The sequence below is a fragment of the Pagrus major genome, chromosome 17, assembly GCF_040436345.1.
Source record: "Pagrus major chromosome 17, Pma_NU_1.0".
Classification (NCBI taxonomy): domain Eukaryota; kingdom Metazoa; phylum Chordata; class Actinopteri; order Spariformes; family Sparidae; genus Pagrus; species Pagrus major.
The window spans coordinates 26,891,745-26,963,833 of NC_133231.1; the positions used below are offsets into that span (position 1 = coordinate 26,891,745).

Consider the following 72,089-nt stretch of genomic DNA (forward strand, 5'->3'; position numbering starts at 1 on the left):
TTGGCCAAATGAAACACGCCTTTGTGTAAAAAAGTCTAGATCAGATTCCTTCACGTGTAATTAGACAGATGTTGTGCACTGTGTTGTCAGGTTGTGTTGTGCACTGTGTTGTCAGGTTGTGTTGTGCACTGTGTGTCAGGTTGTGTTGTTTGCTCAGAAGGGGAAGTATGAAGTATAAAAGGGGGCGTTTCGTGCCTGTTGTTGAAATAATAATTAGCTTTGATTGACACCGCAGCCTGCGGAGCCTGTGGCGCGTGCACGCTCACTTTGTTCCTCGGAGACGGTCCGAGTCGCGCGCGAGGCACCTAACGGCTCCGTTTAAGTTTTCTTTTCGGGGAAAAAAACAAACAAAACAACAACAACAACAACAACAACAAAAACAACAACTACCGCCTGTCGAGACTGACTGGAGGCTGGAGGAGGGGATGTCTTTCTTTGTTTGCTCTCTCTTACGACACAGGTTGTACTGACTCGGACTAACTTCACCCAGCTAGCTAGCGAGTGAGGTTAGCTAGCTAGCTAACTAGCTCGGCACACAGCGGCAGCAGCAGCAGCGGCGGCAGCAAGTTAAAACGGAAGACCCGTCCCTTCCCCATGGAGAGGCAAGGCAGCTCGGAAGGCAAGTACGCGAAGCTTACCGTGCGTTACACACACACACACACATAATCTTGCGTTTTCTGATAACTTAACATGCTTTTAATGTGAGTTGACTTAACCGTTGGCGAACCGAAGGAGGGAGAGGGTTGTGACTACAGTGAAATGCAACATTAGTGGGATGAAAAACGGTGGAAATGTGCTTAAAAAAAACACACACACACACACAACCGGCGGACTTGTTTAAAAAAAAAAAATGCCACAAAGCCTTGTGCATACAAGGAAGCACGTATGTGTTTTTTTATCATGCTGCATTTTACGATGACAGCCTTTCCCCTGAATGTAAAGTTAACATCCGCTTTCAGTGCAGAAGAAATGTGACTGTGTGTGTGAGTCCTGTGGACGAGCTTCAGTGCTCTCTGTTCATTCGGCTTTAACGTCGCTGGTACTGTTGGACCGCTGCTACTAATGTCATGTTGCCTAATTATGCTAATCGCTGTGGTTTCTCTTTGCAGAGCACAATGCACGGAGCGATGCCCCTCTGTCCGTAGGAGCCTGACAGATATGTGCACCGAGAGATGATATGGCAGAAATACGTGTTACAACGAGGCAATAGGCCAGGCAGGAAATTGGAGTAAAGCTGAAACATAAGGCTTTGCTACCCAGCAGCTTGCCAGCTTGTGTGTGTGTGTCCGTCCGTGTGTGTGTGTGTGTGCTCGAAGTGCCTATGGCGGAGTTAGGGGAGGACGGCAGCCTGCCTCCATTGAATCTTGGGGATACGGCCGTGCCCAGCGACGAAGCAGCTGGCAAGACGCATTGCGAAGTGTCGGTCTTGAATGGAGACTGTGGGATATCGGAAAACATGGTCGGCACAGGATCCCTCGTCGCACCTGGCAGCCAAGCCGGGGTGGAAACCGCCAACACCTCTGTCGGAGTGGATGCCAAATCTGAAATACCGCGCAGGAGCAGCATTATCAAGGTAAACATTAGCCAAGCCTGCACGTCTACACTGAACACAGGATGTTAGAAGTTGGAATGAAAAAATCCCTGCCATGATTTAATTAGTCTCTTTTTGTGTACATCCTTATGCCTGCTTTTCATGAACCCTGCCCCGTAACATGTCAGTGAAATAGATGGTTTCACAATACAGGCCAGTAACCAGTACAGCACATCCCGTGCTTTGTCTGGATATTTTCGCATAAAATGTGTACAGCAGATCTTCCCTTTTTATTTGATTATGAATGTTAGCAATCTAGCTGTATGTGTATGCCTGTAGAGACAGGATGAGATAAGATGATCTTTATTGTTCCTAGAGGGGGAAAATAAAGTGTTACATCAACAGAGAAATACTGGAATAAAGCAGCAAAATATTATGTCAGCGAGATGGTGTACACAGAACTCTTTTGTACACTAAGAAGCATGTGGTTGAAGGTACTGTGATCGTTATACCTACGCAGAAGCTAAACCCGATAAGTTTAATAGATAATCAAATTGCTAAAGAAAGATTGCACTGGATGAAAGTGAGCTGATGTAAATGGGATACTGTGTTTGATGTCACCATCAAGGAGAATATTGCACTTGAGTGTCCAGAAAGTGGATAGCAGTATATACAGTTGCAGATAATGTAGAATGATAGTAATAGTGACTGCTGGTAATAAAATGGCATGCAGGGCTACTGGATGTTTTGTGTATTGACCTCACATATGCACAGATTACTGATAGGGTCTGCCTCAGAACAGTAAAAGCTTTGCACGCTTGGACTTTTTGAATAAACGAGTGAGCAGCTTTTTAAATGTATGGTAATTTTTCCCTCTGTATGATGTACGATCGTTCATTCCAGAATTGCCATAATGTGCGATAATTTGACCTTTTTTGTGACGCTTAGTGGCTGTTTGTAGTCTACAATTTAAGATGGATTCTACGTCTCACGTGACCTCCTTCCATCCAGTCATGCTTTGTGTAGATTCTGATGATAAATGTTGATCCATGAGCACGGTTGTTGCAAACTTTCTCACCAAGGAAAGCTGTGTTCAAGTAGAGTTGTCAAATTCCTTATTTAACTAGCTTAGCTTATGGCCTTAACTGTTTCCAGGCAGAGTATGAACAGGCTTCCAGTTGTGTTTTCTTGTAATTTGATATTGTATTAATAGGTTATTACAAATATTGTCAGACTGATGGACTTATGGACATCCCCTTCCACTCATCATAGCTACATCACCTTGCTATAAAAACAATCCTGATGTGGGAAGATTTTTAGTGTCAAAAGGAGAGTTAGACATTATGACTCGTGTACCTTAATTTCCAATCATTTTAAGCCTCCAGTAAGATAGTTTAACGTTACCTGTCTGGCATGTCTAGTAGTGAGTAACACAATAAAACATCTCATGTTGCTGGAAAAGAAACATAACATAATCGGAGAAAATCCCAGAGCAAGACACTCAAGTCTTGACTTGCTCCAGGTGCCGATCTTCTAGGCTCTCATAACTGTGATGAAATGCATACATGTACTTGTTTCTGATGGATACGCAAAGAAACAAACACACCTATTAACAGATTAATGTTTCTAAACTATCTGGTCTTGGACTGAATGTGATTCTGACTTTCAGTCTACAGCTTTGCATTTTCAGGAGTATGAACATTGGGAGTATTGCTTAAGGGGTACCGAAGATGATGACACTTGCACATTGCATCAGTCTACTGTACGTTGAAAGCCTCCGAGACTTTGTCTGAAGCTAATGTCAGCAACTCTGTAATGCAAGTCTCTGCTGCTGTCATAATGTCAGTTAGGCAGAAGTTTGAAAATGGTGAAGAGGAGTTATTTGGCTATACTGAGAAACATAATCCGTGTTCTTCACGTTATTACATTACTCTTAAATTATCTGTACTCTAAGAGAACATTTACATAGCTTATAGACCCAAAATGGGTCCTGAGAGAGATGTCCTAAATGTTGGCTTCTTATTTGGATGATGTTTACATAGACTCACTGATTTCATTCCCTTTCATGCCAGCTGGATTTAAAATGCAACGACAGAGACATGCGGTTACCACCATTCAGTTTAGTGCTGTGCGATATGGACAAAATTTTATATCTTGATATAGCTAATTTTATATCCTGATAATGATATATATCCCGATATAGTATTTTTTTCTTAGAATTATATATATATATTCAAATCAATCACATCTCGGCACTATTTTTGATAACCATGTGAATGAAAGGCAAATGAATGGCACTTTCTCCTTTTATTCGTGACTTTTTGCAGGACTGTCACAACAATTAAGAATTTGTAAACAAAAACTATTCCAAGCTTTTATGTAAATATAAAAAAATAAAGATCTTTTACCGGGTAGGACAGCCAGTAGGCCTCGCGGCTGGGTTCTGCTTCTGTATCCGTGTCTGATGTAACGTTACTAGTAACGTTATTTTCGTCTTCCATTGCGCTCTCCTCCGTCTCCGCCATGCTGCTTTGCCTCTGTTTACTCCTGGGCGACCGGTGCCGTAAACGAGTCCTTGCGGGTGACGTAAAAATGCTACCACAAAGCGGTAGCGTTGCTGCAGTTACATCGCCTTCATACACTGAACTTGTTTTGAACTCAAAATTTGGATATCCAACGGTCATTCCGACGTTGAGTTGTGCTTTACACGGCGTATTAAATCACAACCATAGTGTACGTTAACGTTAGTGTAGCAACAGTGCTAAACAAGTAGCCTACACGTTAAAATTACGATATAAACAACAGAGGGTTATATCCTACGGTAGACATTTTTATATTGCACTACGATATATATTGTAATATCGCACAGCTCTAATTCAGTTAGCCTTTATTTGTGTAGGAAGACCTGACGATTTATGATCACTAATTTAAGATTCTTCTCACTAAAAAAAGATGTCCTATCTGTGATGCAATAGAAATATTTGTTTTCAAACAAAATAAACTGATTTTAGTGTGTTTTTAGTGCAATTTTAGTTTTTGTTTTAAAGTTTTAAGACTATTTTGACGATTACTGGAATAATACCATGAATCACAATTATGTTGGACAGTATAATCTTGACATGAATGTTTCATATTTTCCCATGCCTAGTGCACTATCAAAATCTTCTGCTTTGGGTGTGTTCCCTGGCAGCGGACAGGGATCAGCTGCTCACCTTTTTGCCAGCAGGTTCGCAGGCAGCACATTCTTGGCACATTGTGGGTGTTGAACTTTGACGTGACCTCTGCCTGGAGATTGATGGTAGTAATATTGACATTTCTGCCTTGTTAAGACCCAAGTAATCTCTCACTACACAAGGATCTGTCTTACTTCCCAGGCCATTTGAGCACAATTTATTTCAGTGGGATGTCTACGCTTGTGATCTATAGGCTCTGTCGAGACATGTGGGAGCTTATTTGAATAAGAGAAATGTCATTACATTTTAGACTTCTTTTTGAAGACATCTTGGATTCAACTCAAAAGTTATTGTGTAATAGACGGAAAGGTTTCTTTTATATAACATTTACTGTCAAGACTGACGACCCTGTCCAATTTAGCGAACTGGTCCTGAGGTTTCTCCGGGGAGGTCCAGTGCCAGGGTATCCATGCAGACAAGAAATGATTCTGAAATGCTCAATGACCTTAATTCAGCTAAGTGCCATATCAGAATACCCAATGAAAGCCTTCATGACGAGGCAGAAAAAATAAGTGAACTGCACAACGGGGCAGTTTAAAATGATTTTGTGTCATTTGCTTAGCAACACACACAGATGGATAAACATGCAGTGAGTCACAGCAGAGAGGATGACTTCCCATAAGTTGAAGCCAAAATGAATGTAATGTTAACGTCACAGAAAGAGAACATGGACTTTTACCAAGGTTTGGGTTGATGCAGGAAGTGGATTTCTTTATCAATAATCTTTATAAAGGAATAAATGAATGCTACTTGTCCACCAACAAACCAAAAAGTAAGAGCTCATATTTTGGATTGACTGGCGTAAAAAGTGACACTGCCATACTACATGAATACTTCATCAATAATGTGGTGGCAGGGAACATGTAATACTTTAGTGGATGAAGAAAGTAAGAGTATGATGATATAAGGACTCATTTTTTACTTTTGTGTCCCTAAAATTCAGAATATCCCATCTGAATCATATCAAACAAATCAAGTATGCAGTGAGCCATGCCCTTCTCTGCACGCTAGCATTTCCTTGTTTGTGTTTTTGACAGCCATGACTGATAGAATATTGCAGTGAGACAGTGGTTGAGAAGGGTTGGACCAGTGCTAACAAGGCAGCTTGTTTCACGCCGTCTGTCAGGGCCCTCAGTTCTCGTTAAACTGCTTCTCTGAAGTGATGGGAGGATGTGGTCGGAACAACACCAACCACATTCTCATAGTAACTTCACAATAACCTGACTTCTATGAAGGTTTCTCATGAACATATTTGGTGGTGTGGGTGTGTATGCATGCGTGTGTGTGGTGAGGGGGGTACAAGCTAATGGCACACCGAAACTGGCACGTTGAGACTTTCCTCCAAAATTGTATGTGCACAGTCTGAAAAAGTCAAGCTTGTAATCCAGGGTTGACAAAATAACACCTTTTGTAGATCTCTTAATTTGATGGTTGCTGAATGCTGAACTTTAGATGATACTCCACCCAAACTCTACACTCAGCCTCCCACTCATCCTTCCACTAGTGGCAAGTTTTCAAGCACCAATAAATCCATAGATGTAGACATCCATAGTCTAGCTTTTCCTCTCACTGTCCATTTGAATGCTCTAAACTGTTGTTTTTAAAAAAAGATATCGCCAAATACACTGGCTCTCTGTTTCCCCCCAATTAAATGCAGAAGGTCTACCTATTTGGCAAAGTAATTTGTTTTTGAGACATGCTGAGAATATTGGAGTATTATGCTACAGAAGTGGTTAGAGAATTATTATTGGATCTCTTGATTCTTTGGAAAGTATTTCAACTGACATGATTTGAAGTTGACCTCAAAATATGACCATATCCTCTCAATGAAAGATGAAACTACCAACTTTCAAACTTTGGCAGTGTGATTGTCTAATTCTCAAAAGATAGATTTTGGATGGAAAAATCTTCACCCCCAAATCAAAATATACATTTTTTACTCTTACCGGTTGTGCTATTTAACCATCTAGATTGTTTTGTTAGCTGCCGAGTTTTAGAGATATCGTCTGCAGAGATGTCAGCCTTCTCTCAAATACAGTATAATGGCGGAATAGAGATAGATTTTGGAGTGAACGGATAACCTCCTTCTTCTCTCCAGAAATAGAATGGTATAGTGATAACCTTCATTATGGAGGTAAAGCTTCCAGTCCTGTTTGTGTTTGTTTGTTTTTAGGTCAGTGGAATATTTTTATAACTTGCAATGGACCAAGACGCAACTGATTACGGTTTGATGTGGATCCAAGAAGTTGTGCTACTATATTTTTGACATTTTCTCATGCTTTTAGTGTAAAGTAATTTGCTCCCTAACTGCACGTCACCATTGTTCAGATGTAAAAATTCCAGCCTTGCTAGAAATATGCACACTTTTTTTGCTTTGTAGTTTGAATTAACTTTCCATGCAGTTAAAATATCAAATGAGGCAGTTAAACTGCTGTATGAAACAAAAAGCAGCGTATGTTTGGATTACATTGTGACTATACAATACTAAAGCAGTTACACATAGCTTGAGTTATGGTTTAGGTGTTTACTAGTTCATTTAAACCCTGTCTTCACAAGTAAATTGTGACCATGTTGTATGTGGGTGGCCAGTGGCAGGAGAAATAATGAGCCAATGGCCACACTTTGTTTCCCAGCTCACGTCTCACCTCAGATGCTCTTGAACAAAGAGGAACTTTCCATTGCTTGGTAAATAACACTTATTTCACAGCTCTGGTAGGAGAAGAAAACAAACTCAGTTTGTGATATCACCCTGTTAAAAGGGAAAAACAATATGGTATTAATTATGGTGGACCAGATTTGCTGTGAGCCCAAGACAAGTTTCTCCATGGGATTCATCATATTGTATCATATGATTTTCTCTGGCTCAACGGCAGTTCAGCCTGCATTACTCAGATGAGACCAGCGCATCACAGCCCAAGGTGTGATGTGAATTATATCATAAATCTTATTTGATTAACTTGATTTGCAGCACCTGTAAAAGGATAACACAGTGTTTGCTCCAGTTGTGGTAACGGCAAAGAAAAGTAAAATCAACAGTACAGCCTAATTTGTATCGGTTCTTCTTTATTTTAATGTGTTTTAGAGGTGAACCTCCCCTGCACTACCACTTGTGCTTTCTCTGCCAAAGAGTGCATATAAACAGTCTCTCATTTCAATGTCAGAAAGTTTCCACAGATCATCTTTGCACGCTACATTTTGTAAACCTACGTTCACATTTGACAGTAATGATTTTAGATCAGGTTTCCCACAGTTTTAAGACTTGGCACAGTTGAAGGGGTCAGCGTTAGGTTGTAAATTCACTTTGAATATATTGACATTAAAGTGTTTTGAGAGAGCTTTTCCTTGAGCCAAATTATTGCACTGATTAAATGTTATATCATCGCTTTCGGTAAAAGGACGCTTTAAATACGTCTACTGTATACTAAGTACTTTGTGCTGCACACTGTCAATGCTAATGTAGTCATCAGTGTTCACCATGTTTATAAATAGCTCCCAAACGGTGCTGTTTCCATTCGGCCTTCTGATTAATTGTGCTGAATAGTTATTGCTGTGTATGCTACAGTACGTCTGTCCTTGTGAGTACCTTGATTCAAACGGGTAAATGTAGTCATCGCTTGCCCTATTTTGTACGCCCAAATAGAGGATTGAGGTAGGGCCAAAGGGGGGAATGCAGTGTGAAGCTCAGTCTCTCCTGAACTGACTGCTGAAGTTGCTTGAGCAAGACAGTTCATAATATTCACACTGAGCAACTATGTTCAACATATTCCCCTGAGTTAAAAAAGATGGAAAACATTTTTACTGCACATTGTCTTTTACTGAAGTGGGTAACATGAAGTTCCCATCATTAATGTGGCAATGCAAATGTTGTTGATATTGCTAAACGTTGTCTAATTAATTAATTAATTCATCATTTAGCCTAAATTTGCCAACCACAGATAAAGCAAACTTATTTTGTGTCCTACTTCTGGGAGGGACTTGCTGGATACATTGTTGAGCAATGAAGTTTGCATGCTTGAGTTCAGTCCAGTTGCCCAAACCAATGCCACTGGTAGTTGATGGGGTAATTTATTAGAGATCTGTCGACAGCTATCCTTGATATGTAGGGTCCTGCCACTGTCTCGCATTCACTCTTTGTGGCCGCATGTGTTCAAGGCGACTCTCGGCAGCACTCAGTCGCTCACCTGAATAATTGCCTATTCATTCATTAGCTCAGGTGTCACTGATTTACACAAGTGCCTCGCCCAGTTATTTCAAGGGTAGCTCAAATTACTTGGCAGTGATTACAGTTCTACCACATTAATGGGAAAGGCGGTTTGATGCCCTTGCGGGTAGTTGAATGAATATTTTACTTTATTAAGCGATGAAGAACAGAAGGAAGAGTACATATTTTAACAATTGATTAATCCTTTGACTGACTTTTCAGGAAAGATTTGATGGTTCTTGCATCTTAGAAATGACAAATTAGTGCTTTTCTTCATCTTAAAATTACAGCATACTAATTATCTTTGGGCGTTAGACTGTTGGTTGGACATTAATCCTGGTTTAGGAAATTGTGATGAGCTTTTTCCTAATCTTTTATAGACCACATGATTGATAGATTAATAATAAAAAAAACTGTCTTATTAAGCAGTTATGAATATAATCAGTTTGAAGCCCTACTGTTGACCAGCTCTTCACTGTCCATCGTCTTATGAGAGCTTACATTTGAATAGGTTCTTTGGGCAGCATATCCTACGCACACTTAATGTATAGTAAAACTTAAAAAAAAGGTTAGTGTTTATATTATAACACTATTTCGTTGAATCATCTGTCAAATTGGTTTGGTAAGCATACTTTCATATTACTGCATATAATAGAGGAAACAGCCTGTTTTGATTTGATTGAAATGAAATTGACCAGTTATTTGTTGTCCCCAGTGCTTCAGCATTGTCTCGCATTGCTGTTCAATCTTAAGAGGCTCCTAGGATGAATCGGCTAAGCTGTTTTGCAACAATAACAATGTTGGCTATTGAAATCTTGTGAAATTGGCAGCTAATATGTTAATTGTGCTCATTGTGAGTGCAGGCAGAGTGTTTGAAGCCTGCGTTCTGAAATGGTCTCATCATGGAAGCCTTATCAGATGCTGAGCTGTGCTGATGCCGTTCACTCTCCTCTGTTAGTCTGAACTGTGACATGACAGTTTTGCTTGATCGTTCCCCAGTTGAAGTCTGATCAGAATGTGAATAAGATCGTTTTGAGCAATTGCAGTGTTGACCTGACTTGAATAATGTATAAACGCTTTGAAGTTTGACCTGATTGAACAATTAAGTGGTGCACACTGTGCTACACAGCTGTTGCATTGCATTACCAAATCAATAAATGGGTACAGTGTATTAGGAACGGTTCCTAGTTATGTTTGGCGAGGCTCAATTTGATTGTGAGTATGCTAACACTGTTAAACAGTGTTCTGTGCAAGTGCTCTGTAGGCTGGGCTAACTGTAAGATGTATTAGTATGCATGGTTTCTCACTGTGAGCCACAGCTGTTAATAAATGAGAATGATCTTTGTCAGTCAAGTAAGCTGGCCCTATAAACGGCAGCCCAGCCACTTAAATATTACACCTGAAGTAAAATGGCAGTCTTACTAATGTCATTCTCAAATGCTTACTTTCTTTTAGACTATTGAAATAATGTAGAAGCAGTGCCAGTTGTCTTGAGACATATTTCTCTAGTAATACTTATACCAGCATTCCCAGATGCAGCAGTTGACATCTCAGGGTTGTCCTTGTTCGGACTACAGCATGAAAAAGTCTTATGCGTGTTTGCTTTTGTGTTTTCAGAGTATGAGGTTAACCCACACACTAATAAAGGTGCCCTCCACAGCTCTACACTTCAGCAGAAATAGTCACAGGTCGGGGTTTATTTGTGGGGGTTGAACCCAGAGGGGGAACTGTGAAGCTCCAACATCCAGGAGTAATACTTGAGGTTTGACTACAGAACTGTTCTTGTCTCATATTACAGCAGATAAATTCAGCATTGTGGCAGACTTTCCAATTTCCACATTGAACAGTTCTCAAAAGTATTTGTAATAAGTACTGAAGATTTTAAAGATAAGCATTTATTCAGGGCCCCCTGGTAGCTCACATGCTGAGGATGAGTCATCACTGCAGTGATCTGGGTTCGACTCTGGCCTGGACCCTTTGCTGCATGTCAACCCCACCATCTCTCCTGATTTTCTCTCTTTGCTCAGCCATCACTATCCGTGAATGCAAAAAAAGAAAGAAAAAAAACTTTGAAAATGATATTTGTGTTATGATATAATTATACGGTGAGATGAGTAATAGATAAATTATACTGTTGAGTCATTTTCTAGCCTAGTCTTTACCTGAGGAAAGTATAGGTGTACTTTTCATGACATTGTTATTATAGCACAAATCTCTCCACTGTGGCCATCTCCAGTATCGCTTTGGCTTTGCTGTGTGGATCAGTGGCTTTTATGTTTTATCTGATGTATGGGTGTTTTGCACCGTAGGCAGAGAGGTTTCATATCCCATAGACCCATTAGTGAAGGCTACAGATTTTTTTTTGGTCCGATTATCGATAAAAAAAAATAATTTAAAGATGTGTTGCTTTGGCTCTAATGTAGCATCCTCTCTCTGTCTGTAGGTACCACTCTGGTCTCACTCATTGTCCCGTCAACACTGAATGATCTAAATCTGCACTTTAGTAACACTTAACTAAAGTTAACAAATAAATGTAGTGGAGTGGAAGTATAAAGTGCAGATAATGGAAACACCCAAGTAAAGTACCTTGAAATTTTATGTAAATACAGTACTTACTGCTCTACTTTATTACTAACAACTGGTACCAGCCCTGAAAAACAAAAAACATATTGGTTAATCCTTAGTGAAGGCAGCCCTTGGGTGTGGTATGTAAAGGGCCAAAAGGCCATGTTTCAAAGTGGTTAAGTAAAAGTTTGACTATTATTTTTAGCTACTAAAACAATTAAGAATGCCCTTTCATCTTGTAATGTCAGAGGAGACAAGCTGGACATTGTCTATTTTTCTTGTCTTATTCTATCTGAAGCAGGCCCAACACACTGATTGGGAAATGACGTGCTCACCATGAAATGAGAAATAGTGCTGGTAATGTTGATGAAGGTTCTCAGTCATCCAGGTCATGGTAATTCTGAGTGCTATATTGTAGGCAACTGGACTTGTTTCAGTTTCTTGAAGGCGTTTCTCCTCTCTTCAGTTCTGAAGAAGCCTCTTGGAAGTTAGAGGTGCTTAGAAGTGATGTTAATGAGTCAAAACATCATTGTGCTTGACTTGCTTGCTTGACATATCTCTCAAGGTCTCATTATATTTTTAATTCACACTTGCGGTAGAGATGTCAGGGAACCAGTTGTAGAGGGTGACATGGTTCGTGGTTGAAGCTTGCTTGCAGGTCAAGTGGAACACAGAGGAGAAAGTCCATGACATATTTTTTATTCATCTGATATCTGCAGGCTAAAGATCACCAATGATTTTCACAGGCTTATAATCATCAGATGGATTATTCTGTGTCATCCTCTCCAGAGGCTAATTACTGTACGTGTGCGTGTTCCTCTTCCCTATCCAGTATTTAAAAGAAACATATCAAATTAACAATTTTGTGAAGAGTAGAAGTGGCCTGTTTCTGTCTGGCTGCGTGTTGTGTAAATCGATTGCCCAACCTTTCCTCAAATAACGTGAAATGTTTGACTTGTGTGTCAGAGAAGGTACACAATATGGCTCTTTAAGCACAGGTCACAGTCTGCAACTTAAGAAAGCACCAGAAGTGTGAAAATGTACTTATTAATATTACTGAATTAACAAATGAATTTATTATAACTGTGGTTAATGGCTCAATCAATATTTGAGAACATCAGAGGCTCTCTCCCAAAGCCTAGAGCCAAAAAACTAAGAGCTGATGAATCCTGGAACAGATCCACAGAGAACAGTTTGGAGGAACATGGTGATGAACAATTAACTCTGAACACCTAGGGCAATTTTTCTCTGGTTAATGGTATATTTTAGTTTTTCTGAACTGAATTACTGGCATAGAAAAGCTAAGTTTAAATTTCTGGGAAACTTTATGGTTTCAGTGCGTTGATAGTAGTCAGTTTCTAGCTTTGGAGAATAGTTATTCATACTGAGAAATGGGCTCTTGTTACTTGTGTGTTTGTACCCACCAGTGTAATTCAGGAGATTATGTGGTCCTAAGAGAATCAGACAATCCAGTGACTGAAGGCAGGCACTCCTTTGATGCAGCTATACTTTTTATTCCACATGCAAGTTGGATAACATCAGCCAAAACCCCTCAAATTCACAAACACATGTCTGTCAAGACACATACAAAATAATGATAATGAAACCTGTGCATGAAAAATGCAAACAGATCTCGGCTCACATTGAACTCAAGTGACTGACAGACTTATAGTCACAACCTCATTGTTGCAAAAATAGACATATGACTCTCATGTATATTGATTGAGGAAATGGTAGATAAAGTTAACTCCCAGGGCAGTTGCCCTCTTCACACTTCATTTGACCGGCTGATATCATATGGTACAGAACAGAAACAGCTGGGCGTTTTTACCAGGTTTAAACTCCTGTGGGATTTGGCTTCAGTGAAGCTAGAGAACAAAAAGTCTCCGTATGCTATTTTAATCGAACAACAAGCTGTTTACTGGAACATTTGTGAGGCTTTAGAATACTTAATGCTGAATACCTACAGTGTGTATTATGGTTAGCTTACTGTCTTATTATTATAAGGTCCTATTGTTCTTTGATCTTGATTAAAATGAGTATGATTTGCATTTATTTTCACAAGTACGTATTCAAATTAGAATCCATCTAAAGAGGTCTCACTGCGTTTATCAGACAAATAATCCCTTTATGGTATTTTTTGTTGCCATTGACATTACAGTGCAATGTTTTTATCAAAACTTCTTTTCAGTATATTCATTTCCTCTTCCTTGCTGTCACCAGTAGAGTTTCTTTGTGACTCATTTAGTTGGATTTTTTGTTGTTCCTTCAAAATCTTTTTCTGTTACTGTTACTCTCCCATCTCTCTTAAACACACATCAGATTTGTTTTCATCTCAGCCTCCTCCGCTCATAGAAAATTTCAGGTGGCGTCAACACAGTCTTGAAGGTTGTTGATGCGACTTGATGAGTGCTTAGTTTGATGCAACAGGTCATCCTGCCAATTAATATGCAGTGGAAAGGTTTGCTTGAACAAATAAAAGTACAGAGAGTTAGGATTCAAAATTGTGATTTTAACATTTAATCTTTCAATCCTAAAATTCATTCCTACTTGTAGAGAACATGGGATGTAAGCATGATAATGCTGCAGGGATCTCTTATGGTGCAGGCTAACCTGGAAGCAGTTCCCTGGTTCCCTCTACAAAAAGCCTATAGGATATTTTCATTAGGTTATGGATTATTGCAGAAAAAAAAACTCTACATGTTACATGCTACTCTGACATGTTTTGTTCACTAATGAACACCACTTTTATGATTTTTGAAGCGTAAATGCCATCACCAGAAGTAAAGAGCTAATGTTAGGCTATAAACAAACTCCATCCAGTTGCATGACTGAGCTTCTTATTGCACTATACTATACACACTTAACTATAAATTGTTCAATCTACAGATTGTAAAGTTAGAATTAAAATAGTTTGCCAGCTAAAGTCCGCCTGTAGAGATGGACCAGTGAGAAGGTCAGTGGTCAGCATGATGATGTTTAATGTCAGCGGCAACCTCTGTAGTCTCATTTAGCCATTTGTTAGCAACCACCTTTTTGAGACACGCAAAAGCTTTTATCATTCGCACCTGGGGTATTAACTGATGAATTTCATATTGTAGTGTGAATATCTCCTAAGCTTGTGTTAACCACAGACCTGATTTCATGCATGTAATTGAATATCCATTCAAAAAACCCCCACTGATGTCGAGGAAAGGAAACCAAAAGTTAAAAAATGCTTGCCCATTCCTGGCTTTTAGGATTCATTCCTGTGGCATTTAAGTGTTTGTCCCATTGTCAAGTTAAAGCCATAAGTTAACCTAACCATCAGTATGTTAAATAAGACCTCCATGGAGAGAAACTTAATTGTGGTGATCGATCATTCTAAAGAAAGTTTTAAAGGATTACTAAAGAAGAGCCTCTTCAGGCTAACCGATTTCTAGTGTCGACAAGCTTCATAAGTCCTTTTGTTATGTATTCTTGGGCCGGCCTATTATTCTTAAAAAAGGTACATATCCCACTGTTAAAGCTGTGGGATATGTATGAGCCTCTTAGGTAACCATGCTGTGGCCTCAGCTTGCTTGGTAGGTAGTGGAGGAGACTTTTTAATGCAGTCTTGGGTCTTATCCAGAGTTAGAAAATGATTCAGCATCTGACTCTTGATATCAAGGCCAAGTGTTTGCATTGTGCCACAGGAAATGACAAATCTGAAAACTGTTTCCTGTTCCAAATAGAATATGCACAGGATGTTGAAATTTAACTTGTTTTGTAACATAGATGTTGCATGTCATCATGAACAGGCATTAATAGTTAAGGTCATTGAGTAGGAGTGTTCAGAAACATCATCATTGCAGAGCATCGAGCTGGATCTTGTCTCCAAGGATCTTCTTCAGGTCTTCTTAGGCCAACAAAAGGGGCGACATTTGTACCAATTTGGTTTCTGTGTTTGATTTGTATTAATTAAATTCTGTTCATTGAATAGCTTCACCTTAATGCAAGTTGAAGGTGATCCGCATTGTTTGTTGTTGGGGATGTAGGATGAACAGTGGAGCAGGGAGTAATGGGTCCCTTGACATGTCCTCAGTCGTACAGACGGTTCATAACTGCTCACTGAGCCAGAAAAAAATACAGGATTCAGTCCATTAGGGGATTCAGATTCCTATGGGATCAGTGAGCGGTTGGATATACTCTTGTCTTATTTATTCACTTGCTTTCTCATTGTTTCATCCTGTGTTTGACTGTCTCTCTTACTGTGTTTCCTTCACTCACTCACTCAGCACAAACTGTCAAAGAAACCAAACACATATTAAAATGGTATGCAATGGCATAAAAGTAATTTCCCTTGTCAAGGTCAGCCTGATGGGATTAGACTTGTTATTATTTCTTTGTTATGAAACACCACGGAAACATCCAATATTCTTTTTATGTTGTTCTTTCAAAATATACCAGGGGTTTTCTTCTCTGGACATACCCAAGAAGAAAAATAAACCCTGCAATGGAGTATGAGCATTGTTATGCAAAAAAATTCTCTCAACAAATAAAGAAACTTGAACCTTTTATTCCCTGACATTTTATAAAAAATACATTATCACAGGTTTCAAAGAAGTGATAAGTAACAACACCATACAGTGTGTTGTGGATGTTTCCTACTGTAAAGGCAACGTTGGTGACAGTGCTGATTAACACAAAATACCAGTTACACATCGAGTGGGAAATGGTTTAGGTTGTTGATCAATACCGGTGACTCAGCGTGTACTTACTGGTGTACTGCTGTCATTTCTGGGCTTATGAAATGTACTTTCCAGCTCACACTTGTAACAAACTGTCTCTGCTCTGTGGAATTTGACTACACTCCCAATCAGACTTGATAATCACTAGTAACGGCTCATAAATTCTTAAAAGCAATGAGGCCTATTTTTTTGCTGCCTTGATCTTTGGAGGAAAGTTCGAGGTCTTAATTAAGGATGTACTGCTGACATTACTTTGACATTTCAGGTCGTCCTCTCATTTTAAAGCTCGTTTTGGAGCTGTGCTATGGTGTGGTTAATAAAGAAGACTTTATCATAGTTCACTTTGAAGATGGAGTTAATGTTGAACTGAGATTAACAGAGGTGATAAGCGGTATTTCTATCTAGAAGAATATTTACCCTGTAAAGCAAATATCTGATGGAACTATAAATACACAGTCTGATGATGGTGAGCTCTCATTGCGAAGCACCATTTAAGGACTAATAAAACTTTACTTATTGCGAAAGAAAACACCCTGGGCTGTTTGACTTCCACCAGAGGCATAAACGGGACTGTTGCATAAGAAACGGTCTCCTCAGGAAATAATAACAAATGCTAAGACAGAGATGGGAGTGTACAGTATTGTTTCTTGTTCTGTTAGAGGAAGCAGAGGGAAATCCTGAGGAGAATGCCCGGCGTGGCGGCCCTGGCAATATAGCAGGAAACTAACATTTCAAAAAGTAAGATGTGACTGTAACTCAAGGTCAACATGAAGACCACATTCTTGCTCAGATCATAAGGATTATCTGCAGTCATGCATTTAGGTTTTAAGCTCCCCTGTGATATAATGTACTGTCCTTGACCAGCAGACTGAAAAAGAATGTGATTCTTATGTTTACATCTTACTTGACACTGTCCAGACTTGGAGAGGTGTAGGATTCTACCAATCAGAATAAATCAGTCACTCTGTGTGTTTTGCAATACTCCAACACACAGATGGGATTTTTAATGATTAATTCATTTGGAAAGGTTATTGCATAATATTATTTGGCCTTCTGTAATTTCAGAATTGCCCACTGACAGACTTCCCTGGATCTGTGTGATAAGATGTTTATTATTTCACTAGATTGAAATGTTTTTCATGTTGGGGAGGACTTTGTTTAAGCCTCCTTAGCTTCCGTCTTCCTCTGTACAACCATTTAGCTTAAGTTTTGTATCTCATCTACTTTGATGTCTTCATTGTGCAAATAAACAATCTGACTGAGACTGTGCTGGTAGCAGCAGGCTGCACTGGTAGTCACTATCCATTGCTTTTGCTGCATCCTGTCCAATTGCATGATGTAGGCACAGCTAATCCCTGTGTATCTCTAACAGCAACTGCTGAGCTGTGATAGTGTGGTGAGACCATAGGGGAAACAGTAAGCAGACAGACAGTAGACAAAAATGAGTGATTATGATGAAACTGCTTCAAAAATACAAAGAAGTGATACTGTGAAAAATGATAGCTACACTTCTTAGCATTGTAAAATGTATCATTATTAAAGCTGTCAGCTGGATGGGTGAAGTGAACGGAGGAAGATGTAATGTCAGAAGGAGGATGTGTGAAAGCACCTATATGCATTTATAGGCATGCAGATATAGAGGCATGTAAATCATACACGAAGCCCATCATTCCTGTTATTAAATCAGATTTTGTGACTTTGCCAATGTTTCCTTGACACAGTGATATTTATGTGCACTAGTTCATTCAGTATGTGAGGTATGCACATCTCAGCCTGATTACATAAGAGGCTGGGAAGGTTTCGAGCATTTCATTAAACCCCAAAGGAAAATTAAGATCAAGGGTTTCTGCTGGAGTGCTGCATAAGGTATTCTGAACTTGGCAACATCATATAGTTGACAAAATGATGCATTCCCTTTGTATAAAGTGGTACCATTAAGCTGCCACATGATGATTAACAAGGATGTGGGTTTGGCTGATGCAAAAAATGTGAAAGGAGTTTAAATAATCCAAAGTATAAAACGATGCCCTTGTGCTGAAGGAACCTGCTGCAGTGGAAAGAGCAGGGTTCATTGAAAATGTCAGGAATGTGGCTGCTGAAGATGACTGGATTTGTGTGGGCGATACTCTCCTGAGGGAGATATTCTGTTGTATCTCCATAATGTACACTGACAGGTACCTTAAGTCACCGAACAAAGTTGCTGCTGTGATTCTGCTCAGAAAATGTTCAGCGGGAACAAAGAGGGGGCAGGAGGGAAGGCCATAACTTGCAAACAGTATATCAGAGCAGGCAGCATGTTGTGTTCTGTTGAATAGTTCTGTAAGGGAGATATTTACCTGAATTTGGTCTACGTATGGAAAGCCTGAAGGAAGAATATTTAATCCTGAATCCTATGAACAGCATTTGTCAGACTTTAAATAGTGAAGTGAAATTGGTCACACATTATATACCTTTTAAGGGGAACAAAAAAACTTCACTCAATGTTTATTTGAAGTGCAATTGTTATAAAATTATGACTTTATTTGTCACTCACTATTTATGGAAGGATTTTTAATTATGCATTATGCTCTGTTTCTCTGCAGGATGGCTCAAGACAGCGTAAAGAAAGGAAGAAGACCGTATCATTCAGCAGCATGCCCACTGAGAAGAAAATTAGCAGTGCAAGTGACTGTATTAATGCAATGGTGGATGGCTCCGAGCTGAAGAAAGTGCGATCCAATTCGCGCATTTACCACCGCTACTTTCTCCTTGATGCCGACATGCAGTCTTTGAGATGGGAGCCCTCAAAAAAGGAATCAGAAAAGGCCAAAATTGATGTAAAATCCATCAAGGAGGTTCGGACAGGAAAAAATACAGACACTTTTAGAACTAATGGAACCTATGACCAGATATCAGAGGACTGTGCTTTCTCTATCATCTTTGGGGAGAACTATGAGTCCCTGGACTTGGTGGCAAACACCGCAGATGTAGCCAACATATGGATTACAGGGCTAAGGTACCTGATCTCCTATGGAAAACATACCTTGAACATGATAGAGAGCAGTCAGAACAACATGCGCTCATCTTGGCTAGGTGAACTTTTTGATGAGGCAGACGGTAACAACAGCAAACAAATAACAATATGTGCTGCCGTGCAGCTAGTCAAAAAGTTGAACCCGGGACTTAAAAATGTGAAAATAGAACTAAAGTTCAAGGAGCTTCACAAAGCTAAGGACAAAGCAGGTTCTGATATCACAAAAGAGGAGTTCATTGAGGTCTTTCACGATCTTTGCACCAGACCAGAAATTTATTTTCTCTTTGTTCAGTTCTCCAGCAACAAAGAATTTCTGGATACCAAGGACTTAATGATATTTCTGGAGGCAGAGCAGGGAATGGCACAAGTCAGTGAAGACACCAGCTTAGAGGTCATTCAAAAATATGAACCGTCTAAAGAGGGCCAGTCCAAGGGTTGGCTTTCTCTTGACGGGTTCACCAACTATCTTATGTCTCCAGAGTGCCATATATTTGACCCTGAACAAAAAACAGTATGCCAAGATATGAGCCAGCCCTTGTCCCACTATTACATCAATGCATCCCACAACACATACCTGATAGAGGATCAGTTCAGAGGTCCGTCTGATGTGACGGGGTATATCCGTGCCCTCAAGATGGGCTGCCGCAGTGTAGAGCTGGATGTGTGGGATGGGCCTGATAACGAACCTGTTATTTACACTGGTCACACAATGACATCACAGATTGTTTTTCGCAGCGTCATTGACGTCATCAACAAGTATGCTTTTGTTGCATCTGAGTTTCCACTGATCTTGTGTTTAGAAAACCATTGCTCCCTAAAGCAGCAGAGAGTCATGTTTCAGCACCTGAAGAAGATCCTCGGAGACAAGATCCAGCTCGATGCTCCAAAACCTGAGGACTGCTACCTCCCCTCTCCCTTTGAACTGAAGGGAAAGATCCTGCTGAAGGGTAAGAAACTGGGCACGAACTGCACTGGTTCAGAAGGTGAGGTGACAGATGAAGACGAGGGGGCAGAGATGTCTCAAAGGATGAGCATAGAGTCTGCTGAACAACAGACTATAGCAGCCAAGAAATTCCAGCTCTCGAAGGACCTCTCTGATCTGGTGACCTTGTGTAAGTCTGTGGAGTTCAAAGATTTCCCAACGTCTTTCCAGAGCCAGAAGCAATGGGAGCTCTGCTCTTTCAATGAAGTCTTTGCAAGTCGCTGCGCCAGTGACTTCCCAGGTGACTTTGTCAACTACAACAAGAAGTTCCTTGCGCGAGTTTACCCTAGCCCCATGCGGATCGACTCCAGCAACATGAATCCACAAGATTTCTGGAAGTGTGGTTGCCAAATCGTGGCAATGAACTACCAGACTCCTGGCCTGATGATGGATTTGAACATCGGCTGGTTCCGTCAGAATGGGAACTGCGGCTATGTGCTACGTCCAGCAATCATGAGGGAGCAGGTTTCATATTTTAGTGCCAACACTAAAGACTCAGTGCCTGGTGTTTCTCCACAGCTCTTACACATCAAGATCATCAGTGGACAAAACTTCCCAAAACCCAAAGGCTCAGGTGCCAAAGGAGACGTAGTCGACCCCTATGTGTATGTGGAAATACACGGCATTCCTGCTGACTGCGCTGAACAAAGGACTAAAACGGTCAACCAGAATGGGGACAACCCTCTGTTTGATGAGAGCTTTGAGTTTCAGATAAATCTCCCCGAGCTCGCAATGGTGCGCTTTGTGGTGCTAGACGACGACTATATTGGTGATGAATTTATCGGCCAATATACAATCCCCTTTGAGTGTCTCCAGCCAGGTTTTCGCCATGTACCACTACAGTCTCTGACAGGGGAGGTTCTGCCACATACCTTGTTGTTTGTTCATGTGGCCATAACCAATCGAAGAGGAGGCGGCAAACCACACAAAAGGGGACTGTCTGTACGAAAGGGCAAGAGGAGTAGAGAGTATGCCAGCATGAGAGTGCTATTGATCAAGGCTGTGGATGATGTCTTCAAAACAGCCCAGCTGCCACTGAGGGAGGCAACAGACCTCAGAGAAAACATGCAGGTAAGACATTTAAAAAAATACTGAGCCAACAACATCATCAGAGATGCTCTGTGGTAACTGCACAACTTCTTTTTCCATCTTCAGCATGAGAATGTTTTTTTCTATGAAAGGGTTACTTAAGAAAATGTAACCTCAAGTCAAGTATAGATTATAACCAGATTTACTACAAAAAATCTCAAGCATTTAAAAAAGGCTCCCACTCTGGAAAAGGAAACACAAAACCACCAGGCTTGACTGAACTGGTTTTAATCTAATCCGCATGTGTTTTGGAATAGTCAAAACAGATGCAAGAGACAAGTTGAGAAAACAATATGATGACATTCCCGTTTAAAAAATAGAGCCATGTAAATGATATTCACCACTTCTAATGCATATGCAATGGATTGGTTAAAGCTACAGCAGCTACAACAGAGAATAAACATGGCCTTTAGCATGCCGTCAGCATGTTTTAGCCAAAGTGCTAGCTATTTTTATTGGCCCACAATCAAGTGTCATCTCGAACCTTTTTTTCTGTCTTGACATTGAGCAAGCTATGTCACCACAGGGATCATCAAAACAGTCTTTCTTTTATGGTCACATTCGAGTCATACTTGTGGGCTATAATCCTCCTTTGAAGTCTCTACGACAATTTGAGAAATGCTGTACTGGAGTGTCACAACAGCCTGGTTGGTCTCATGTTGTGTTTCTTCAGGCATTGTATTAGAATTTATTTTGGTAGCCCTGTTTATATTGCAGTCATTGTGTGATAACAAGACACTGGCCTTGAGACGATAACACATCTTGGCTGTCCTGTCACAGTTTGTCCCTCTGGTTGTTTATGAAGGGTTTAAATTTGGCCTTTCACAGGAAGGTTAGGATTTGTGTGATTTTGTGTGTGTGTGTGTGTGTGTGTGTTTGTTCAGTTTCCATGTGATACTGGTGTCAGTCCAAAAGGATTGAATGTTTATGAGTAGCTGACAAGTGCCAAGATGAAAGTTCTCACAGGTAATGAGTGAGCCTCCAGCCACTTCCTCTTACAGGGCGCTACTCTGAAGGGTTGTAGTTATTTATTTAATGCAGATCGCTACCAGATTGTAGCAACATGGAGTATAAAGTCTCTCCTTTTACTAATGGTTATAACATTAGACATGTGTTTTGTTTGGTATGCCAGTATAAACCAATATACCCGCATGCAAGCTCAGCTGTAATCCCTCCCTTCTCTCTGCAGAATGCCATTGTGTCCTTTAAAGAGCTGTGTGGCCTTTCAGCAGTGGCTAACCTGAAGCAGTGCATCTTGGCCCTTGCCCCAAGACTGACTGGACCCGATCACTGCCCCCTTCTGGTGTTCAACCTCACTGACCAGTACCCTAACTTGGAGCCCCAAGGCCTGCTACCAGAGGTCCTCAAGAAAGTTGTCACCACATATGAAATGGTAAGTGGCAGTCAGACAGAGTTGTTCACTTTATTTGCACAGCAATAATACCTGGAAGCAAAAGTGGTACAAGCAGATGAATCGGATAAATTACCATAATTATAAACAAAAGAGGAAGAGAGACATTTTTTTTACCCATGGAGGTAAAATATAAAAAGTGGATTTTACATTGAGTGATATAAAATAATAATGAGATCCAGTTCAGCAGACATGATTTAATCTGCTGATGTTTTGAAGGTTCTTTCTCGTCTCCTCATGGTTTTTGTGTGGGCAGCAGTGCGCAGAGAAAAAACTCAGCATTCCTATTTTATGAACTGTAGTTTAAGGGTGATTTGGAAAGGGTGTTATCTGTCCCTCTGTCTATGTATCCATCCATCAGAGAGAAAAAGAAGCCCTTACCAAGCACACTAGCTTTGAATTCAATTGAATCAATACCTTGGCTTTACTGGACTTAATTAGGACATACAGGGACGGTTAGGTAATGGAGGCTGGAGCTCTGTTAAGTAATAAAATCAATGTTCACAAGTTATGCAACATGCAATCGAGGCCATTCACAGACAACACCATTATCCTTAACACACTGTGTTCTCTTACATTGATTCTCAGCACATTTAAGCAAGTTGATTTTTCCACCTTTTTTCCAGGCAGGAGGCACAAATTCCTTGCAAAAATTCACTGGCCAAAGAAGGGCAACAGGTGAAATACTGAATAATTTTGCATTCACTAATTGGAGGATGTTTTATCAGATTTATCTCTGTCCTTTTGGCTGTAGCTAGGGGTGTAACAATTCACCGATATGAATCAGAAATAAGTTTCAAAGTTAAAGATACTACTTCATCGATACGTGGACCTCTGGAACGATCTAAATGTACTGTGAACCAGTTGATGGCTCGATTTTAAAGTTATGAATAGGTTGAGTGAAGCTGCCATGCTGCTACTTCCTCATAGCGTCTTCAAACTCTCATAAAAGTTAAAAGGTCAGTGCAAGACTGTCGCTACATTGGTCACAGTAACGTTAGGGTAGTGTTGCCTGCCCCCAGCCTGCCAGGTAAAAACAAAAGCAACACGTCCGACAATGCCGGTAAAGATTTCCAATGATAATGGTGTTACATATTTACATTATGTATAGAGCGAGAACACACTGTAAGGTGGAAACATATTGGTGAGAGCAAACATGGTGTTGCTAGCATCGTATTGAAGTGCCTTTTTTGCACATAACGAGAGGTGTGCACACCTGTGTGATAGGTGCAGAGAGATGTTTGAAATTTCACATGTAATTTAAGAAGCAGTGTTTTTTGGTGCATTTCATCCCTTGAGACTGAAAGATGAACATCTGAGGAAGGGGATGATACTGAGAGACTTAGATGCAGACCGATTAAGGTGACCCCTCTGCTCTATTCAGACTCTGGAGTGGAGGGCTAGTTAATTGGCCCTGATGGAAAGAGCGCCAGCAAAATTGAATTGGATGGAAGAAAGGGGAAATTGACGGGTGTTTGGGGACCAAAATCGAATAAATTAAGAGCAAGGGCTTAAGTGGTTTGAGGCTGCAGGCCTTGATCATCAGCAGAGTGCCAGAGGAGACGGGGAGCAGGAAGGTGCACAGCTGAAGGGGAGCTGACGGGTACAGAGGCATAAATGAAACGAGGAGAGCCAAACTTAAAGACTTGTAAATAATGTATGAAACAGTACAATTAGAAATTCAGGCACTGTGTCAAAATCCACCAGTGGGAGTAGCCAGGCTTTCGCTTCCTAATTGGCAAAAATAGAATCTGGGTCTCAATCCCTGTCCATTTGTGTGTAGAGAGAAAGTTAGAGAGACTCAGTATGATGCCAGCTTGTGGTCTTAGATAATATGGTCTGATTTCTTTTTTTGTTCACAATGGATAAAGTCAGAGCACTGTCTGTAAATAGAGCTGAGTTAGGAATGCACAATCCCTCAAACGCTGAACCAAGGAGGATACAGAGCCCATCTTAGTCATTGTTTTGTTTGACAGTAACAAATATCATCTTTTCTACGGCACTTGAATATATATTTGTTGTATGGATTATTATTCATCCTCACATTTCCAATGGCTTTGGATTCATGATTAAGGTATGTTGTGTTCAAAAAGTATTCCCCTTTATTTTTTACTTGCTACATGCACAGTGGTAGCACTAAGCTAACAACACCTTAAAAATAAATTAGCATTTGTATCTTTTGTTAAACAGGGGTAATGATAATAGAACCAAACATACCACTTACAAGAGATAGTCTTTAGTGTGCAAATGGGGCAAAGTCCACCCACTTACCTTAAAATGTTCCTTTAAATACATTTGAGATGCTGCGTCTGCCACCAAGATGGTAATTTCTTCTCCCATCAGGGAAGTAATCACAGCGTGTGCGACAGCTCTAAGTGCCGCAACTGCAGCTGCGGAGTGACAAACAGCCACAATCACTTAGTCATGACTGCTTGTAGCAGAGCATGGTGATTCACTGCATGTGTTTGTGAAACTGAATCTGCTCCCCCCATACATTACAAGACTTTATGGGATGGACTCAATGTAATCATGCTTAAAAAGGTTAGATGTTTATACATGTCTTAAGATAATCCTTCGCTTTGCCATGTCTTCAATAATCTTCTCAAAAATGAGATCTACATTGTGGTGATGTAATTTGAACATTTCATATTAGATCTCATGATTGTCTAGTGGAAAAAATAAATCAAATTTCATATGTTAATAATAAGACAACAACAAAAACAACAACAAAAAACAGTTTATTTGAGATCGTCTTCAGTACTAAAGCCTGAGTTGCTGATTATCTGTTTTCCTACCACAGTGCTTTTGAGGGATGAGTCTGGTGTTATTGTCAACACATCAGTGTTTTCCACACGTAGACTTTACTTGGATGGACTGGCCAGGCATATCGACAGCCACCTAAGTATATTTTTGTGACCCGTTTCAGCATTTTTTACTTTCATGTTTTTAGGTCCGTGCAATCGATTAACCATTGGAAAATCTGCCCCCTTAATCTTCACCTCCCATCTACTGACATTCACACATGCTCAGCAGGGAAACAGAGAGGGAGAGAGAGAAAGAAAGAGAGATGTTCTCTGGTGTTACGTCTCTCCTGTAACCACACTGACTGTGATGCAACCTCTGTTATTTAATATATGCCTACTTATGCTGTTGTGTTGTACAAGCTTGTAAGTGCCCCTGGATGTTACGATGTCATTCAATACCACATTGGTATCACTGGGCTACATAATTGACGACAAGCGTGCTCCTCACCCGGCTGACCCGCTGTTGTGAAAACTGAATCAGAGTTGACAAAATCCAGAAAGTGAGGTGTTTTCTTTTTTGGGCTAATAAAACATATTACTGACTAAAGAGAGACTACAGAGCAGACACATACTGGGAGAAAGAAACAGAAAGGTGAAGTATATGAATGCCCGTTCACTCTTGTTTAACCTCGGTTTCTGTCACTCTCCCTTGCCTCCTCCATTAGTGGGGTTCCTTTTCTTTTGCAGTGGAGAGTTTCCACAGTTATGCCAGTTGTTCCACCATTACCTGAGGATAGCAACCAGGGAAAACAATGCCTCTTCCTGTTTTGGTTGCATAATGGCAGCTGAGCTTCCTTTGTGTAGTCATTGTCCTTCATTCTTTTTTTTTTTTTTTTTTTCACGGCCATTACATTGTGTGGTCAGTATTTACTCTAGAATGATGAAGTTAAAGCAAATAGTTTTAAAGAGAAATATACAGTAGAATACCACCAGACATAATCTTTGATAAAACTAAGTTATGAGGGTGTTACTAATAACAACCATTCTTCACCTGTAATTCTGAAAGAAGTGTCCATACTTCACATTTGATGTTCACCTCGATGTTCCTGACACACATTACCCAACCCCACCTTCTCTCTTCTCTCGCTGAGCGGCCACAGAGCTGGCACGCTCCAGAGATCGATCTCAAGGGGCATGATGTTGGTCACTGCCCTTTTTTTTTCCAAGAGCGGCTTTGTTATGCTGAGCTTGAATTAAATGGTGTTTTTCTTTCCTTCCCTTCTGTCTTGGCAGCTGAGCAAGGCAGCCTGGCTCTGTGACATGACCTTGCTGTGCACTTAAGTCACTTAGGGAATGTAAAAGTCAATTATAACAATTCTGCATACACAAAGGCCCCAGTACCCGATAGGCACTAATTGAAATCAAAAGCAGAGCAACATTTGGCTATATATATCATCTCCCTCTCATGAAGCAATTAAGCTTTTACTAAGATAATCGGAGAGGAAGATCCAGATGGTCTGTCAGGCACCCTGTTCACTCAGTGCTTATTTACCTCTTTTTGTGACAGCCTACATATGCATCATTAACCTCATGAAACACCACTGTGCTGTTCGTCCTTGTGTAAGGAAACCAATTTTTTTTTTTAGGGCGCTGTGGGGAGGATGCAGTGTTGGCATTTAATATGTAAATGGATTTTCCTGAAGTCTTTGAGTCGGCCTTAATGGCCACCATGAGAGTTTTAACAGTCTGCAGGTCAGCAGAGTTTGTGCACTCAATTAAGGCCGAGTATAACACCACAGGAGCTAAACTTAGCATCTTTCACAGCTGCAATTTCACAGATAATACAGTAGTGGTCTGCTTCAGAATGACTCACATGCTTACGTTGTACTCTCCTCATAATCACATGACCTCGATTATCTGCCTTTTCTTTTAAAGACATACTTTCAAGTATCAGGATTGACTGTATTATTTTTCTCCTGAAGAAAGCTGTTCTTTTTTTAAGAAAAAAGCTGAACTTTTAATAAACATCCTAATTGCTTGTGTCTCCTTCCCTCTAATTTTGGCCTTAAAAAATGCAATTCAGCGACCACACCCACCGACGTGCCTGTAATAACAGCTTGTTTTTCTGAGCCCTTCCTGGATAGAGACAGCCGGTCACCAGACACAGACTGCTCCCTGCTTTATTGTGGGATGCCAGTTTTGCTGACGTGGAAAATAAAGGCAAATATGAAAAATATGTTTGTCTCCTTTCAGGTGATCCAGACCAGCAAGACTCTGCTAGAGACCTCTGAAGGGGTGTACGAGAGAATTCTACAAACACAAAAAGCAGGTAAGAGCTGGTCAGAAGTCTGAACTATAAAAGTCTGTTTCTTGGCACCATTAGACAACCCCTGAATGCTTTCATATGGCCACGCCATCCCTCTGAAACCACACCACACAGATTCCTCGATATGAAACTCAGTAGATCTGATTATGCTTTTATGCAAATCTGCATAAGTAGAATTACCATATGAGTCATGTTCAAGTCTGTGATCTAGTCACTGTTTACCGTTGGAACCCCTTGGTTCAGACAGGGGCGTTTAATCCAGACCAGTAACGGCCTCTGTGCTGTATTCTGATAATAAGGTTTGGTTTACACTATATCAAAGCTAACAGATGGCTGTCCGTCTATGGCTCTTCTTAGAGATGCACCGATTTATCGGCTGATATTTGCATCCTTGATCAGATATAAGATGACAATCACTGATGGCATCGACAGATGTTAACCTGTTGTGTCACATCAACTTGTGCTGGCAAATTCATAAATTTCTGGCTCGTGACATCCCTGCCATCAGTTTTTAAGCTATGTAGGGCCGGGAAATATATCAATATTTTATTGTCATTGTGATTTGACGTCTTAGATTTTTATATCGTTATATCATGATATTCTGAAGCCCTGAGGGACAAGGGAGAAACTTCTTTTTCTGGTGCTCCTTTTTCAAAGCTCTGAATTTTTTTTTTCATGTGTCGAGCCGAGTGAAAAAAAACGTTTTTCACGGGTGATTTTTTTTTTTTTTTTTTTTTTTTTTTTCCATGTCTCAAGCCGAGCAAATTTTTTTTTCACAAGTTTATTTTTTTTCCATGTGTCGAGCTGAGTGAAAAAAAGTTTTTCACGGTGAAATCTTTATTTTTTCCATGTGTCAGCCAAGTGAATAAATAGTTTTTCACGGGTGAAATCTATTTTTTTCATGTGTCGAGCCAAGTGAAAAAATGTTTTTTTTTTCATGTCAAAAAAAATCTGCACGGTGAATTTTTTTTCTGTGTGTGAAACCCAGTGAAAAAAAATTATTTTTTTCATTTTCAAAATGTATTTTTGTAGAATGTAGAATTTCACAACCTGTGCTTCCCTAGCTCTTCTCCAACAGACACTCCAAACTAGGAAACTTTCTAGCCTATTGTAACATAATGACTTAATGTGGTCAAGGGTACAGTAACTGCACTGCAAGGAAAAGTTTGACTGGCAGCTCATCAGTGAAGGCTCTGCTGGATACTGGAAGACGAACACAGACAAAGCCACAAGAGGGAAAATATTAGCACAGCAGACTGCTCTTTTCCTCTGTGTTTAATGTGGGATGTTTATTGTCAGAGGTCAGCCTTTATCCTGCCACAACTCTTAATGTAGCAAGTGTTGCATTCTATTCAGACTTTTGGTTAAAACCTGTTAATTAGAAGAAGTTCAATTTTTGATATTAATGTGCTTCATAATGCAGCACTTTCTGGCAATGAATCCCATCTAAGTAGCATAGAAGGCTAATTTATCTCAGAGTAAGCTGGCTGGAAGTGAGAGGGGAAGGGAGGGAAGGAAGACGTACCATCATTACCACGGCTCTGCTTTATTGGTTTTCAGATGGATGACTTATAAAATATTCAATTTCTATTGTCTCGGTACATCAGAGGACTGTCTTTTAACGAATGTGGATCAAAGGCTTCGTGCTGGTGTTTTTAGTTCGACCACCTTCCAGCCCTTAACAGTTACCAGCCATCGGCTTTGGAGAAAAAGATGTGCATTGTTTACTGGCATCAGAAAGATCCCTCAAGGCCTCTCTTCACATCTGGGCAGCTGCAAATCTAATTTTAGCCATTTTTTAATTTGGTTCAGAATCGGCTGCAGTGTGTGCAATTTCAAATGGCTTCTTTTTGAAATGAGAAAGTTGCGTCTGTGTGCTTTAATCATAATTACCCTGTTCATCTGTGCACACTTTGTCAGCATCTTTCTTATGCTTTTTGCAAGACCCCCTGCTGTTCTGCCAGCAGTTTACAGATGTGTAGTGCAGTGTTGCAGCATTCTCCTAAACCACTGAGTGGATGGGGTCTTTAAATGTTAAAAAAATAAATAAAACGGCTCCACATAGCTCGTCAAATCGATTTGAAAAAAGACGTTATTTACACCCACTTCAAACGTCTAGTGTGCTAACGCTTTTAGCTTAGCAGCTTAGGAAAATGCTGCAATGCTGTTATGCTGTGAAGCTCCAGAAATGTTTTGTCGACTACAAAACTTCCCCTTACTTTCCATCCACATGGGACTCAGTAGATAATGACTGAATTTCCATTTTTGGGTGAACTCATCCTTTAATTGGATTTTCTTTTTACAATATGTACAGAGTGCGAATGTGTTGGCTCAGAGCATTAATATCACACACTGTTTGATGCATGTGTGCATATTGTGCTGCTCTACTGTTACTGTCTCCTGTTCTACTTGTTGCTCATCTTCCCTGGGACTAAATCACTCTTTTGGATAATTCAAATTATTAAAGCCTGAAGGAGAGGTCTGTCAGACATTATTAGATCTTGTTCTACTTCATTACTTACTCATCCTCACCAAATGGCATTTCATTATCAGTAAGGCTCTGTTTGAGGGTAGATGCGAGTTAGACATTTGGAAACACAACAGGATCTGATGCAACTCTCCTTTGTGGTGTACAGTGAGAGCTCTAGCCCTAGTTAGCGTGAATCATTCTATTCTATCAAACAATAGTCAAACGAATAACGCAGCAGCGAAAAAAGCCCAAGTAGACCAAACGTCTTTGCAAAAGCTTGCACAGAAGCTTTGTGGGGCTTTTGGTCTCAAAGCGCTATTATATATGATTATCTGATATCAGCTGGAGAAAATTCAACAGCCAACAATTGCAAACTGGGACACAACAGATGGCAAACTGATGAACTTGAACATTGACTTATTTTCCATCCAGAACTGACATAATTTTATCCCAGTGGTGTGTGTGTGTGCGCGCTCAGTCTTCTACACGTTTGTCTTTCAGTGTGTGCATGTGGCATGGTTTCGCGTGCATGTCTGTTGTGTAGAAACTGGGTCAGTACAAACCCAATTCCCCCTTTACTGCACATGGAACGTTCAGCAGTAACAGCTATTAAAGTTGTGAATAATCCATCACTTCAGCTCAGACAGGGCCCCATAAAAAAGCCCCACACAAAGGCAGTGTCAGAGAACAAAGTCAGGTGTTTGCAGCTCAAACATGGATGTCATTTCCCTCACCCAGCACTCACTTAGGTTCCAATTAGCATTCAGGGCTGCTGGATGGCTGAACCTGCTGCAGACTAACAACATCAATGCAGAAGATGTTCTTAAATGCCAAGTGAAAAATGATGGTGCACAGAGTGGAGACAAAACAAAGAGCCGGTGTTTGTGTTATACAAGTTGTTTTATTGGTTTTCATGTTTTTAGGTTATTTTCTTGATGTCTTTTCAATTTTCTACCGTTTAATTTTTTGTAAAACATTTTGTGCTACATCTCCCCCTGTAAGGTGTGATACATGATGGTTCGTATTCCATCTGAAACGATTCGTCAAGTAATTTGACAATCAATAACTTGTTTGTTCTGAGTTTTCACCAAAATGTGCCAAGCATTCGTTGTTTCATGCTGTTTCAGTTGCATATGATAGTGAAACGAATCTTTGGGTTTTGGACTGTTGGTTAGTTGAAACAAGTAATCTGAAGATATCACCTTGGCTTCTGAGAAAGGAGTGATTTTGTGTTTTTACCTTCGCCAAACAAGTTATGGTTTCACCTGTGTCTGTTGGTTTGTTTGATGGTTTGTTTGTTGGTTTGTTGTTTTGTCAGCAGGATTACACAAAGACTTACTGAACCAACTCCATGAAACTTTGACTGAGGATGAGTCTTGGCCCAGAATAGACCGCATTAACTTTTTCGGATCCGGGTAAAGGGATGGATCCAGGACTTCTTTCTGCCTTTCTTTGAAATTACGAGATTTTTTTTTTACATTTTCGTTAAATTCTCAAGTAAAATTGCACAGATCTTGATGAAAAGTCAGGCATATTTAGGTGGCTGGTATCTGTGAGTGAGTGCGACACTGTTAGGCCTTGGCGGAGGTATGCGCTCTTCTGAGGACCACTCTAGTTTCTATTGGAGCTGACATGATTGGTCAACAAATTTGATGATCAGTTGTGGTCAGTTATCAGTTTTTTTCACGGCCATTTTTTTCCCCCAAAAAATTCAGATTTTTTTTTGCGTTCTGTTGAGAATTTATAATTTAAATGTTAGTCAATACATAAAATAACTAGCAGATTAATTAATCATGAAAATCATCAGTAGAATGGAGCCGTTTTTGTCATAATCCCTGATGGTTTACAGCTTTTCCTCAGTTCTCTCTGTCTGATAAAGTGCTGTATTGGTGGAACCCTCTGATCTGCCACTCCATACTGAAGTTGTTTCATGCTGAGACACACGAGCATCAGCTTGTACTGTACAGTTGCTGTCTTGCAGCATTACCTCACAGAGATCAATGTGAAATGCCTTGCTGAGAGCGAGCTTCCCCCTTTCTTGCCTGCCAGACTCCATAAAATGTTGCTAGGCAACCTCGTGTGTGTGTGTGTGTGTGTGTGTGTGTGTGTGTGTGTGTGTGTGTGTGTGTGTGTGTGTGTGTGTGAGAGATGGAGGAAGCTGTGCACCTTCTTGAGCACAGTCATGGTTCATGTGCACGGCAGCAGCAGCAGTAGCTCTGTAGTTGCAGATTAGTGACCTGAAATTGAAGAAATACTTTAACATGTCAGAACACAGGAAATTGTAAAAAAAAAAAAAAAAAAAAAACCCAGTACATGTGTGGTTTAGGAGCAGTTGTGTGATGTCCGGGTCAGAGATAAGTGCATTAGATCTGTTAGTAAGATCTTGTTTGAGGTTAGATTCACACCTGATAACTGGTGGCAGACTTGTTACACCAGCTAGCAGGCTCAGCCCAACCCTACACCTATTACGGCGATTTCACAAGAAGGCGGGTCTCTCGGTCGCGTGCACAGCGTGTTTCCATGGCAACAGCACCAACAGGGGCCAGGATCGACCGTAGCTGATATCAGAGCTTCAAGCGGAAATGTCTGTAGGAGTTTCCAGTGCAGAAGTGTGTTACGCAGTTCTGAGCTTTGTGCGTAGTAGGAACTCTGCTCCATCTCCCTTTGGTTTATTTACCTCACAGGCGGTGTTTGCCTGTTGCTGCAGTGTCAGTGCTGCACTGTAAAGCCTGCTCAACATTAAACATGCCTTACTCAGACTCAGTCATGCAAAGAGGTGGGGGGGAGGAAGAGAGAAAGGAAGAGAAGAGGTTGGAAAGCTCCTCAGGAGACAAATCCCTCCTCTGTTCGATGCCTTGATGCTAATCCACAGTGAAAGAACGTCATGTCTGTCTGCCTACACTGCGTCTCTCCTCTGCTTTTCTCTGTTTCCGGGGCTCCTTTATTTTGCCTCTCATCCTGCCTCACTGCTTCCTTCAACTCTTTGTTTTCCTCTCTGTCTTATGAGTTATCTTCTCTCTCTCTCTCTTTTTTGCACCAGTTCAACAGTTTTTGCCTGGTCCTGTCCCTCGACATCCCATCACTACCACTTTACTTTAACCTCCACTTGTAACATTTCCTCCAGTATTTAGATTTCAGATATGCGGTATGACTGTGAGGTAGGGGTAGACTGATTTATCGACCCTGAACGATTATCAGGGCAGACATTCAGCGTTTTCCAATTATCTGTCTGATTGCTGATAAAATAAACAAATTTAAACATGTGCTACTTTGGCTCTGATGCAGTATCCTCTCACAGTGTCCCACCTACCGATTTCATCACTGGTTGTTCTAAATTTTGACAGAATGATTTTCATTTTTACTGCAAATGAATATCTGTTTTCAGTCTCCTTGATTTCTAATAAGGCTATATTGGTCGACCCCTACTGTGAAGCATACAGGCGTTGTTGAAGGAGCTTAAGGGCACACATGCTCAACAAACGCAATAAAAATTAATGCAACACTGTGTGGATTGTGCAAACACATCAGAGCCCCGAGAGGAAACAGGATGCATCTTTGTGTGTTAGCTGTCAAATAAACGCCACTTTAATAGAAATGAGTTTGGTCACACTTCCTTTCCCATGATAATCTTGTTTTCATCCAGAAAATGGTGAGAAATATTAACGTTTTGATGGCAGGTGTTCGAACAGTTTAACTTCTTCACGCCTGAAATCCAGTCCTCAGGTCGCCTCCTTAATTTGTTCAGAAATTCACACCTGATGTCTCCTTTTTTCAGACATGCAGGCACTTATCTGCCGGTGCTAGTCATTATCACACTGCAGACGTACAGTAAGGAGAGAGGAATCCTCCTCCACAGCCAGAGGATCTCTCTGCTTCCACACACTCAGCCCTTCCGCTGCAGGAGGAGACTGTGAAATGTTGACAGTACATGCCAGTGTCTCTGCGCTAATGTGTTTCCTCACAGTGACAACAGGCTTAGCACCTCACAACTGCTCTTCTGTCTCACAAACCGCCATGAATTCCAACCTTTAAAGACTGACTCCTAACCCGGTCTCATCTGTCTTTTTCTCCCAGCCATGGAATTTCACGAGAACCTCCATGACTTGGCCGTGAAGGAAGGGCTGAAGGGCAGGAAGCTGCACAAGGCGGTGGAGAGCTTCACATGGAACATCACCATACTGAAGGTGAGATATTCATGCCCAGCAGGCAGCACACCAGTGACTACTGCGCTACTCCAACATGAGTACCCTGCAGCTATAATTTGAAATGTGTTGCTTCTCATACGGCCGCAGCACACACAGATGATCAGAGGTCAGAGGTGAGGGTCGTGGTCTTGGCCAGTTTTCCCCGTGGACACTTCCAGTAGCTGTTGTTGGAATCCAACCATTGTTAATCCAGTTACATGACAGCTCCTGTAGGACTGGGCAACAGTGGTTTCCAAGCGCAGTTGTCATGAAAAGCGCACATATGGAGGCTTGAAAACAAACCAGAATGGCTGAAAACAGTTGCAAACTATTCCAACTCGAACTTTACAACTTGTAGATCGATCAATTTATAGAAAACGTGTAGTAATCATGTAGAAAGTGGTGGTGACGTTATAGTATTGCGACTCCAATGTAGTCTGCTTATAGTCTAACATTAGCTTTTTACTTGTAGCGATTTAATTCACGCTTTGAAAATCACTGAAGTGGGGTTCATCGATGAAGATTATCTTGCTGAACAAAACCTCGGCAATAATCCAAAATCCAATTCCAGGTGCAGCTCTCTCTCTCTCACCTGATTTTGACTCATTCATTCAACCTGACATTGTTTTCATGTTAGCTGATATGTTGTTAATTCATTGTTTCAGTCAGCATGGAAGTGAAAGTAGTGTTTGGTAGGAGTGGGCAGTCTGATGATGTTAGATTGTGAGCCTTGTGAAGGCGCTCAAAATCAAGGTTGAGTAGCGTTACTTTCGAAAGTAACTTAAAAAGTAACTTGTTACTTTTGAAAGTAACTTAAAAAGTAACTTGTTAATTTTGAAAGTAACTTGTTACTTTTGAAGTTACTGTCTAAAGTAACAAGTTACAATTAGTAAGTTACAAGTTACAAAAAGTAATGTTACTTTTTAGTTACTTTCAAAAGTAACGCTACTCAACCTTGATTTTTAAGCGCCTTCACGATGATCACAATCTAACATCAGACTGCCCACTCCTACCAAACACTACTTTCACTTCCATGTTGACTAAAACAATGAATTAACAAAATAAGTAGTTACTTTTGAAAGTAACTAAAAAAGTAACTTGTTATTTTTGAAAGTAATTAAAAAAGTAACTAAAGTTACTTTCAAAAGTAACAGTTACTTTTTTAGTTACTTTCAAAAGTAATGCTACTCAACCTTGATTTTGAGCGCCTTCACAACGATCACAATCTAACATCAGACTGCCCACTCCTACCAAACACTACTACTATTGACTAAAACAATGAATTAACAAAATAACTGGTTACTTTTGAAAGTAACTAAAAAAGTAACTAGTTAGTTTTGAAAGTAATTAAAAAGTAACTAGTTACTTTTGAAAGTAACTAAAAAAGTAACTAGTTACATTACAGCATTACCTGCTGAGAAAAGTAACTAATTTGAGTACTATTGCGCACATGCTGCTTATGTTGTACAACATGTCATTTTTTCACAATTCAACTCCAATGGAAAAGGCTGAATTATTTGAAGCTCATAAAAGTAAACAGAAGCTGAGGGAACCTGACAGGTAGCAGCAGCGCAGCCTTTTGGCTGCTAACGATCAGACGGCAAACTTAGCTGAGACAAAGTAAAGTCAGTTTTATTTACACAACCCGAATCACATCACATTTCTCCAGTGGCTTTACAATCTGTACAGTGAACGACGTCCTCTGGGATCCCTCTGCCAGGACAGACAGACATGCAGTAGATGCAGGACTGAAACAGAACAATAACATATAAGTGAAGCATGTGGATCCAGGTGGACGACTGAGCAGTCAGAGGCATCGCCAAGTGGTGCCCGGGCCACACAACGTCCTCTCCACCGTGGTGACCTGGAAGAAAAAGCAAAGAAAAACGATGTTTATAGTCAACGTTTAATTTACGCTTTGAAAATCACTATAGTGGGGTTCATCTGGATGACTATCTTGCTGAACAAAATATGTGACTTGTGTTTGACACAGATCATTTTCAGGAATAATCCAAAATCCAATTCCAGGTGCAGCTCTCTCTCTCGCCTGATTTTGACTCATTCATTCAACCTGACATTGTTTTCATGTTAGCTGATATGTTGTTAATTCATTGTTTTAGTCAACATGGAAGTGAAAGTAGTGTTTGGTAGGAGTGGGCAGTCTGATGATGTTAGATTGTGAGCCTTGTGAAGGCGCTCAAAATCAAGGTTGAGTAGCATTACTTTTGAAAGTAACTAAAAAGTAACTAGTTACTTTTGAAAGTAACTAAGAGTAACAAGTTACATACTTTTGAAAGTAACTAAAAAGTAACTTGTTACTTTTGAAAGTAACAAGTTACTTTTTTAGTTACTTTCAAAAGTAACACTACTCAACCTTGATTTTGAGCGCCTTCACAACGATCACAATCTAACATCATCAGACTGCCCACTCCTACCAAACACTACTTTCACTTCCATGTTGACTAAAACAATGAATTAACAAAATAACTGGTTACTTTTGAAAGTAATTAAAAAGTAACTAGTTACTTTTGAAAGTAATTAAAAAGTAACTAGTTACTTTTGAAAGTAACTAAAAAGTAACTAGTTACTTTTGAAAGTAACTAAAAAGTAACTAGTTACTTTCAAAAGTAACGCTACTCAACCTTGATTTTGAGCGCCTTCACAACGATCACAATCTAACATCATCAGACTGCCCACTCCTACCAAACACTACTTTCACTTCCATGTTGACTAAAACAATGAATTAACAAAATTACTGGTTACTTTTGAAAGTAATTAAAAAAGTAACTTGTTACATTACAGCATTACCTGCTGAGAAAATTAATTAACTAATTTGAGTACTATTGCGCACATGCTGCTTATGTTGTCCAGAAGTTGCATTGAATGTTCTGTCACATTAACCTGTAACTCTACAGGCTAATAATAACAGGAATGACACATATAATATCCTCTTCACAGGTCTTCATTCAACCTTTGTTTTATTACAAAACAGACAATTGAGTGGGTACAGAGGCCTTAAAAGTTCATACAACATGTCATTTTTTCACAATTCAACTCCAATGGAAAAGGCTGAATTATTTGAAGCTCATAAAAGTAAACAGAAGCTGAGGGAACCTGACAGGTAGCAGCAGCGCAGCCTTTTGGCTGCTAACGATCAGACGGCAAACTTAGCTGAGACAAAGTAAAGTCAGTTTTATTTACACAACCCGAATCACATCACATTTCTCCAGTAGCTTTACAATCTGTACAGTGAACGACGTCCTCTGGGATCCCTCTGCCAGGACAGACAGACATGCAGTAGATGCAGGACAGAAACAGAAGAACAACATATAAGTGAAGCATGTGGATCCAGGTGGACGACTGAGCAGTCAGAGGCATCGCCAAGTGGTGCCCGGGCCACACAACGTCCTCTCCACCGTGGTGACCTGGAAGAGAAAGCAAAAGAAAAACGATGTTTATAGTCAACGTTTAATTTACGCTTTGAAAATCACTATAGTGGGGTTCATCTGGATGACTATCTTGCTGAACAAAATATGTGACTTGTGTTTGACACAGATCATTTTCAGGAATAATCCAAAATCCAATTCCAGGTGCAGCTCTCTCTCTCTCACCTGATTTTGACTCATTCATTCAACCTGACATTGTTTTCATGTTAGCTGATATGTTGTTAATTCATTGTTTTAGTCAACATGGAAGTGAAAGTAGTGTTTGGTAGGAGTGGGCAGTCTGATGATGTTAGATTGTGAGCCTTGTGAAGGCGCTCAAAATCAAGGTTGAGTAGCATTACTTTTGAAAGTAACTAAAAAGTAACTAGTTACTTTTGAAAGTAACTAAGAGTAACAAGTTACATACTTTTGAAAGTAACTAAAAAGTAACTTGTTACTTTTGAAAGTAACAAGTTACTTTTTTAGTTACTTTCAAAAGTAACACTACTCAACCTTGATTTTGAGCGCCTTCACAACGATCACAATCTAACATCATCAGACTGCCCACTCCTACCAAACACTACTTTCACTTCCATGTTGACTAAAACAATGAATTAACAAAATAACTGGTTACTTTTGAAAGTAATTAAAAAGTAACTAGTTACTTTTGAAAGTAATTAAAAAGTAACTAGTTACTTTTGAAAGTAACTAAAAAGTAACTAGTTACTTTTGAAAGTAATTAAAAAGTAACTAGTTACATTTGAAAGTAACTAAAAAGTAACTAGTTACTTTTGAAAGTAACTAAAAAGTAACTAGTTACTTTCAAAAGTAACGCTACTCAACCTTGATTTTGAGCGCCTTCACAACGATCACAATCTAACATCATCAGACTGCCCACTCCTACCAAACACTACTTTCACTTCCATGTTGACTAAAACAATGAATTAACAAAATAACTGGTTACTTTTGAAAGTAATTAAAAAAGTAACTTGTTACATTACAGCATTACCTGCTGAGAAAATTAATTAACTAATTTGAGTACTATTGCGCACATGCTGCTTATGTTGTCCAGAAGTTGCATTGAATGTTCTGTCACATTAACCTGTAACTCTACAGGCTAATAATAACAACAGGAATGACACATATAATATCCTCTTCACAGGTTTTCATTCAACCTTTGTTTTATTACAAAACAGACAATTGAGTGGGTACAGAGGCCTTAAAAGTTCATACAACATGTCATTTTTTCACAATTCAACTCCAATGGAAAAGGCTGAATTATTTGAAGCTCATAAAAGTAAACAGAAGCTGAGGGAACCTGACAGGTAGCAGCAGCGCAGCCTTTTGGCTGCTAACGATCAGACGGCAAACTTAGCTGAGACAAAGTAAAGTCAGTTTTATTTACACAACCCGAATCACATCACATTTCTCCAGTGGCTTTACAATCTGTACAGTGAACGACGTCCTCTGGGATCCCTCTGCCAGGACAGACAGACATGCAGTAGATGCAGGACAGAAACAGAACAACAACATATAAGTGAAGCATGTGGATCCAGGTGGACGACTGAGCAGTCAGAGGCATCGCCAAGTGGTGCCCGGGCCACACAACGTCCTCTCCACCGTGGTGACCTGGAAGAGAAAGCAAAAGAAAAACGATGTTTATAGTCAACGTTTAATTTACGCTTTGAAAATGACTAAAGTGGGGTTCATCTGGATGACTATCTTGCTGAACAAAATATGTGACTTGTGTTTGACACAGATCATTTTCAGGAATAATCCAAAATCCAATTCCAGGTGCAGCTCTCTCTCTCACCTGATTTTGACTCATTCATTCAACCTGACATTGTTTTCATGTTAGCTGATATGTTGTTAATTCATTGTTGTCAACATGGAAGTGAAAGTAGTGTTTGGTAGGAGTGGGCAGTCTGATGATGTTAGATTGTGAGCCTTGTGAAGGCGCTCAAAATCAAGGTTGAGTAGCATTACTTTTGAAAGTAACTAAAAAGTAACTAGTTACTTTTGAAAGTAACTAAGAGTAACAAGTTACATACTTTTGAAAGTAACTAAAAAGTAACTTGTTACTTTTGAAAGTAACAAGTTACTTTTTTAGTTACTTTCAAAAGTAACACTACTCAACCTTGATTTTGAGCGCCTTCACAACGATCACAATCTAACATCATCAGACTGCCCACTCCTACCAAACACTACTTTCACTTCCATGTTGACTAAAACAATGAATTAACAAAATAACTGGTTACTTTTGAAAGTAATTAAAAAGTAACTAGTTACTTTTGAAAGTAATTAAAAAGTAACTAGTTACTTTTGAAAGTAACTAAAAAGTAACTAGTTACTTTTGAAAGTAACTAAAAAGTAACTAGTTACTTTCAAAAGTAACGCTACTCAACCTTGATTTTGAGCGCCTTCACAACGATCACAATCTAACATCATCAGACTGCCCACTCCTACCAAACACTACTTTCACTTCCATGTTGACTAAAACAATGAATTAACAAAATAACTGGTTACTTTTGAAAGTAATTAAAAAAGTAACTTGTTACATTACAGCATTACCTGCTGAGAAAATTAATTAACTAATTTGAGTACTATTGCGCACATGCTGCTTATGTTGTCCAGAAGTTGCATTGAATGTTCTGTCACATTAACCTGTAACTCTACAGGCTAATAATAACAGGAATGACACATATAATATCCTCTTCACAGGTCTTCATTCAACCTTTGTTTTATTACAAAACAGACAATTGAGTGGGTACAGAGGCCTTAAAAGTTCATACAACATGTCATTTTTTCACAATTCAACTCCAATGGAAAAGGCTGAATTATTTGAAGCTCATAAAAGTAAACAGAAGCTGAGGGAACCTGACAGGTAGCAGCAGCGCAGCCTTTTGGCTGCTAACGATCAGACGGCAAACTTAGCTGAGACAAAGTAAAGTCAGTTTTATTTACACAACCCGAATCACATCAAGCATGTGGATCCAGGTGGACGACTGAGCAGTCAGAGGCATCGCCAAGTGGTGCCCGGGCCACACAACGTCCTCTCCACCGTGGTGACCTGGAAGAAAAAGCAAAGAAAAACGATGTTTATAGTCAACGTTTAATTTACGCTTTGAAAATGACTAAAGTGGGGTTCATCTGGATGACTATCTTGCTGAACAAAATATGTGACTTGTGTTTGACACAGATCATTTTCAGGAATAATCCAAAATCCAATTCCAGGTGCAGCTCTCTCTCTCACCTGATTTTGACTCATTCATTCAACCTGACATTGTTTTCATGTTAGCTGATATGTTGTTAATTCATTGTTTTAGTCAACATGGAAGTGAAAGTAGTGTTTGGTAGGAGTGGGCAGTCTGATGATGTTAGATTGTGATCCTTGTGAAGGCGCTCAAAATCAAGGTTGAGTAGCGTTACTTTCGAAAGTAACTTAAAAAGTAACTTGTTACTTTTGAAAGTATCTAAGAGTAACAAGTTACATACTTTTGAAAGTAACTAAAAAAGTAACTAGTTACTTTTGAAAGCAACTTAGAGTAACAAGTTACTTTCAAAAGTAACAAGTTACTTTTTTAGTTACTTTAAAAAGTAACACTACTCAACCTTGATTTTGAGCGCCTTCACAACGATCACAATCTAACATCATCAGACTGCCCACTCCTACCAAACACTACTTTCACTTCCATGTTGACTAAAACAATGAATTAACAAAATAACTGGTTACTTTTGAAAATAATTCAAAAGTAACTAGTTACTTTTGAAAGTAACTAAAAAGTAACTAGTTACTTTTGAAGGTAATTAAAAAGTAACTAGTTACTTTTGAAGGTAATTAAAAAGTAACTAGTTACTTTTGAAGGTAATTAAAAAGTAACTAGTTACTTTTGAAGGTAATTAAAAAGTAACTAGTTACTTTTGAAAGTAAGTTACTTTTTTAGTTACTTTCAAAAGTAACGCTACTCAACCTTGATTTTGAGCGCCTTCACAACGATCACAATCTAACATCATCAGACTGCCCACTCCTACCAAACACTACTTTCACTTCCATGTTGACCAAAACAATGAATTAACAAAATAACTGGTTACTTTTGAAAGTAACTAAAAAAGTAACTAGTTACTTTTGAAAGTAATTCAAAAGTAACTAGTTACTTTTGAAAGTAATTTAAAAAGTAATTAGTTACTTTTGAAAGTAACTAAAAAAGTAACTAGTTACATTACAGCATTACCTGCTGAGAAAAGTAGCTAATTTGAGTACTATTGCGCACATGCTGCTTATGTTGTCTAGAAGTTGCATTGAATGTTCTGTCACATTAACCTGTAACTCTTCAGGCTAATAATAATAACAGGAATGACACATATAATATCCTCTTCACAGGTCTTCATTCAACCTTTGTTTTATTACAAAACAGACAATTGAGTGGGTACAGAGGCCTTAAAAGTTCATACAACATGTCATTTTTTCACAATTCAACTCCAATGGAAAAGGCTGAATTATTTGAAGCTCATAAAAGTAAACAGGAGCTGAGGGAACCTGACAGGTAGCAGCAGCGCAGCCTTTTGGCTGCTAACGATCAGACGGCAAACTTAGCTGAGACAAAGTAAAGTCAGTTTTATTTACACAACCCGAATCACATCACATTTCTCCAGTGGCTTTACAATCTGTACAGTGAACGACGTCCTCTGGGATCCCTCTGCCAGGACAGACAGACATGCAGTAGATGCAGGACAGAAACAGAAGAACAACATATAAGTGAAGCATGTGGATCCAGGTGGACGACTGAGCAGTCAGAGGCATCGCCAAGTGGTGCCTGGGTCACACAACGTCCTCTCCACCGTGGTGACCTGGAAGAGAAAGCAAAAGAAAAACGATGTTTATAGTCAACGTTTAATTTACGCTTTGAAAATGACTAAAGTGGGGTTCATCTGGATGACTATCTTGCTGAACAAAATATGTGACTTGTGTTTGACACAGATCATTTTCAGGAATAATCCAAAATCCAATTCCAGGTGCAGCTCTCTCTCTCACCTGATTTTGACTCATTCATTCAACCTGACATTGTTTTCATGTTAGCTGATATGTTGTTAATTCATTGTTGTCAGCATGGAAGTGAAAGTAGTGTTTGGTAGGAGTGGGCAGTCTGATGATGTTAGATTGTGATCCTTGTGAAGGCGCTCAAAATCAAGGTTGAGTAGCGTTACTTTCGAAAGTAACTTAAAAAGTAACTTGTTACTTTTGAAAGTATCTAAGAGTAACAAGTTACATACTTTTGAAAGTAACTAAAAAAGTAACTAGTTACTTTTGAAAGCAACTTAGAGTAACAAGTTACTTTCAAAAGTAACAAGTTACTTTTTTAGTTACTTTAAAAAGTAACACTACTCAACCTTGATTTTGAGCGCCTTCACAACGATCACAATCTAACATCATCAGACTGCCCACTCCTACCAAACACTACTTTCACTTCCATGTTGACTAAAACAATGAATTAACAAAATAACTGGTTACTTTTGAAAATAATTCAAAAGTAACTAGTTACTTTTGAAAGTAACTAAAAAGTAACTAGTTACTTTTGAAAGTAATTAAAAAGTAACTAGTTACTTTTGAAGGTAATTAAAAAGTAACTAGTTACTTTTGAAAGTAAGTTACTTTTTTAGTTACTTTCAAAAGTAACGCTACTCAACCTTGATTTTGAGCGCCTTCACAACGATCACAATCTAACATCAGACTGCCCACTCCTACCAAACACTACTTTCACTTCCATGTTGACCAAAACAATGAATTAACAAAATAACTGGTTACTTTTGAAAGTAACTAAAAAAGTAACTAGTTACTTTTGAAAGTAATTCAAAAGTAACTAGTTACTTTTGAAAGTAATTTAAAAAGTAATTAGTTACTTTTGAAAGTAACTAAAAAAGTAACTAGTTACATTACAGCATTACCTGCTGAGAAAAGTAGCTAATTTGAGTACTTTTGCGCACATGCTGCTTATGTTGTCTAGAAGTTGCATTGAATGTTCTGTCACATTAACCTGTAACTCTTCAGGCTAATAATAATAACAGGAATGACACATATAATATCCTCTTCACAGGTCTTCATTCAACCTTTGTTTTATTACAAAACATACAATTGAGTGGGTACAGAGGCCTTAAAAGTTCATACAACATGTCATTTTTTCACAATTCAACTCCAATGGAAAAGGCTGAATTATTTGAAGCTCATAAAAGTAAACAGGAGCTGAGGGAACCTGACAGGTAGCAGCAGCGCAGCCTTTTGGCTGCTAACGATCAGACGGCAAACTTAGCTGAGACAAAGTAAAGTCAGTTTTATTTACACAGCCCAAATCACATCACATTTCTCCAGTGGCTTTACAATCTGTACAGTGAACGACGTCCTCTGGGATCCCTCTGCCAGGACAGACAGACATGCAGTAGATGCAGGACTGAAACAGAACAACAACATATAAGTGAAGCATGTGGATCCAGGTGGACGACTGAGCAGTCAGAGGCATCGCCAAGTGGTGCCCGGGCCACACAACGTCCTCTCCACCGTGGTGACCTGGAAGAGAAAGCAAAGAAATAAAAAATAAAAATCAGAATGTGTTCAGATATAAAGAGATCGTAAAACAGAAGTGAGCAATGATCCAGGGGGGCCACAGCTATGACGATCTAGTTTAAGCGGGTGCCTGTAGACAAAATGTCAGCAATATCAGTAACAATATTTCACATAAATGGACTGAAGCCATGAGAGGCAGGTGAAGAATTTATTTTTCTGGTGATCCATTGTCTAAGTCAGATCTAAATTATTTTCTCTCCTGTGTTTATGACTTGAGAGTTGGTGGGAAAAAAGGTTTTGGCAGGATAATCTTTTTAAATTAATGTTTTATCCCATCTGTGAAAACAGATTTTTCCAGAGAAATGTGTGAAACCAGGTGATTTTCTTTTTCCAGGAGAAAACTTTTCATGTGTGAAACGAGTGGAAAAAAAATAATTTTCAGGATAAATAAATGTTTTTGTTTTCTTGTCTCATCTCTTTTTCATGTGCAACTGAGTGAATTTATTTTTTCTTCTGGATTTTTTTTTTCTTATATGAAACCAAACGGGGAAAAAAAATCCGTAGAAAGATTTTTTTAAACTGTAGTGACTGAGTGAAACTGAGTGGGTGAAAAAAAACTTTGGCCAGGAGGTGTAAAATTAGTTCTCGTTATTGTGGACTTAGAAATCAGAAGTCCCCTGGAAGAAAACATGACTGTTTTTAGTCCCACTTAGAACATTTGGTGGAAGTGCACTTCAGCCTCGTGTGGTCACAAGGGTGTTACCAAAAACAAACAGGAAAATGAGCCTCACCAAAAACCGCCAAAACTTTGTTTCACTCAGTTTCACACAAGCAAAAAAAAAGAACTGATAAAAAATTTCTTCATCTCTTGAATTTGTTTTTCCCACTCTGTTTCACACATGGAGAAAAATACAATTCTCCTGGGGGCTAAAAACAAACAAACTTTTTCAGTCTACATGTTTTCACAGACGGAACAAAGAATTAAGGGACTTTTTGACATCACCCTGCCAAAACTTTTTTTCCCACCAGTTCTCAGGTCATAAACCCAAGAGAGGAAACTATTTAGAACTGAAACTGAGTGAAATTATTTTTACTTCAGGATTTATTTATTTTTTTCATATATGAAACCAAAGGGGTGGGGGGAAAAATCAGTAGAAAGATTTTTTTCTAAAGCTGTAGTGACTGAGTGAAACTGAGTGGGGAAAAAAAAACCTTTGCCAGGAGATACTTAAAAAAAAAAATCGAGTAGCTTAATTGAGTAGCTTTACTTTTGAAAGTAACTAAAAAGTAATTAGTTACTTTTGAAAGTAACCAAGAGTAACAAGTTACTTTTTAAGTTACTTTCGAAAGTAACGCTACTCAACCTTGATTTTGAGCGCCTTCACAAGGATCACAATCTAACATAATCAGACTGCCCACTCCTACCAAACACTACTACTACTGTTGACTAAAACAATGAATTAACAAAATAACTGGTTACTTTTGAAAGTAACTAAAAAAGTAACTAGTTACTTTTGAAAGTAACTAACAAGTAACTAGTTACTTTTGAAAGTAACTAAAGAGTAACTAGTTACTTTTGAAAGTAACTAAAGAGTAACTTGTTACATTACAGCATTACCTGCTGAGAAAATTAATTAACTAATTTGAGTACTTTTGTGCACATGCTGCTTATGTTGTCCAGAAGTTGCATTGAATGTTCTGTCACATTGATCTGTAACTCTTCAGGCTAATAATAACAACAGGAATGACACATATAATATCCTCTTCACAGGTCTTCAATCAACCTTTGTTTTATTACAAAACAGACAACTGAGTGGGTACAGAGGCCTTAAAAGTTCATACAACATGTCATTTTTTCACAATTCAACTTTTATTTTTTCTTCAGGATTGTTTTTTTTCATATATGAAACTAAACAGGTGGAAAAGTAACTTAAAAAGTAACTTAAGTAACTTAAAAAGTAACTGATTACTTTTGAAAGTTACTTTTGAAAGTAACTTAAAAAAGTAACTTTTGAAAGTAACTTTAAAAAGTAACTTTTGAAAGTAACTTAAAAAGTAACACAATTCAACTCCAATGAAAAAGCTAATAAAAGTAAACAGAAGCTGAGGGAACCTGACAGGTAGCAGCAGCGCTGCCTTTTGGCTGCTAACGATCAGACGGCAAACTTAGCTGAGACAAAGTAAAGTCGGTTTTATTTACACAGCCCAAATCACATCACATTTCTCCAGTGGCTTTACAATCTGTACAGTGAACGACGTCCTCTGGGATCCCTCTGCCAGGACAGACAGACATGCAGTAGATGCAGGACTGAAACAGAACAATAACATATAAGTGAAGCATGTGGATCCAGGTGGACGACTGAGCAGTCAACATTCAACCATTGTTTTATTACAAAACATACAATTGAGTGGGTACAGAGGCCTTAAACGTTCATACAACATGTCATTTTTTCACATTTCAACTTTTATTTTTTCTTCTGGATTTTTTTTTTCATATATGAAACTAAACGGGGGGAAGTAACTTAAAAAGTAACTGATTACTTTTGAAAGTAACTTTAAAAAGTAACTTGAAAGTAACTTAAAAAGTAACTTAAAAAGTAACTTTTGAAAGTAACTTAAAAAAGTAACTTTTGAAAGTAACTTTTGAAAGTAACTTAAAAAAGTAACTTAAAAAAGTAACTTGTTACATTACAGCATTAACTGCTGAGAAAAGTAACTAATTTGAGTACTTTTGCGCACATGCTGCTTATGATGTCCAGAAGTTGCATTGAATGTTCTGTCACATTAACCTGTAACTCTTCAGGCTAATAATAACAACAGGAATGACACATATAATATCCTCTTCACAGGTCTTCATTCAACCTTTGTTTTATTACAAAACAGACAACTGAGTGGGTACAGAGGCCTTAAAAGTTCATACAACATGTCATTTTTTCACAATTCAACTTTTATTTTTTCTTCAGGATTGTTTTTTTTCATATATGAAACTAAACAGGGGGAAAAGTAACTTAAAAAATAACTTAAGTAACTTAAAAAGTAACTGATTACTTTTGAAAGTTACTTTTGAAAGTAACCTAAAAAAGTAACTTTTGAAAGTAACTTTTGAAAGTAACTTAAAAAGTAACACAATTCAACTCCAATGAAAAAGCTAATAAAAGTAAACAGAAGCTGAGGGAACCTGACAGGTAGCAGCAGCGCTGCCTTTTGGCTGCTAACGATCAGACGGCAAACTTAGCTGAGACAAAGTAAAGTCAGTTTTATTTACACAGCCCAAATCACATCACATTTCTCCAGTGGCTTTACAATCTGTACAGTGAACGACGTCCTCTGGGATCCCTCTGCCAGGACAGACAGACATGCAGTAGATGCAGGACAGAAACAGAAGAACAACATATAAGTGAAGCATGTGGATCCAGGTGGACGACTGAGCAGTCAACATTCAACCATTGTTTTATTACAAAACATACAACTGAGTGGGTACAGAGACCTTAAAAGTTCATACAACATGTCATTTTTTCACATTTCAACTTTTATTTTTTCTTCTGGATTTTTTTTTTCATATATGAAACTAAACGGGGGGAAGTAACTTAAAAAGTAACTGATTACTTTTGAAAGTAACTTTTGAAAGTAACTTAAAAAGTAACTTAAAAAGTAACTTTTGAAAGTAACTTAAAAAAGTAACTTTTGAAAGTAACTTTTGAAAGTAACTTTTGAAAGTAACTTAAAAAAGTACCTTTTGAAAGTAACTTAAAAAGTAACTTTTAAAAGTAACTTAAGAAGTATTTTAAAAAATAACTTGAAAAATAATTTAAAAAGTAACTTTTGAAAGTAACTTTTGAAAGTAACTTAAAAAAGTAACTTAAAAAAGTAACTTGTTACATTACAGCATTACCTGCTGAGAAAAGTAACTAATTCGAGTACTTTTGTGCACATGCTGCTTATGTTGTCCAGAAGTTGCATTGAATGTTCTGTCACATTAACCTGTAACTCTTCAGGCTAATAATAACAACAGGAATGACACATATAATATCCTCTTCACAGGTCTTCATTCAACCTTTGTTTTATTACAAAACAGACAACTGAGTGGGTACAGAGGCCTTAAAAGTTCATACAACATGTCATTTTTTCACAATTCAACTCCAATGGAAAAGGCTGAATTATTTGAAGCTCATAAAAGTGAACAGAAGCTGAGGGAACCTGAGGGAACCTGAGTGAAACTGAGTGGGGGAAATAAAACTTTGGCCAGGAGATGTAAGATTAGTTCTCGTTATTGTGCACGGAGAAATCAAAACTCCCCTGGTAGAAAACATGAATGTTTTTAGTCCCACTTGGAACATTTGGTGGAAGTGCACTTCAGCCTCGTGTGGTCACAAAGAGTGTTACCAAAAACAAACAGGAAAATGAGCCTCACCAAAAACTGCCAAAACTTTGTTTCACTCAGTTTCACACAAGCAAAAAAAACAACAAAAAAACCCCACTTTTTTTTATCTACTGATTTTTTTTTTCACTCTGTTTCAGACAGAGAAAAAGAAAATTCTCGTGGGGGGAAAAAAGATGGAAAAAAATAGTAAAGTAACTTTTTGGCAAAACTTTTTTCCCACCAGTTCTCAAGTTGTGAACACAAGAGAGGAAATTATTTAGATCTGACTTAGAAAATTAGAAACGCCCAGCTGAACTTTTGATCTTTTATGGAGGGTTTACACCAGAGGTTGGAGAGTCAGTCAGTCAGTCTACGCCGCTCTGCACTTCATGTTTTTACCTTGTATTTAAACCTCCACTGCCAACGAAGGGGTAATAATTGATGAGTGACCTTCTGCATATTTATATGTATTTGCACGTTAATTAAGATTACATCACGAGCAGCTCAGCCATAATTTATATTTTGTCCCCTGGCAATTTCTGAGTCAAGCAAATGTGTGTGTGCTGTCTGTCCGTGTTTAATTCTGGAGCTTCACTTCCATGGATCTTATTGTTGGCAGATGTCCTACTTACACAGACTGGAGATTCTTGATGGTCATTAAAAGAGCATCAACTGATCGGCTGAAGGTCTTTCAGATTTAAAGATGGCTTCTATCCAACAAAGCCTCGGACTCCAGACACTTTCCAAAGCCCTTTTCACAACATGGCTGGCTTCGTCTGTGAACATGACGACCTCTGGTCATTTATATATGTGTGTCCGATGTGTAAATGTTCCTTACTGCTTTATGTTAGACATGACGTGACCTTTACAGAAATAGCAACAATGTCTGACTGGTACTTGGCAGCTGGTGCGAGAGACGGAGCAGAACTGATATTAGTGATGGTTATTAAACTTATTTTGCCTCGAGTCTTCTTTAATGACCATTGTCAGTGAGAGGGATGCTATTTTAATAAACCCGTGATAAATTATCGAATGTTTTTCCTCTCTAGTGTTCGACAGTGCACAGAATGATAAGACTTTCAAACTCAGTACTTTTTTCTCTCTTTGCCACTTTTGCTCTGCACCCTGAGGGGAAACATCATTTTAATGGACTGATCTGACATGAGAATCAACTTAGAATCAGCTCATTTCAGGGTTTTTGTGGTTTATTGATTTACTTTTTTGTGCATAAAAGACTACAATCAAATGATCATTTATTACAGCTATAATATGTGCATTTAATTTCTCTGTGTATTTAACCTTATGCTGCTGTGGCCTTTACATTATTGTGATGACATCCTATAATTCAGAATAGCGTCGTGTTGGAAATCTTACCGGGTAAGATTTAAGGTTAAAGTTATTCAGGTGATGATGCAGACATGAGACAGATGTAAAACTGCCATCATATTTTACATATCCAGGTTCATGTCAGAGGGCTTTAACCAGGTTTCTTCACATCTTGCCTTCATGTAGTACAACGCTGTAGCAGCTCTAACGCTTTGATCTGTCATCACGCACTCAGGGTCAGGCCGACCTGCTGAAGCACGCCAGGAGTGAAGTCCAGGAGAACCTCAAGCAGATCCACTACGCCGCGCTCACCTGTAACCTGAGTAAAGGCGGGCCAGCGGGCGGGTCCTCCGGCTCCGAGTCCAAGAGCAGACGCAGCCTCGAGGCCATTCCCGAGAAGGCCACAGCGGAGGACGAGCTCACTGATGAGGACATCTAGACACCAACAGTCAGACCTCGACTCTGTTCCTGCCTCCTGAGCTCAAAACCCAAAGCTCTGTGTCTTTACCCTGGCATCACTGCTTCACACGCACACATTCCTTCATGTACATTCCTGTTTCACAAGCACAGCTGTAACCTGTCAGACTTCTGCCTCCAGATCATCAATAAAAAGCCACCACGTATTTCAGGACACAAATCCTACCCGAGATCAGATCAGACGAGGTTTAGAGAAGTTTTAAAAACTGCTGTTATTATTTCTAAGTCTTAAAACGTTGCGGAGCTGCACTGAAGCTTTTTTAAAATATTTGCAGCACATATGATGCTGCCTAGCCCATTATGTGCACACATCATATAACATCCAGCAAAAACACGACTTTCGGGAAAATGCTCAAAGGGATCACATGTAGAAACACTGAGTACCAGACAGATCTCAACTTTCCCCAGCATACAACTCATGAACTCACAGTCTTAACGCATCAGTCTGTTGCCTTCCCTTCATTCCTCTGACCCAGTCCCTCATTTCCAGGGTGAGTTGAAGAGCCGAGTGAACTACCAGCCACGTGACCGTTTAAGACATTGACCTACTGTTCAGAGACAGTGCACTTCTACTCAGCAGACTGGCAGCGTGTTACCCGAGGAGACAAACAAAGAAGAGAGGAGCCCTTGGATTGTTGTAAGAGATTACCTAAAGCACAAATTTTTTTGGGAGTTTTGAATGTAACAGGACGGAGGAAGCAAGGCGGGAACGAACGAAGTAAAGAAGAGTGGACGAGAGCGTCTCGAATGAGAGTAAAGAGCTGTTTACAATACTGAACTTGTCCGTGTTCTTGTCTGCCAAAATAGTATAATATACTATGTGTATATATGGAGTTTACTGTTACCTTTTTTTCTGCAGAGTGCATCATTTTATTATTGTATACTTGGAAATATAAGATTTATTTTATAAAAGATATATGAACATGTCTGTGGAAAAACTAAAAGTTTTATTTGTCTGTTGTTATCTGATAACGAGGGTTGTCACTAGAAAGAGTGACCTGGAGTTTTCCCGCTGGAGAGCTCCGACACGTTGAGACAGAAGGACTCCTAATAGAATGTATTCACACTGTTTTGGGTGCAAACAACAGCAAAGTCTCAAAAATCACAACCAGCAACTGCATGAGAAGGAACCACGACTGAGTGCTGATAACACGCACTCAAAAAAAAAACTGTTTGGATGTTGACACATTTTTCATTTTTCAGTGTTTCATTTGGGAAAACGTTGAGGCTCTTTGATTTTGTGGCATGTTCCTCCCAGTTTGAGCCAAATCAGCTTCATGCTCCGAGTGTTTCAACAATGTACAAACTAATCTCACAGTTACTTTTACAAGTCTGCATCGCACATTTCTGTTGTTTTTCCTTTTGTTCCAGGTGTGCTGCCAACCAATTCCACTGTTATTTAAAACAGCCCAATGAGAAATCAGCTCTGGCTGGTTTAAAAACCAATTCCCTTGTTTACTTGTAATCATTCGGTTCAGTTGTTTTCTCTTTCGAGGAATGATTGAATACGTCTCACAGGAAACCAGCGTGATGTGTCTGGATCGCAGACTGTGAATGGGAGGTCATGTACAAAAACAAAGACTATGGTTTCATTTTAATCGTTCAGCTTAAAGGAACAATTCAAACCAAAAACAGAAATACATATTTCTCCTCCTGTAGTGCTTTGGAGAGTTCTGCCTTCTCTTTAATATAATGGGACTAGATGGCAAAAGCAATACGTTTGAAAAACTCAACATCAGCTCTCAAGATAGTCCACAAACCTTGTTGTAAGCAGTTTTCCTGTATTTTCTTGAAAGTTCGCAGGAAGATGACTGTGACTACGACGTCATGAGCTGCGTTGTGGAAAAAGCGATTGCAAAACCCTCACGAAATGACTCGACGGTCATAATCGGATGATTGATTTCTGGAACAAGACACTGCTTGCTTTTGGCACTTTGAGCACCACAAGCCAAGGGTCATCTACTTTCATTATATTCAAGAGAAGGCAGACGTCTCCAAAACTCACCCACTCACACCAAAACAACCTACATCACTAAATAACAATACAGGTAGGAGGATAAATATATGTTTTTGATTTTGGGGTGAACTGTTCCTTTCAGCAGTTACTCATTTAAAGATGTGTTTCACTGTCCACTAATCAGCTTTGCTATGTTTCACCGTGCAGCCAGTCACTGTTCAATACAAACTGCAGATCATCCTCCTGCAGTGTTGTTGAGGTTTTGTCTGGGGAACCACTGACAGCTCAAGTGGTTTCTGTCTGCCAGGCAAATCGAGCAAGTCTCAACACTTCGATAACCCTCTGTAAGAATTTAACTCAGGTCTGGTGAGATGGTTGAGAAGGATATTAATGTCACAGTAATAATAGCTTCATGACCATTCCTGTTGAAGTAGTTTCATCCCTAACGACTCTGTGCCATATTACTGCTAAAACCTACTTGACAGATACTTTTCCCCACATGCTGCTTCAGTAGTACTCTTGCTTGCGTGCTATTCATGTAACAGTCCATATTTGTGTCTTTAATTTCAAAGCTTTCATAAAAAAAAGTTCCAACTACAACAAGTTTTACTTACTCTCTGGTGGACAACAGATGCATGAGGTGCACTCAGTTTCCACTGTATTAGGTTCACCTGTAGCTTCAAAACAGTCTTAATACAACAACCCTACAATAAATCCAACTTTGATGGAGGTTATAATTAGGGATGTTAATGACTATAATTATTAATCACCATTAAGGATTTAACAGACCATCGGAGACGGGCACAAATGCATCAAAAGTATCTTGTTACAAATTACAAATACTTGCTTATCAAATCGAAATAAAATCCAAAATACTGAGATGAGAAATTGTATTAAACATGCTAGTAGTTTGTAATTTTAAAAAAGACCTTCGATAAAAGCTGCTATTGTTACATGTTAGCCATTTAGTGGTCTCAGTAAGGGGCTGGAATTTGTTGTGCTTTTTTGTGCTATTTTGTTTATTATTCAAGTAACTTGTTGTTTATCTGTTCTTTTAACTCCGAACTTATCCTACAAACAGATTTCTGATGGAAAAACTTTCAACATATTTCATATTTTATCAATTACGTCCCCATAATTGATTTTTTAGGCAGCCAACTAGTGATTGAAGAAATTGGCCAAAACTGCTTCAAGGAGACGTAAATTGAATTTTATGGTCACTGGAGGCTGTAGTTGAGTTTTATTGAATTATTCTGATTTATATCAAAAAGAGACGGCTTGAATTTAGAGTCAGTGAACAGTTTTGACAAACACTGAACATTATAACCTTCATGATAATCGGGTTTATTTCAGGGTTATTGTATAAGACTAGTATTTCTATTTAGTTGTCACCTAATAAACTGGCAACTGAGTGCACACGGACAATTTGAGGAATATATCGAATTGACATTTTTCCGATTGAAACCGCAAATGGGATTTAAAAAAGCAATTATTTCTGTAAATGTATCTACAGGCCTGTATTTATGCTCTACGTAGTATTGATTAATTGCTAACTAATCAAGTTAGCATTGTGTTAACGCTATTGTAGACAGCTGTGCACTGTAGCTGCCTGAACTAACGGTGACTAGTACTTTAGGTATCAATAAAATGTTGTTATAAAACGCTTAAAGATCCATCAACCATATACTATAGCAGTGAAATCCAAAAGAAAACCATACACAGTACAAAGCTGCTTCAAGTCTGTACACATTAGCCTTAAAAAATAAAGTTGGCACAACTGTGGCCAAGTCTCGCCTTAAAGTATTTCCATGGATATTTGGGGGGCATGTGCTCGACATTAATTGAGTCAAAAATATTCATCACCAGCAAGAAATCAGTCATTTGAAACGACTTTGGTATTTCCAAACACGCAGTAATTCTTACTCTCCTGACAAAAGGTATTTGGACTGTTGAATGAAGCCCAGGCATTTTTCAGATGTTTGTCTGCAGCTCTTTTATCTCCACTTCACCGCTCACAATGTTGTGCTCTCTGGTTTTTAATTCTGTCCACGCCTCCTGCAAGATCACACGACCATCGACAAGACAAACAGAAAAAGTTGTGTCTCTCGGAGTCTGAATTTCAGTGCTGTTCTGATTGTTGTTGAGAGGATGAAAAAGAAGCATTTCAACTGTACTCAAGTCTCATCTTTCTCTGTCAAGTCCAGAAAAAAAGAAAAAAAGACAAAAAAAACCCCTCTGAATAAACAATGTTGGATAGATCTGTGTGTCTGATGTGTTGTGTAATTGAACAGCATGAGTAAGTAATGTTGTTTTTCATCACTTTAGTGAAACATTTGGTCGGGGGCACACCGGCAGCTTTCTCCTCAGCTCCACAAGCTCATTTCTAAACAGTAGTTATCAGTGAAATCCCTCATCTGCTCTCTTACTGTCCACTGATCAGCTCCCTCCTGCCTGTAGCAACCAGGTCGATGCTCCGCCCGGCTTCAACTTTTGAACTGTCCTCCCCTCAGGCTCCACAATGTTGCACTGACCTTCACGCACTCCCTTTCTTTCCCCATTGTAAGCAGCTATGTAATAGTAATCACATTCCAGCGCCTCACTGAATCACTTTGTTTCCTTTCTAGGGTGATATGGCCCGACAATAACGTCACCATATTCCAGTATTTCTACGATAACGATGCGACAAAATACTGGAAAATGTTTTTGTACTCAACCAGGTGCTTTTCTGCTTGAGGTGGTTAAATACATCTGGTGGATTTCCCCTTCTGTTGCTACACTCTTCTTGTATGGGGAAATTCATAGGCAGAAGTGAGAAATATTTTTTTGGGGGGGCTATTACATTTTTTTCCATCTTTGAAATCATATGACAAAAAAAAAAATTCTCCTGAAAGAGAAAAAAAAGTGAAAAAAAGATTAAAATAATATATATATTTCTCCAGAATATTTTTTTTGTTTTTTCATGTATGAAACTGAGTGGGGAACAAGATTTTCTGTTTTTTTTTTCATGTCTGGAACCAAGTGACATTCAAAAATAAATAAATACATACATTTTTTTATATATATATACTCAATTTGACTACAAGAGGCTGAGGTGCTCGACAGGAACAAAAAAATTATCCTGAGACATAAAAAAAAAAAAATTCTGGATATTTTTTTTCTTTCACTCAGTTTTCAAAAACAAACCAAAAAAAACATTACCCACAATGCAACTGAGCCACTGAGTCAATTGTTAATTATCTTAAAGTCTGCTATTTTTGATCCAAAACCTGCACGTCCTTCCTCAACATTGATGAATGTATTTTTGTCATAGGTTGTACTTGTTTCAGCATTAAAGTCGAAAAATAACGGCTGCCATGACGTTACTTTTTGAAAAATCATATATAAATATCATGCTGATATTATCATAAACGATATGACATGAGACACTTTCCACTTGCTCTTACTGTAAGAATAAGAAAATAGCTCTTGAGTAAAATATCACTCTCGGGTCAAAGGAATATTTTATGCATTTTTCTTTCCTTCCCTGTGGCTCTTGGACTCTTACAGGCCTGAATATTGGTTTGTAATCCAGAAGTGAAAGCTCGGTCTCCTGCTGCTCTTAGTCCAAACGCCTCTCTATTAAAACATCACAGCAGAGTCCCTAAAACGCTAAACATTGCCCAAGGTAAGTGGCATGTTTAATGCAGATATACCGTATAGATGTATCCATCACGTTTGCCGCTTGGACACATGAGGTTGTTATTATTTATTTCCAAGGACAGATACACCTCGTCTTGACTCTCCCAGCTGCATTTCCCAAGCTGGAGGAGTGCATGCATCAGTATCGATTAGCTCCCCGTGTGTTGAGTGGAGCAGAGAGAGCCTGGGGAAATAAAGCTTTAGATGGATCTGCCTTCAGCACGCACACACACACACACACACATATATATATACACATACACACAGAGGTAACGGGCAAAAGTAGGAGCCATTTTACGAACACACCAGCTGTGTAGTTACTGCCGAGCACACATAAACTTTATTTGTATAGAGAGCCACAAAGAGTAAATTATGTTTCGGGCCCCCGACTGCAAACGCTCGATCAACATTTGACTTTAGTCCAGGCCTGGAAACAGTCAAGAGTTTTGTTTGTGGATCTACAGTAACATTACCAAGTTGTTCTTAAATACAAATAAAAACACAATAGAAGCTGCGACCGACCCTTTGTTTTATTGTTTAAAAGTAATCATAAAGGTCTTTATATTACATCTTTTTTTTTCAAAACAAGTGGAAGCCAGTGTAGATTTTTATGATGATCTCTCCTCTTATCGAGAGTTAAAAGCCTGCCTGTCCTATCACCGACAGATAAGCCGAGCAAACACACACACAAGACTGTTCCTGCTGCTCTATTGCCTCAACAGACAGCTCTGTAATCTGCTAAATGCGTGCAAATAACATGTAAACGGACCACAATGTCCCTCTAATGCACTCTTTAACGGGCTTTTTGACGACCGGTATCGTGTCACAGAATGTTGATCCACTAAAACAGATTTTATTAGCCATAGGAGAGTCTGAATCGAGGGTTCCTGTTAACGCCATTCAAGTCATATATCGCTGTCGTTGGGAATCATTAAAACATTGTTCCGTACTGTCTGTGTTTTAAAACAAATCAGACCACCACAAAGTCAACAGATCATTTCTTCTAGCTTCAGACTCCATTTATACGAGCACTTCTTCTCAGGAAAATGGCAGGTTTAGTTTAACAAAACTTTAAATGAGAAGTTTACTTTGTTCAACATCACCTGAAATGTGACAGTGTAATAATAGTGGCCGTTCCAAGATCAAAACAAACGCTTAAATGAGTCCTTAAGTCTGCAAGACAGCAGACAGCATCGTCAACATTTAAAGGTCTGAGATCTAAAATCACAGAGGAGTCTGACTTGCAAACAATAGGAGAGTCATTGTGGAGAGCTTCGGCAGTAAACATCGTCTGGAAAGAATCAGCAGCTGTCACAGAAAGCAGACGAGGCGACCTCGCCGCTGCGAGGACTCGAATGTTCCCAGAAGTTAAGCAACAGCAGAGACGATGAATGGATGGACGGATGGATGGATCTGGTCCTGAGCGCTGTGTCTGAACTTAAATCACGGTCTGGGTGTTTACAGCAGAGCGGTGGAACTCAAATGGGCTGTGCGTGAAATGTTTGGACAATGTGTAAAACAAAGGGCCGTGCAGCACATGCTCTCAGTAAAGATGTTTTCTCACTGTATCCTGTGCAGAGCAGTGCACGTCCCTGCCGCTGGTGTCGGTGGATTTCTCTGCAGCACAAAGAGGTTGACATGTCAAGACAGCCTCCAGATACCTTTAACAGATGAGGTCCCAAATGGAGTAAAGGTCAGTGAATGCATCGCAGTCAAGCTCCATCCCTCCCTCTCTGTAACAGCCCATTTCTCCTTCTCCTCTTCTTCACTCGTTCCCTCAGGTTATCGATCCATCCATCGTCCCTTCCACTGGACGCACAGCTCTCATCTCAGATACGTGGCACGCATCTGGCCTCATCAGCCGGGAGTGTAATGACATTTAAGCCGGGCAGCGTGTCCATGTGAAGGTGCACGGTGCTGTCAGTGACCTGTGAGACGCTTAAAATAATGGAAAACTACAGCGTAGGCTACATTTCCCCACAGTAAAAGCTTCAGGCAGTATTCATTTTCTTTGTTTAACAGAATAAAACTGAAAAATTATATAATGTTTTAAAAAAAACATCATCTACAGCAGATTATTTTCTAGATTCACTGATTGGTTTCTCTATAAATAGTGAAAATTTCTCATTATAACTTACCAGAGTATAACATGGCATCAAATCCACTAATCTGAGAAGCTGAAATCAGAGGACGTTTAGCATTTTTGCTTGATAAATGACAGAAATGATTAAGCGATTATCAAAAAGTCAGTTTCTGTCGACCAACTAATCGATTTTGAGCCCAAAGGCAGTGAATACAAATATTTGACACTACTTCATACTGAATTGTTGAAAAAGGATTTACAGTTACAATCCAAAGGTCGGCAGGATTGTCTTTGTCCAGTGACACATTTCATTTTCTTGTAATTACTAAGCTAAGATGAAAGTTCTCCTTTATCAAACCTCAGTGCAACAAGATCCTCTCATTACATATCGTCATAATTTTACTCAAGGTAACGGTGCTTTGCATTTGGTCACCTGTCGCTATAACGTCAAGTACATTTCTCCTTCAGCTCCAGCAGCAGTCAACATTACAGCAGACAAACACCCGACAGTGGTGGTCACCTCCGTGGATTGCTGCTGCGGTCAGACTGATAAACAGGAGTGAAGATAAATCTGCGTGTTAATCCCAAAAGTTAAAAAGTAATCTCTGAACTCTCCTCCCGTCAGTTCACAGCTCCAGACCAGAGAGGAATCTGATGTGATTCAGGGTTTTTATTCCTCCAGAAGGTCCGACTCTGCACCAAACTCACTCCTCCAGAACTCCAGAGTCTAAACTTACAGTGTTCAGTATTCATATATAGTCTGTTTGTTTTTTTTATAGAGACCTCTAGAAATGACATATTGTGCATTTAAATGTTGCTGAAATAACAAATCATGTGCAGAAATCCAAAGAACTTAATGCACCAAGATGCATCGCTATTGCTTTTTTTTTTTTTTTTTAAACTCCATCACAAAAAGGGCAAAAATCCCCTGAATGAGGCTTCCACGGGGCATCACACCAATCTCAGAATCACTGCATTACTCTACTACATCTGTGCTTGTTTCTTTGCCTTTCTCTGCTCAGGAATCCCTTCGCCTCCAGCAGTCGAGGCCCGGCGTACGTCAACAACACTCACTCTGTGGCAGAGTTACCTTTTTCCACCCTTCATATCGTTCTTTGTGAATATTTCATGCTCTGCTAGTCACTAAACTGCCTGTCCCAGGGCGCCTTCTTTCCCCTTTGTGGGAAGCAAGTGGTTGCTCTTCAGCAGCACTTAGTGCCTCTGCCTCAGATTGAACGCTGCCATGATCATGACCGAGTCATGAGCCCCACTGCGCCGTTAAAAGAGAGACAGAGGAGGCATATACAAGCAGTGTTCAGAGGAGCTTCACTAAATGCAGACACAGTGCTCTTTTCTTTCAGGGACGACGGGGAATGTCCTAGAAATTGGGCAGCTGCCGTGGATAATACTGCGGCCAATAACACCGTTTCCCTCAGCTGGGATGAGATACTGTTTGGCACGGTCACCTCAAGAGATACTTAATGGAAGGAAAATTTATATCACCAATAGCCATCAGGGCACTCTGTTTTACAAGTCGCCTTGTTAAACCATGAAGTGTTTTATGTCCTCAAGCAAAGTGGGTTTTTTTTTTTTACGTTGTCAGAGACAGCCTCAGACTGACCAACCAATTTTTCACGGCGTAAACACCAAACCAGCATATAGCTCAAATTTATCCTCCACTTCTTAATGGTTTTATGGATTTAAATTATTTTTGATCTTTACAGTTTAAATACTAGTTTCTGTCTTTTTAGATACTAAGGAGGCGTTTTGAACAGTGTTAAACAAAGAGTATGTTTCTAATGTATATCGAGGTCAACGGTGAGCGCCCACTTTGTGAATTTCCCCTTCATTTACTCTGTTGATGTTCAGAAAACTGTTACATAAAGAGATTTAAGCCTGGAACCAAGCCAACCAGCTACGAGATGAATCCTAAACATTAAACATTTTACACAAAGCAAAGTAGTAGTAGTGACTTTCACCCCTTTAGTCACTTCCTCATCTTTAAAAAAGAACGCAGCATGTCAGAAAGGGAAATTATGGTCAGCTGTGGTGAAAGTAATGTAAACAATCCGGTCGTGGTCGTGGTAACTCTGTAGCCAACATGACTTTGACAGCGAGCTCCAACCATCACAGACGTTGCTGTGACAGTTTAGGATTTAGGGAAGTGTAGTTCTTCCCTAAATCCTAAAAACATGTTTTGGTTGATATAATTCACACTACAGGAGCATATACCATCATTTTATAATCTCATAGCTTGTGGTTAGTCTATCTTGGATGGTTATAGCATTATGGGTAAAAATTGATTGAACTGATTCACAAAATAAATGGGATTTTCACTGTTGAGCTCTTTTTTCTTTTGGAAAAGTCCACTCATTTCATAATAAATTAACGATTAATTCATTTTTTAAAGAAAAAAATGGCAATTTTCTTTGTCTTCTGTGAAAGAATATTAAATATCATTGGGTTTTGCGCTGTGTGAACTGTTTTCACATTTCCTTTTTTAACACTAAATGATCAATCAATTTATTAAGAATCGTGAAAATCATTATTTGTTGCTGGCCTCATTTTCAATAAAACATATCAATCTATAAAAATAATGAAAAAAGCCCAATACAACTGCCCGGACTCTTCACAGACCTGTTCTGTCAAAAGATATTTAAATAACAAAAGATATAAAACAAGCTGATTTTTATATTTGAGACTGACTTCAAAGAAGGGTTGTAATACTCTTTTAAATCTCCGAGACATATTTACAGCACATAACTCCCAATAAAGCTACAAAATGTTGTTCTTTTCATTTCTGTTTGTGTCAAGATTAAACAAAAGACACAGGAAGTGTTATTTAATGAGCTTTAAAAGGTGCTGGTGGGTGTAAAGAGCTAAATGTAAGCAAATCACCTCGCAGCTTCAGCTTCGTATTTAAGAGTGTTATTGACCTTCTCATCTCACTTCTGGAGAGAAAGTGAACGAGCATATTTTCCTAAATGTTAAACTGTTTCCTCTAATGGATAAACCGATGGCACCTTTTGTCCAGAATAAATCCGGCACGTTCCAGTCCTGAGTTTATTTTGTCGCGTTGGAGCCGTCATCATGAATCTGCTCTGTGCTTCTGCTAAAAGAAGTGATAAAGTTAAGCTGGCCGAGGTTTTCGTGAAGGAAGTGGTGTTGAATGACCTGTTGTTAGGGACAATGTCACACTGCAGCCCACAGTATTTCTCAGAGTGTGACACAATAACGACTTGTTCTTGCCATTGAACATTGTGGCTCGGTTTGGACTCGTGCCATAACTGCACTGTCAGGATTTTGCTTCCCCTCGCCAGCTCCCCAAACAAACTCTGACTATACTCTGCCTCTCTCTCCCACATAATGGTGCCTTCTTCTCGCACAATGCAGTCGCCAAAGTGCGCAAAGTGACAGCAGCTGATGTAACGCTGCGGTCACAGGGGCCGTTCGTCTCGCCTGGTTTGCTCAGAGGCACCCTGGCAGGCTTCTGAACCGCTGATTTCTCGCCGACTGCTCGGCACTGCCTGTGTGTCTGACACCATAACTCACGCTCGCCTTGCCTGGATGTAATGGTTAAGAGGAACATTGTACGCTACAGCACTAATGGCTGAGGAATGACATCCATTCTCAATCAAAGCAGATTGAGGGGGAGCTATCCGTTACGAAGAGGGATAGCCTCGTTTCCTTTGACTTGATTAGAGTGGTCGGCGAGCCAATAAACTCCGAGACAGATATTAATGTAATTGCTGAAGCAGCTGGTTCCTGTCTGAGTTATGATCCATTGTTTGAGGGGAAAAACCAGAGAGGGGAGAATCGGAGAGAGAAGGGAAACAGTACGTACAATAACCATTTGTTAAGAGGGAGAAAAAGAGGAAGTTCACCAAATTGTGTTTGCACAACAGACATAAACAGTGTGGCTGAGTGAGAGGCCATCAGCTGTTATCTCAACAACTAAATGCCCTTTTTATACTTTGATAGATATTGCTGTCTCTCCTTCAGGGAAATTGTCAGTGCACGTCATACCTGAGAGCTCATATAGTCCAACATTAGCAGTTGTCCTTGCCAAGGTCTTTTCCGAAGTGACTGAGCTCCTAATTGAATTTTCTTCAGCTTTCTATTACTTTGTCTGAAGCTTCTATTCAGACAGCGTTTCTATAGAAAATATTACTAAGGAAAAAACAATGTAGAAACAATAACTATCATGAATGATTAGTCTGCTAAATGTTTTCACAATGAATCGATTCATCGTTTAGTCTTGAAATTGTCAATAAATTGTGAAAATAGCTCGGCACAATTACCCAGAGGGCAAAGTGACGTCTCCATATTGCTTCTTTGGTCAAAACCAACAGTCCAAAAACCAAAAACTCTTCATTTACGGTCATAAAAGACAAAGAAAAGCAGCAAATCCTTCGATTTAAGGGGCTGGAACGAGCAAAGGTTTTGAGATTCTTCTTGAAAAATGACTGAATCGATTATCAAAATTGTTGGCAATTAATCGTTGCAGGTCCTCCTCCTCTCACCTGGAAGTTGTAGCGACAGGCGTCAATGAAAACCATGTTGCCTTGAGTAAACCTGTGGATTTTTCTAGGTTGTTTTTAGACACTGTAATGCAGAAATCTCACACATATCTTCAAAAAAACTGCTGATTACATATTCTCACAGAAAAATAACTATAATTTTGAGGTTTAAAGTTGATCAGATAAACTGCATCTATCAATTTGCTTGAAACTAGAACTATAAAAAAAAAAAAGAAAGCTCTGAAAAGTCTCCAGGCTTCGACACTGTGGAGGTAAATGTTACTTTATGAACTTTCAAGTGATCGTCTACTGCCACCTGGTGGTGAAAGAGCAGTGGTGTAAATATAATGTCGTCACGGGGGACTCAGACGTTCATGCAGAGCTGAATGCATCAACTGTCCACACAGCATTTCCTTTTTCTAAATGAAGCCGTGACCTGTTTTAATGTTTAATGTTCGCTGTTTCCTGGCGGGCAGGAGCCAGCGTCAGCACATTTAAGATGCAGCCAGATGTCTGCAACATAAGCAGCCTGTCAGAGGGAACATAATCACACCTTGTTTGTGACAAATTTTCAGCTTTAAAAAAACAAAAATTGTATTTTAAATTTGCAATATGCTCGTCTGTTTACTTTGTCCTGACTCATGGCCGTTTAATTCCCCTGGGAGCCAAAATAATTAGCGGCTGCAATGATAATTTTCATTTTTCGATTTATCTGTTGATTATTTTCTCGATTAATCAATTAGTTGTTTGGTCAATAAAAATGAAAAACGTCGATCATCGCCCACAATGACGTCTTCAAATGTCGTGTTTTGTCCTTCAACCAAATATATTCAGTTTACTGTATATAAAATATTCACATTTAAGAAACTGCAATCAGAATTGTGACTTTTTTTTCTCAAAGAAATGACTCCAACTGATTAATCGATTATTAAAATAGTAGACGGCTAATCAATTAATTGTTGCAGCTCAAAAAATCATGTCTCTTCTCTTCATGTACAAAATTAGGAATGGAAAAGATTTGAACCTGGCCCTTTTATTCTATTGCATTTTATGTTTAAGGATGTAAATAATGAACTAATTCATCTTCCATTGTCATCTAAAGGAATTTGATAAATGTGATGTTTTGCGTGCTGCAGATAAGTCGTCTTTACTCCAGTCTGTGCCCAACTTCTCCTCACCTGTTTTGCCCCTTTTATTTTATTTTTTTTATATTTTTTTATTTGATTTGTACTTTTTGTGTTTACATATTTGCACATAAACATGAAAAACTAATGATGAAAAAGATCTATGTTGTCAAAATGTAACAATTTTTGAAATTCATTCAATCAAAATTAAAATTGCACATAAAAATGATTTCCACTAGATGGCAGGTCGAGCTCAGAGACGCGCCGCCTCAGTCTCTTTGCCCCCGAAGCTGCTCATGAGTTTTCCATCTAATCACGTCTTATTCTGCTGGGAGCTGCCTCCCGGAGTATCACACCTGCCCACTTCCTTTTTGCCTCCATGCCAGGGGAATGCAGTAACCCGCTCCCACAATGCACTGCAGCTCCCCTCTGAGAGGAAACACTGTAGTGGCACTGTGAGCATATGGCACTTTCTTTAAAAAAACAACAACAAAATAAGTCAGAAATTAACCTTTACTATGAAATGCTGTATGTAAATGCTGACAGGCGGCGAGGCTCGTGGGGAGTGAGGGATGTCGAACTCTCCGGGCCGTCAGGTGACTCCTCTAGTTTTAAACTTTGCCTTTGAGGATTTTGGTGCAGCTTTGCTTTCACATGCACGAAGTGGGACTTGAAACTTTTTACTGTGATAGTAATAAAAGTGAAACTCTTCAACCATCACTCCTCTGAGAGAAGTTATATAGCTACAACCTGCAATTCATTAAAGCTGGAAGTAATCATAATTCATGTGACTAAAACAGAAAAATTACATCTTTGTCTTCTTTGAGTCTTTATCCACAAGAGAAGGATTTGTTGATGTATTTTATATTTTTTCGTCACATCTGGCTTGCACAGAAAAATGTAATTCAGCTGTACGTGTATTTATTGAATGAATTAAAGGCTTAAAAGTGCAACAACACTGGACTCTGATTGGACAGTTTCACAACAGATTTCACTGCTCAGGAACATCTGCTGCTGTAGTGTGAAATCTGCTGAATCTTGGGATTGCTACCTTATTTTTTTAGGCTACTGCAACAAACACAATATTTTAGTATGCGAATATCATCCTCATCTTCGATCTATCCCGATAAATACGACTGATTTCAACTGATGAGAAGACATATAAGGTGATGTAGATTATCTTCGTCTGGACTGAGGAGTGTTACAGTATCCCCTGTCCTTCCTTTCTTATCAGATCCTCGGCCCTTTGTTTACCGCAAACCACACTGCGCAGCATTGTTTGTCAGGCTGAGGGAGCCTTGATGGAATCAGAGTCCATTAACATGGAAGGCAGCGTCGAGGTGACTTTAGCTCCTAATTAAAAACAGATGTGTCCATTTAATAGTCTTAATACTTTGTGGGAGAGCGAGACAATCACCGCAGAAATATCTATTTGCCTCATTAAATCGGGAGGCTTGATCATGATGAGAAGCAGGGTAATGAATGAAGACAGACATGTTTACCAGGTTGTTTAAACAGTATTTGTTGGGAGAAGAGAGGGATGAATCTAGATGGACTGTTGTTTGATGCCGGGGAGAGAAGGGACTGATATAATGAATGGCATGTGATGTCAGGTAAAAAACAATGAGGAGACTTAAGAAACTGGATCTAATCTGAACCATCAAACTATCATTGTGCAAGTGTTCACGTCTCAAAACACTTGTCACTGGCAGCGATTTCAGGCCCGTTTTTCACACCGACAGTAAACTTGGTTACATTTTTAAGTGAAGTTCAATGAGGTTCAAGCAGCTGTGTTGTTACAAACTGTAAATCAAACCAAGATATATTCAAACCAAGGTTTAACCACCGAGGACAAAATTAAAGCCAGTTACAAATAGATTGTATAACATGCAGATGTTCAAAAGAAACTACAGTGACCGACTTTTACTCTACAGTCTACAACCATGCTAAATGCTAAAAACAGCAAGCTAACATGTCCACAATGACAATGCTAATGCTGGTATAATGTTTACCATGTTCACTCTCTGTGTTAGCATGCTAAGATTTACTAATTAGCATCAAACACAGGGTACAGCTGTCATTAATTTGCAGGTATTCACTCAGTGCATTGATTAAAGTTTAAATTTCAAACTGATGGTGGCGCTGTATGAACAGATCACCAGAATTATTCAGTTAATCTTGAAGGGGGACATGAATGTCTCGATCAAGTTTCATGGTATTCCATCCAATAGTTGCTGAGACGTTTCACGCTGAATCACAAACGTCGGTGTCATGATTACACTTGAGGGTGAGGCGTCATCCTCTGGGAACCATGAACAAAAAAAAAAAAAGAAAATGTCATGGCAATCCATCTATCCACTGTCAAAATATTTTCCCGTGGAGAAAAGGGAGCATGTGGACCAACCAAGCAATCGACGTTGCCGTCAACAGTTGTGTTGCTGCTTGGGGCTGGAAAAAGAACAATATGCATATTTTCTTCTGCTTCTGTATTGATTTATGACACTATGAATGGCAAATCATAGTCCAAACTTCAAATTCGAGTGACATCAATGGTGGTTGAGTACTTTGACTCATGTACGATGAAGCTTCAGCTCCTCTAATGGCCACTAGATCCAACTAATCTGCACATAACATGAATTAATGTATGCTATACTGCTATTACCTAAGAGACGTCTGTTAAACTGTCGATTGGGAACCTCAAACTGCAAACAAGGTTTTATATTTGTAAAACTTTTATCAAGTAATGTAGTTCCATTTAAAATCTATGGCGATGAATAGACTGAGAGAAACTTAAACTTCTCACTTGAGATATAAAGCCTTTTTTCTTTCATTAATTTATACCTTGATTGACAGGTCTCTCAGCCTATGATACTCCACAGTCGTGTTTGCCACTTACACCCTCCTTCGGCTTCATCACAGCTCGCTTCCTTTTTGCCAAAAATTTAGATTTTTTTTTGGCTTCAGTAACTGCCAAGATGGCAGCGAGTGGTGGTCCTAAATCCAGACTTCAAAACCTCCTAGATTATCTGGGACATCACAGATGCTACATCCATGTTTTCTACAGTTTATGTTTCAAACACAATTAAAACTTTAGTCAATAGCACTTCTTACCATCTATTTTTCGTCCATCATTGTCACTGAATGTTCAACTTATGTAGGGTAATACGTACTGCTAGAAATGATTCAAGCTATACCTTGAATGCAGCAAGCTTTACGCACTGTTTACTGTCACTTGTTACTGTTGTTGCTGTTCATCAAAAAGCTGCTGGAAGAGATATTGTCTTTATTTTGGTTGTCTGTTACATTAACGCAGATCAAATTAATATAAAAATTAATCTCAGTTGTATACAACCACAGTAAATGAAAAAGTTGATACCCAACAAGAACAGTTTTTAAAAGGCCGGGTCAGTCAAGAACATCTCCGCTGCTGTCGGACTTACCTCCAGTGCCAGTCAGTGGATCGGTCTTCTTGCAGACAGGATAAGCGTCTGGGGTGCAGCTGCAGGCCACAGGTAAGCGAGCTGTGTCATCTCTGAAGTACTTATTTTTTCTCCAGAGCTCCCATGTAGGCTTAGTTATAGAGGAAAAACAACTACTAGATAATCACCAATCCTGCTTTTGATTTTGCTGATCAGAACTGAAAGATCATTGCGATACATTTTTGATGAAGAATCAAAATCATGACACGCCGATAAAAGAATAAAAAGTTCATTGTTGCTTCTGTTTCATGTCTTGGAGGCTTCAATCTGCGTTTGACCTCTTGAGGATGGTGCAGCTGTAGTTCATCAAATGAGCAGTAAAGTATCTGATAGCAGCAAATCTACGATGTGTGAAGCTGCAACCAGAAAAAAGTTCATCGTTTTGTTTCAATTAGTCAGTTACCAAAATGTGTTGTCAATTAATGCTCTATTGATCGACTAAATGATTAACAGGCTGTTGGCAAGGGAACCATGTCAGCTGTTCCAGGTTTATTGTGGTATTAGTGTCCATAATATGCATGTCAAGTTAATTTAATTCATAAAACATCAAGCACTTAGTGAGTCACATGCAGACACCCACACGCAGACACAAGCATGTGAAAAAAGCAGTGATCTAAGCCCAGCTGACTGGTTGTGCGGTGTGACTGCGCTCTTGTTTGTATGACAGGGACAAAGATGTGTGTGGACACTTCAGCCTTGCTCAGGGATCTGCTGTCACATCTCATCATCGGCGCGGCGCATTCACACCAGCCGCTGCTCCAGGACGGCGGCTGACTAAAGGGGTAGCGAACCTTCTACGGGGCGACAGCGGCGCTCATGTAAGGATCAGTGTCAGCCTTGTCACCATTACAGGCTCGACAAAGTAAAAAAAAATTGCATGTATTATTTAAAAGGCCAAATGTTAAAACTGTTTTTGATTTATTATCAGTTGGGTTTGCGGTTTCTTTTCTTTTTTTTTTTAGAGGCAGGAAGAGTGTAGCTCAGAAAACAGAGGACATGCTGGGAAGCTTTTCTGAATAAAGAAACTGAAAGATACAAAGAACAAAACTGATGCTGTATCAATACAATCTGTGCCTTTTTGTGTATGCATAAAAAAAAGTGTAAAGATTGGTTTCATTTTTGGCATTAAGCCTGCAGCTACAACCATTAAGTACTTGATGTGTAATAAAAATGTATTTAAGGACACAACAAAGATAAAAAAACAAGCCTGGCTGCATGTCACCCAGTCAGTCAACCAGTGCTTAGTTGTTGGTGAAGTTGTTAGCGTAGATAATGAGATAATTGGCACTGGACAGATCTGCTGTGTGTGCTGGAAAATAAAAAGATCCCCAGAGACCTGGACTCACCTCCAGTTGGGAGATGGTGGGGCGGCGTGTGTGTGTGTATTCTCAACGGTGTAGTTGCTAATGTAGCGGAAGAAACATGGAACAGGGAAGACGAGAAACAGACACATTAGCAAAGGTCAGAGTGGAAGGTGGAGGTTAAACAAACCGAGGAGGGAGAGTGAAAGGAAAATATGACAGTGCTGATGATGACGTGTGAAGCCAGGGGCTGAGGGCACATTTGGGACCAACACTGTCAACACATCAGCCAAAAACAACACTATCATTATCAGTATTTTATGGACTAAAGTGACTGATAGCTAATATTTAGTTTCAATATTCAATGTATTTAAATTTGAGCCTTTTTCCAGGTCATTAATAAGGTCTGTGAGGTCTGTTTAGTTTAATCTTAGCCTCAGTATTTTATTATTACTTTCAGTATAATTAGGATAAGTTTAGTCCAGTGGTTCTCAGCCTTTTCAGGTCCTGACACCCCAGAAATATCAAGTTGGTGTTCACGACCCCCCTTTTCCCCAGCACTGGGACTTTTTAATTCACAGTATCCTGATGGAAAAATGGAAAAAAGAGGGTTTTTGTATATTTGTGTCCGATTGGAATCGATGTGCACAAACACTTTCACATAATAACACACACACATAATAACACTCAATAAAATCTATTAATAAAACCCAGGTTGAGAACAAAGGGTTTAGTAAATTAGTTTGTGTACTTCAGAAAAGTATAGAGAATTTTGTTTCACTCAAATGTGTGTAAAATTGAGTGTGATCTCAGTGCTGAATTTTCTTTGGTCATGTTGGATTATTTGTTTTAGTCTCTGCTGTGACCTTTAATCAAACATTAGTGAAAACTAACTCCTGCAAACTAATTCCACAACAACTTTATTCAAACTGATGTTTTCTCAGGTCAATCTTCGTCAGGTCAAAGTTTTCATCAAGCACCATCATAATTTAATCTCTGCTTCAGATTTTCCTGCAAAGGGTAAATTACAGATGATTCATCCGGAAAAGCCATGGGGTAAATGTTGCCCATGTCTGGGCGTATGCACCACTGTGTGAACCAGACACTTAATACAAAATAAACAGAAGTCTGTTTATTTTGGAGTCTGTCCAACCATCATTCACACAAGGGCAGATGGAGAACGCAGTCTAATTCTTCCACACTTACGACGTATAAGTGTGAAGGTAAAGGTTAAACCTGTTGTTCTTGTCTATCATGAGATTAACAGTCTGTGTTTATCTTTTCATACAGCTGACTGTCCATTCATTGACTAAAAGTATTTATCACAAGGTGTTATTTTTCTTCTTTTGTGGAACATTAAGTATACCGTGCATTTGTCTCAGTTTTCATTTGACAAAATTAACGCTTAAATATACATGGTGTTCAACCCGTTAACAGCTTTTAGTTTGTTTCTGTTAAGTTGACATTTCAGTGACAAAACATCAGCAATGATATCCTCATCTTTATCATATAAGCACAACTCCAACTGTCCATCACTCACTTTCTATTAACAGACCATGATCACTGGACCACTAAGTGGTATCACTTGATATCGATCTGATTCCTCTCTGCATGTCAACCGTCCCAATAGCAAAGCCTTATTAGCGCTCCGGGACCAAGACACAGTTGAATGTAAACACGGCTGCACGAGTGGGGACCCAACTGTCTTCTGAGGGGTAATTATTATTATTAGCACTCTGAGCTGCAGCGCGTCCCCACGAGGTCTCCAGAACAATGACGATCCACATGGGTGCTGTGACAGGCGTTCATCTAGGTATCAGAGTGAGTCAGCGAGACATTAATACCCAAGCTAATAATGGCAGCCAAGTGGAGCGAACGCTGAGTTAATAGCAGCGGTGAGGGACAGGCAGGTGGCACCACGGGGACGCCGCTCATTCTTACTTGGCCGTCCAGAGGCCTCGTCCTCAGGCTGTAATTAGTAGCCAGTGACAACAAGACTCAACAGAGGAGATGCTGCATGCCAAGCAGGTACACCAGTGGCTGTACAATAATAATAATAATTACCAGTCACCAAAACAATCAACCCCCAGTGCTGATTTTTCTATTACATACACTATGTTAATATTTTCGCAAACCATAAAGATCACTACATAATACTAAACACAATAAAGAAAACGTGACAAAAATAAAGAAAGTTACTGAAGTTCTGTGTCATCTGGATGTGGCATCCACCAGCTCACTCTTTGTTCATTTTGCACCAAATAGCTTTTTTTTTTTTTTTCCCAGCGATGAAAATAGAAATGAAGTGTGTAGCAAGTGCAAATGTTTTAACAGCAATCTAACAAAAATGAGGCAGAAGCCCATTATCCTTCCTCAAAATACACAACAGGCCTTTACCAAGATACGATTTGTGTCCTCACTGATGGTCTAAGATGCAATTACCACATCCAATAAAACGGCACACATTTTCATATTTCATTGTCCCCAGTGTGTACAAGACTCAGTTGTGGAATTATTGACCTGCTATGCTCAACTGGCTGAGTGTAGTTTTAAATATGGATGTAACACGTCTGACGTGCATTACATCAGAATCCTCTCTGTCTTGTAATGTGGAAGTAAATGCAGTCTTGAGGACATCAAACATGTTTCAAACAAAAGTAGATGAGATAGTTAACTGACCCTGAGTCTTTTAATTCAAGTGTGCTCTAATCCCACGAAAGCTGCTTGAAATTTCTCATCTCATTTCTCCACATTCAGACAAACAACTTGTCTCGCCAAGTAAACTTTCCAAGAGGGAAAGAAAGGAATGAATGAAGAAAGGCAGCTTATTGCTATTGACTGATATGTAACGTGACACAAAATGATGGATTTTACTTTGACATCAATCCTGAATGAGAAGAGATACATCTTAAATTCAAGAAAGACATTTTTCAGTAAAAATCTGTGGTGGCACAAAACTGTTTTTGATTTGAGCTTTCTCCTCCTTTGGGTTAATATATTTCATTGTTCAGTACACACAGAGACTGTACGCCTCTTTCTTCCACACCAATTGATTTATTTAATGTATTACACTCATTTTTTGGTGTCTTGTGAAGATTTAATAACCAAAGTTCATACAGAAAGTGTTAACAAACATCTTATCAGAACATTTTGTGAGCTCAGTTATTGTAATTGTTGTTTTAATAGTCCTTAAATGACTTATTTGGGCTGTCTCGATCTAAGGCCACACACTAAACCTTCAAACAAAGATCATCTGTGAAATCTTCCTGATTTGTGTAACTTTCTGTGCTTTTAGCTCATTTAGTTCCACATTAAATACAGAATAATACACTTGACATACTGTTC

General features: G+C 39.2%; 1 protein-coding gene across 1 annotated transcript; it reads left to right on the forward strand.

The window, feature by feature from the left end:
* The first annotated feature begins 542 nt into the window (after nucleotides 1–542).
* On the forward strand, nucleotides 543–51,535 carry plcl2 (phospholipase C like 2). The gene is made up of 7 exons (XM_073485081.1): nucleotides 543–619; nucleotides 1,110–1,573; nucleotides 18,822–21,305; nucleotides 22,513–22,716; nucleotides 27,732–27,807; nucleotides 34,349–34,458; nucleotides 50,361–51,535. The coding sequence occupies exons 2-7, from the start codon at nucleotides 1,322–1,324 to the stop codon at nucleotides 50,562–50,564; spliced, it is 3,330 nt and encodes a 1,109-aa protein (XP_073341182.1). The 5' UTR covers nucleotides 543–619; nucleotides 1,110–1,321; the 3' UTR covers nucleotides 50,565–51,535.
* Nucleotides 51,536–72,089: the final 20,554 nt, after the last annotated feature.

Bases quoted from the DNA above. Each gene is read 5' to 3' on its own strand.
- plcl2 (XM_073485081.1), top strand. From the start codon at position 1,322: ATGGCGGAGTTAGGGGAGGACGGCAGCCTGCCTCCATTGAATCTTGGG. The intron at 27,808-34,348 runs GTAAGAGCTGGT...TTTTTCTCCCAG, and splicing joins TCTACAAACACAAAAAGCAG to CCATGGAATTTCACGAGAAC. The intron at 34,459-50,360 runs GTGAGATATTCA...TCACGCACTCAG, and splicing joins GGAACATCACCATACTGAAG to GGTCAGGCCGACCTGCTGAA.